This window comes from Micromys minutus (assembly GCF_963924665.1).
Source record: "Micromys minutus genome assembly, chromosome: 18".
Lineage (NCBI taxonomy): Eukaryota > Metazoa > Chordata > Mammalia > Rodentia > Muridae > Micromys > Micromys minutus.
The window spans coordinates 26,231,464-26,292,411 of record NC_137953.1 but is presented as its reverse complement, the minus strand read 5'-3'; the positions used below and the strand labels follow the sequence as shown (position 1 = coordinate 26,292,411).

Here is a 60,948-nt window from a genome sequence, read left to right as displayed (position 1 = left end):
TTTCTGTCATTCCTATGAAATGGAGAAGAGGGATGCTGTGTTGGGAACTGGCATTTGGCTCCGAAACCAGGACCTGGGGATGGAATGAAAAAAAATAGGTTTTTCCCTTAGCCAATGCCGATTACTTTCTTTGTGCCCTTTCTTTGTGTCTGTCTTGCTAACACTGGACTCCTGTGGGCTAACCCAGCTGTAAGTGGAACAACAAAAGGGACCAGATGTTCACTGGATGGTTAAAGAGTTCTAGGAGGCAGTAAGGGACAGCACGGTCCCCAGGGATACCTACACCAGCAGTAGCATCTGTTGTAGAAGCACGTAGAGGCACATGTCTGACTACGAGTAAGGCTCTTTGAAAGGGACTGCTGGTCAGGCTTTGCCAGATAAAGGCCGAAGCTACTGGTAGTTCTGTGGTGAGCACCATGCTTGCGCCCTGTGTGGAGAGCTCCACATTGCTTATGAAATCTGCCAGAAAACCTGGAGGGTTCCACCACTGAAAGGTGGAGAGATCCGCCTACTCCTGATAATTAGCTTCTTTAAGTGATGATGACCTCCTTCCCCCCAAGAGGATAAGGGGTGACCTCATGGGTGAAGCCTAGAAACCACACTATTCATACTGATGGGCAGATAAATGCACGTGTTAAACAGGCCTCCTCCTCTCCTGCTACTGCTGTCTCACCTGGGCTTTCTGCAGGATACACACACACACACACACACACACACACACACGATAGAAAAGGGACGTGGAATAGTTTTCTTGCCTGTTAGCTCATGTTCAGAGCTCATAGCTACCAGAGAGTGTCTGCCTTCCAATTCCTGGGTCCACTGAGTCTTGAAACCCTCCACTCTAGAGAGACCTGTTTCTCGATCTCTGGACAAGTACATATTTGGTTTTGGGTTTTTTTTTTTTTTTTTTTTTTTTTTTTTTTTTTTTTTTTTTTTTGGTTCTTTGTTTTGTACTGTCTTAGCTCTATCAGGATCAAATTTCTCTATGCCATGTCAGCCACCTTCCATAGGACCCTGGGGGTTCTAGAGAGTTCAGGCCTTCAGTCGATAGTTTTTCTAACCATGGACTCTTCCCCAAAGCACCCTGGTAAATGCTGTCCTCATCCCTAACTTCTGCCGCACAGATGCTCCATCATTCACCACAGTTATAATTTACCAGTGTTCACAAACCCAGCAGGCACTTCCTGGTCCCCTCTAGGAAGGGCTTCTGGGCTCAGAACTAGGCTGGGACTGGGGCTGGGGCTCAGTCTGCAGTCTTGCTTCGAGTGGGACCATTGGATTAGGATGAGGAATTTGCACTGTGTGCTTGCTCGCTCTCTAGAGTAGGGTGGGCGGAAGGGTTAAACAAAGCCTGAGGGCCTAGGGATCTGGGTGTTGGAAGTTGCTCTGACAAGAGTCGGATAATGAGGCCTCTTTCCAGAAAGGCCACAGCGAGGGAATGACAGCACAGAAGAGTGCAGGGCACAATGAGGGCAGTAGGAAGCAGATGCTGGGTGAGATTAATGACTGGAGACCCAGAGAGATGGCGTAATGCCTCTGGTGGCATTTCGAGGATACCACTCAGCCAGGGCCATGACCAGGGCCTAGGGAGCAGAGCAGGGCTGGGGGGGAAAGCTCTACCCAACAGGTCTGTAACTCGAGGCTTCTCATGGTGAAGGTATAGGTAGTCAGCCAGCACAGATCACAGACCCCTGAACCCTCTAGGTAATAATGAGTGGTACTGAGGAGGGCATCGGAGGGAGGAGGGCATCTGAGGAATACTGGTGTGCGGTACCGAGGCTTTGTGGCATCAGCTCTGATAAGTTCCCTGTCTCTTCCAGACAGCTCTTCAAACGGCCTCTTGGGGCAAGCCATTTACTTGCACCTCTTTGCTCTAAGAGAGCATCCATGATGCTAATGAATTCAACCCTCACTGTTCCTCCAGCTAGGGAGACATTGCAAGGCATGTATGACTTTTGTCCCTCAAGAAACCTAAGCCTAGGGACATCAGCCACCGACTTCCTCAGTGACAAGAGAAGCAGAGACATACACAGCCTTGCCCACAGCATTCTTTAGAGCACCGCTAAGTGGGAACCGCCTCTTCACCAGTTCCATTATCGGATACATGAACTGGGGAGCAGTCGCCAAAGACGTGCTGCCTGGGGATGCGAAGCTTACCGCAGGATCATTTTCAGCCCATTCTTTTCAGCCCGATATAAAGAGGGCTTAAGAGGCAGCTGATAAAGGCAGCTGATAGAGCATTTCTGATGATAGATCACTGTGAATTTGGGACATAGATCTCAGAAGCGGCATGCAGATGTGGGCGGCGTGCCTACAGCTGCTTGTTTATTTGAAAAGCCTTAGCACATACACTTGTATATATATATATACACAGAAGGAAGAAAAGAAAGAAATTGATCCTGAATTCGGACTCATTCTTGTTATAAAATGCATCTATGTATTCCTGAACAGCTAAATTCCTTCCGTGCATTTGTCTGAGGTGTGATTTCAATATAATTTCCATTCTAGGTTTAACAATTATATATATATATATATGTGTGTGTATGTATGTATATAAACCCCTGTCTAATTGTCAATATCTAGGGCTGGCAAAATGGCTCAGCAGGTAATGGTGCTTGCCCCAAAGCAAGACGGCAGAGTTTGATCTTAAGGACCCACATATGGTGAAAAGAGAAAACTGTCTTCCAAAATTTTTCCTCTGACTTCACATGCAATGGTACACAAGCATACACACCCCAACGAAATAAGAGAGTGTTTAAAAAAACCTTCAATATCCAATGTGGCTTTAATAATTGTTTATATTTAAAATATAAACATGTGTCTGTAATCCTAGTGCTCAGAAGACAGAGGCAGGGTTTTAAGTTCAAGGCAAGCCTGAGGTACTCAGCAAGTATGAGTCCAGCCTGGTCTAAAGAGTGAGGTCTTGTCCAAAAAAAATCCAGAAAAATAAAAGTCGTGATAGGCCAACCTAGAAGACTCTTTAAAAAAACCCAAGAGCCAGGCAGAGAAGTTTGATAAGCCAAAAAAGACCTCTAAAAATAAGATTCCCTAAGGATGTGAGTTGGGTGGGTAATGAAGGCTCGAAAGCAAAGGGGTGACATGAAGCACCTGCTGACAAAGTGTTTGAAGACAGGTGACAGTGGCCCTGGAATCAGGCGGTGTCTAGGTGTCATTTGGTGTGTTTTAAAGAACTGTGACAGTTTTTTTCTAAAATTCAAATAGCTACCAAATGTCAGAAGCTACATCTTTTCATGCATTAAAATGTATCAAATGTCAAACTAAAAATGTGTAAGGCTGGATAGGTTTTCAAAGTTTATTTTTGTGGGGTACCTAGACAAGGGGCCCTTTCAAGTTTGTCAGCTCCCTCCCCACCTTCTGTTCCAGGGACAGGGGAGAGGTAGTGGGGCCTGAAATCAAGCTCTGTTTCTTCTTGCTTTCGGAGCCCAGGACTTTGCTTCCTCTCCCTCCTGGTTCCAGATTATTCGTCCCTGGCACGGGCAGGCTCTGCACTGGGGATGAAGCAGATGCCACCCTTGACAAGGTGACAAGGATGATTCAGACCCTTTGAACCTGAGACTCCAAGCCTTCCACAGGCCACGGGAAGGCCTGCTTGGGCCCTGGTCATAGGAAGAGAGGGACATAACTATGTCCTGCAGACATTCTGCCTTTGTCATTGGCTCATGTTATCTCTCCAACGTCTAGTTGCTTGAATTGAAAGCAGTCAACTCCACAGGTGCCTGGCGGATGTCACCGAGAGCCTGGGGCCCCTGTTTCAATCACTCCTGGACATACTCTAATTTGTGGGGTCCTTACCTCTGTCACCCTCAGGCGATGCTGTTCTCCTGTCTGGCACTGTGTTAGGATTGGCATGAGAGTGTAGCTATCTATCTTATTTCCCACGGTTTAGGTCCCCAAACCGAGCCCAGACTGAATGGGGGTCTCCCAGGGGGGAGGGAAGACTGGAAACCAGCATTCTTCCGGAGACACACGGGTAGGTGAACTGGGGAAGAAGATGAGGGGTCGCTTGGCGAACAGCTGGTACTGAAGAGGGAGGCTTCTCTGCTAGCTGGTCCCTGGGATGAAGCCAGATAAGTTCATCTTTGTCTCTGTCACCTTTAGAGTGCGCCCCCAGGTGTGGAGGTGGGAAGCAAGGAGCAGAGCCAACTGTGGGTGCTGTGAATGGGGCAAGTAGCTGTGTGACTTGTCCAGGCCCCTGCGTGCTCTGGGCCTCAGAAGATTCCACAAATAGGCTGGGTGCACTGGGGCTTGACAGTGTGAGAGCCACCCCTTCTGAGGGTCCTGGGATGTCTCTCTGTTCCCTTTTGCTTGGAGATATGTGGCTGCACTGGCCCTGGTCCTTCAGATCCCCCTTTCATAGCTTTCCTTCCAGGCGGGAGAGTTAATTTCCCCCGTTCCCTTCTCCTGCACCCCAAGGGTCAGTGTAGCGAGGAGGCCCCAGGGGAAGGCTGAATGGATGGAGAAGCTGCCTCGGTGGTGGACTGCTGGGCAGACGGGTGACAGAGGATCACACGGCAGCTGTCTGCTTGATGCTGTGGAAGCTGATCCTGGTGGGAGACGTGGGAATGGACATGGCTCTGGCCACAGGCACTTGAAGGGCTTGGTGGTCCTGCCAGCGGTGCCACCGCTTCCTCAGGGCTGAGCGCACCTGCGGGGAAGGAGAGTCACCTGCCTCTGCCTCCTCTATCCCATCTCAGGAACGGTTACAGTTGTCTGTCCTGCTGCCCTCACTCCAAGGGACTGATGACGTCCCAACCTAAGGTTGAACAATCACCCTGTCTTTCCCTCTCCTGGAGAGGCCACTGTCCTGCTTAAGGTTTCAGGTCCCCTGCCACCATGAATTAGGTACCTATGGCTTTGTTAAGTCAGCCCCTCAGCTCAGCAGGCATCAGGCCCAGCTTTCTCCTCATCAGGAAAAGCCTCTCCTCGCCCCCTGTGTAGCCCCGCCTTCTCCACCACTGCCTAAGGGACAGCTTCTGGCTCCGTCATTTCTACACCTGACTGGAGTCTCTTCTGTTTGTATTGAAATGAAAGACAACAGCTTCTTCCTGAGTGTGTGTGTGTGTGTGTGTGTGTGTGTGTGTGTATGTGTGTGTTCACGCATGCATGTGTGTTTCCAGTGAGCACCAAGGCACGCATGTATGTGGAAGTCAACTTTCATTCAGGTGTAGGTTCCCTTCTTCCACAATGTAAGTTTTGGGTGTTGAACTCTGGCCCTAAGCTCTGGCAGTCACTCACCAGCCCCTGCCGGGTGTTCCTCTGCTGTCTGGATGGAATACACCACCTCACATTTTCTTGAAACTTCCTTCCCTCTGTCATCCCCAATATCTGGCTTCCACAGGCCCTGCTATCTGGGGACCTCACTCTCTGGCTCTGAGGGCATACACTGAGCTCAGACATGTTATTTCTGGCTTCTGCATTTGACCTAAACTGGCTCTGCTTCCCTAAACCCCATCTCCTGTCAGATGGAGTTGAGAAGAACCAGCAATGAAGCTCTTCTGAAAGGCTGGGCTGCTTGACTGGACCACATGGGAGTGCAATCTAAGAGACCTGAGCCCCTAGACCACCCCAAAGGCCCTGTCTCCTACCTCTCCATTGAAGAAGCAATAGAAAACAGACACGAAGAAGCCCTAGAAAGAAAGAAAGGAGATGTCAGGCATCTGCTGAGGGGTCATACCAGTTGGAGGTGTGGCAGGACACAGGATGGCTGGGGCACACTTCCTAGGATACAGTTACACCAGGATCTGTTCTACATTGGTGCAATCTCTTGCCTCAACATCCTGAGCTTGTCCTAGGTGTTCTCAGAAACGCTAAGACAGTTAAACCCCAGGATGGGGGGGGGGGTTAATGCAAACCAGAGTAGCCTGGTCAGCATCTGGGGCCCAATGGAGTTCTGGATGTGCAAGCACTTGTGTCTCGGTGCTCGTGTAACTGATCCTAGTGTGGCGGCTCAGTGTTAGCTTCCGGGTCTGGGAGGTGCTGCGCTGCTGCTGGGGTGCCTACCTGGAAGGACTGCAGGAAAGAGTTGAAGTAGATGAACACAATCTGTGACAGGTCGTCCTCTCCAGGATTGACAAAGAAGAGCATGTAGGTGATGCCCAACAGGGGGAGAAGGACCAGGGTGGCCTTCACTGCCTTCCTGGATGGGAAGCAAGAGGGTGAGGGCACACCCGAGCTCAACCATAGGCAGGACACACGCAAGGGGGAAGACGGGGTACCCTGCTTTGCTTAAGCGACTCTAGGGGTCAGGACCCCAAGGGCTCCAGTGAGAGTATCCTCTCGCTTCTTCCTTGCCTGCCAAGTCAAGGTGTCCAGGCATTTCCGTACCTGTACTGGACTGTCTCAGATGTGGTGGATGCTCGTAATTTTGTCATCAGAATCCTGACGATGTTGAACAGAAATACAAAATTGATCTGGAAGAAAGCGGAGAGGGACACTGGAAGGTGTGTAGTGGGGGCGGGCTGGGGAACAGAATCCCTGACACCTGCCTCCTAGACACAAGCTCCAGCACCAGGCACCTTCTTGGGTCACCCATAGTTTGCTCCTTCCTAGCCATTGACTCCAGGGTCTGCTCTCCACCCGTGGGCCGGGCAGCTTGTAAAGAAGATGAGTGAGAGAAGATGTAACTCCTCTGGGGTCACTACTGAGAATCTCAACCCCTGCCTTGCTCCAAGACTAACAGAACCACACCCTCGATCTCTGCTCTACCTCTCTTGGTCACAGGGTCCCTACTTAGTGGTAGAGGATCCCAGAGGCCCTCAAACTGTCACCGGCTCTAGGTTGGTCAAAGGTCCTTTCAGCTCGGCCGTGGAGGAGGGGACATGGGCCAGATGGAGTGATTAGTCTCTACTACTTTCTCCTAGGCGCTCCTAAGCCTTCAGACACCCACGGGCAAGGAAGATGAATGGGCTGCCCAGTAGCACTGGGAAAGGACTAATTTATCTTCATTTGGTGTTTTCCCCTAACATCAAAGACACTCCCATCTCTGATCGCCATGGCTCTGCTGGCTCCTGAGTCAGCTTCCTGCAGCATTGGTCTCTGTGGCTCCCCAGTGTCTCTTGAGCTCCGAGGGGGATCTCGAGGGTCAGTAAATTGATCAGCTGGCCCCTGTGGTTCTGCTGTCCCTCCATGTATGCCATTCTCTATGACTGTGATATATATTTGTCTCAGAGTAGGTCTTGTGCAACCATGTGTATGTGTCTATTGGGAAACACTGTGCCTGCATTTCTCTTTATGTACAGCTAAGTGCAGGCAAATGGGAATGAGATGTGCACATGCCTGTTGGGACTCTTTCCCCAGAAAGTGTTCATAGGGTAGGAGACACCTAATTAGCCTAGAGATGTCTGCTGGTCTGTCTGTGTGGAGACACAACACGCACCCCCCCCCCTCAGTCTCCGCCTAGAAAAATCCATTGCTTCCATGGATTGAGCCAGCCCTTCTAATTCTCCCACACTACATATAGATTTGTGGCAAGGAGTAAGGGACATCAGTATGTATCGACTTGTAGTCGACTGTCCCCAAGCTGGACAGTAGAGGAGCTGAAGAACTCGGGCTCCCTGCAGCCTCTGCTCTCTCACAGTCATGTGCAGAATGTAGCCCAGGGAGCCCACAGACAGCTGGGAGGAGGCAACAGGCTGCTCTTGGCCCGCTGCCTGCTTTCTCTCAAGGCTCACCTAGCCTATGGTAACACAAGTTCTTTGTGTTTTTTTTTTTTCAAAATATTAAAATATATTTTATTCTGGACCTCTTTCAGATCTGACTCAAATTACAGTTGTCAAAACAATATAATGCAAAGGGAAAACTGCAATTGCAACAACAACAACAACAACAAAAACACACACACACACACACAAATGTGGTTGGAAAGGGCCAAAGGTCATCGGGGACAAATCACTGTGGTGTGGAACGAAAATATATCGTAAGTGTCATCAACATGGTCTAGGGGAGAGAGACATCTGTATCAGTCTTCCTTACACAACCATTGTGAAAATTGAACAATAAAGTTCTTAAGCGTGTACAAAAAACTGTCATGGGCTGGTTAACACTTCTACAACAGCTTTAAAGTTAACCGGTAACACAAGTTCTTGTTCTTTCTCCAGGTCTTTGGGACGTCTCTGAGAGTAGAGACTATTGCAATAAAAAGAGATTCGTTTCTACAAATATTTCTTGCATTGAATATTATTCAATTCCCTAACTGGTTAATCCAATTGTCTACCCAAATGGCTCATCTCTCCACTGACCTACCAAATAGTCATCCATCTATCCAACCACCCTCCCATCAAATACTTCATTCACTTTCCACCCATCCATCCATCCATCCGCCCACCCATCCGCCCACCCACCAACCCAAGTACCCAGCAGTCACTAAGCACCTCTTGGCTTCAGGGCCCTGTTCTCTGTCATGGAGGTGTCGGGAAAAGTGGTTGATATGGAGTGTCTAGGAGACCCTGCCCTCCCCTTTCACTGACAGGCTACCCCACCTGACTTTGTGCCCCCTGGAAGCTACCCTTTCTTTCTGAGCTCATTCCCCAGCCTCCCTCTTTATAGTGCCTGCATCAGCCCCACCCTGGAAAACGTCCCCTCTCTCCAGAGAGCGCTCTGACCACTGCAGACCATACTAAACTTTTCAGCACTCCTTCTTAGACTCTACCTACACCCCAAAGCAAAACATGCCAGTTTCTCAATGAACCATTCTACACATACGTTGTCCAACTGGTTCAACCAATTGTTTTTCCATGCCAGCCTCTGAGCTGGGGCATTGGTGAAAGGCATGTGGACAAGTAGGCACAGTGTCTGCTCACAGAGATATGGCCTAGTCTCTGATGGGAAAGGACTGTGTTTTTCACAGGGACTCAGAAAAGGCTGGAGAAATGGCACACAAATAAACAAGCTGAGAAACGGTGACAGCGTAAGCTCTGAAAGTGGAAAGCATCCAGTCAGACACCAGACCAGGAAAGACTAGAATGGTATTGGGGTGAAGAAGCCAGCCACTGTTGGGGCCAGAGTAATTCTGCTTGTGGGAATCAAGACCAGCTCCAGTGGGTGGAAACCCACACAGGAAAATCCAAGTCCTTCAACAATTCCCTGGAGGGACACTTCCACCCATTCTGGAATGTTCTTAAGGTAGCCCACATGGCTGCATTCTGGGACGGTTGGGGTGTACAGGTAGGCTAGCTCCCCTAAGAAGTTCTCATGGAGAAGTCTTTTCTTTCCACGGCCCCAACATTGGTGACTCGGTGCCACAGACATTTGCATTCCATTTGCTTCTCAGGAGCTCAGTCAAGTGGGAACCAGATCCAGAGAGGACCTGGGTCTGGAAGATGGTTCTGGGGATCAAGGCAGCAACCGTGTGAGAAGAACTTTTCCACCATGGAGGAGCTCTTGTCTTGACTCCCACAGTGTGAGCATTTCAGTCTGTATTATCCTGCGACAGGACAGGCCTGGGGAAGCCTATCCCTGCCCAGAGCTCAACAATGAAGAGATAATGTGCACATCGTTCCGAGCTCAGTCCCAAGCACTACACAGCTATTCCTCAAGCCACATTCTCTTTGACTGGCGGGCCCCATCACAAGCCATGCTTTACAGATACACAGGTGCAATAGACTGATCTGTCAAGCCAAAGGCAGCAGGGCTGGCTTCAGCAGCCTCTTTCGCCCAGCCTCTACACTTTGCTCCTACAGGGGTTAAGAAAATGTAGGCAGACGGGAGCTGGCCTCTCTTTCACATTCAGCTGTTTCCTCCCCTCCCATTAATGGCCTGCCCTCTGGAAGCTTTGTGTGCCTGTTGAGGAAGAGTCCAGGGTACTAGCATATATCCGAGCCCCCTAGTCCTCACATTCACCCCATAAAGCATCCATGGACCATATTGGGAAGGCATGGCACCAGCCAGAATTCCCTCGGGTTCACTCCATAAAGTCAGAAAGTACAGCCCATATGGCACAGGGAACAGCCCTGCCTGCCACCATAATCCAAGGCAGAGAAAGTACAAAGCACAGGCTGAGAGGGGGTCAGGGAACAACGTGGGAGGCAGGAAAGAAGGCCAGATAACAGAACAGGTGACTTTGATTCATCTCTCTATGAGCTTCAGACTTGGCTCCTGCCATCTTTAAGCTGGTCGCCCCACCGCCTTGGAGGCTTCTCTAGGTTCTGAGCAGGTCCTTCAAAGCTTTGGGCTCGCCTCTTCCTTTTGTTTCTTACTCATCTTGTGGCTCTCTGGGCCACACCTGTCTGCTCTCCGTGGATCTATAAAACCTGGGACCCTTCAGGATGGACACCCCTGGGAGATTAGTCCTCAACAGATGCATCACTACGTACAGGGAGCAGGCTGGGACAGGCCAGGAGCTCTGATAGCACACTTCCGCTCCCAGCAGCTGTTCACACCTGATGTTATATTCAGGGCCCCAGATGTGCACAGCCAAGGCCCCTGGATGTTGTTACATGCATATGTTGCTGGAGCAGGCTAAGGCCTCAGGCATCTACATTAGGAACAGGTACGGCCAAAAGCTGTGGGTACTTTGGGGAGGCGTGGAGAGTAAGCACTCACTGTTCATGAGTCACAGAGCCCAGTGTCAGTCAGACCTTAGTGTCACGTAGTGTAGATGTCTAGTCTATACCCTTTGGGCCCAAGAGCACTTACAGGGAACAGTGCTCAGCCTGAGGCTTTCTCTAGTGTCATAGGGCTGGTTCTTCGTGAAAATGGGGTAGACTGAAGGTGTGGAGAGTTAGTCCCGAGGCAACATCCTGGGAAGATAAATAGGACAGGCTCCCCCACCCTCAAAGAGACATGTCTAAGACCTTTATACACAGCTCTTCCAAGGAACCAGGTTGAGACCAAGGCTGCTTGTCATGGTAGTAACCAACCCTGACTGGGTTTGCTCTCCTGCCTAGCCCCTCTTGTAATCTGCTGTGAGTCCCGAGACAACCTCTAGGGAACTCCTGGCTTTAAGTGTGGGTCTCCAGGTTCAAATCCACATGGCTTCACCTGCACTTTTGTGGCCCTAGGCAAACCACTAACTACAGATTTTGCTTCCTCATCTGCCCAACACAGATAACCACAGACTTGTCTTGAAGTTTGGTGCAGAGAGACAATAGTGGCTATGAAGCCATGTGCCAGTTTTAATGAACAAACATACTTCTTTCACAATAGCCACAAGGTAGTGGTCAGGCTTCCCACAGAATCCAGAAACCCTCTAGAGAGCAGGAGTGATGAGCAGGAGACTAGACCCTGGGGCTCAGCTCCACTAATTGTGCCTGTAACCTTGGGTTTAATCTCTGCAATGGGCAGGATCATTTCTCCTATGTAGCAAATGTGTGCTGGGAACAGAACCCATTGGAGGGCTCAGCTCGGATCCTGGGAACTTCTGCTAGTATAAGTAGCTGGCTTATAGCAAAGGAAGGGGGTGTGCAGTCAGAGAGAAAGGGGTATACCTGGGCAGTCGGGAACTGGACCCCCAATTGCTCCTTCACTTCTTTATGACTCCCTCATACCTGGACAACAGTGTGAGGCTGGAGCTCATTCCCAAGCCTTTGGGTCTCGTCCAGGCCGGCCTTCCTTGGCTGGGTCCCAGGTTGATCAGAAACCACGGTCCTTTACACAAGCTCCTGGCAGCTGGCTGGGAGGTTTTCATTCACACTGAGGGGTGAGTGAGTCACTGCAGCTGCTAGTCCAAGGACAGTCCTTCCCTCACTGCTGACAAAGAGCAGCCTCTGCCTAAGGGAGTGGAGCCCTGAAGGCGGGTGGAAAACCTTCCTAGTCATCTTCCGCTGATGTCCATCAAGGACATGCCAAAGATGGGATCCAGTGACTCCAATCGGCACAGGAGAGCAAGCCTCAGGGGACGGAAGAGATGAAGTACTTGTCGCCATGGTAGACAAAGAAAGACTCGATAGGCACCTGCTCTGCGCAAGAGGAGGGCTCCGTGGCCCTTTAAGAGAGCTGGTACTCACAGAAGCCTAAAATAAACCTTATATAAATGCCAATTTCTTATGGGGCTTTTCTAATATGATTTTTAATGTATGATATATAATGGGCTCTTCCTCCCCCCCCCCAGAATGCAGCCATTACTTAAACTCCATCTTAATTAAAGCTTGTTGTGCATTAAGTATGTGGTGGCAATTATATCTTAGATGTGAATACACTTGGCAAAGGGCGGGGAGCTGGCCTAGGAACAATTGCTCATTACACCGCATTCTCGAATCTACTGCGGGCCTGAGGGCGGTGGGCGGGGCCCTAGAGGCTGTTCGGAGGGGGGGGGGGGCAGAGGAACTGAGCTCTGTGTTGAACAGAAGCTGGCTCACCTGCCGCTTTGCCAGCTTGCCTACCTTTCTGTCTCATACTGGACCTGACAACAAACATATGACCCGGGAAGGCGCTAAAGCCAACCAGACAGACCATTTCTGCACCTAATGACAATAGCAAAGAAAGTCTGGAGCAAAGAAAGTGCACAGGCGCAGTACCACAGGCAGAGCCCATAGGAGAGCCAGCGGGCAGTGCACAGGCGCAGTACCACGGGCAGAGCCCACAGGAGAACCAGCGGGCAGTGCACAGGCGCAGTACCACGGGCAGAGCCCATAGGAGAGCCAGCGGGCAGTGCACAGGCGCAGTACCACGGGCAGAGCCCATAGGAGAGCCAGCGGGCAGTGCACAGGCGCAGTACCACGGGGCAGAGCCCATAGGAAAGCCAGCGGGCAGTGCACAGGCGCAGTACGGAATGGGTACAGGGTGTTGCCTAGGCCAGGTCTTTGACAGTACCTCTGCCTGGGTGGCTCTCTTGCTATGCTTCTAGTGTCGCAGCCCATTAATCCACAAAAGACTTACCAAGAGCACGAGGATGATGGGGCCCTGGTAGATGTAGTCCACTAAGTCTCCAGGTTCCTTGCCAAACCAGCACCTGCAAAAAGATAGGGTGGCTGAGATAGATTCTGATACTCAACTCAGAACCAGGTCTCTCTTGTGTGACCCCTCCTGAGCCCCAGTCTCCAGGGCAGTGCTTGGTTGATAGCTACACGCACTAAGTACCCTAGCAAGGCCCTGTTTTTTGTTGTATCTGGTGGAGCCAGCCTCAGGGTTTGCCTGGGGCAGGGGCTGGAGTGGAGCATCTAGGACTAGGCATGTAGCAGGTATAGGAACCAAGGAAGAGCTGGGTTCTTCTTCACTGGTCTATGGGCTGGCTGGCCCACGTCACCTGCTGTTTGTAGAACCTGTGCCAGAAACTCATGGCACAGAGCTGCAGGTGTGGATGTGGGATCTTCTTCAGCCCTGGGCACAAGCCCTTTGAGCTGAGCTGCAAACTATGGAAGGTGCCTACTGCCTGGCCAGGTTCGCTGACAGCTGAAGATGCTTTGGGACCCGGAAGAAAGAGCCAGAAGTTGGGCTAAGTTTCTGGCTCTTCCAACAGAGGTTCATCCAGTGCAGCTCAGTCTCAGACAACCATCTCTGTTTGAACACCCTTGAGAGGAAGCTCATCACCGACAGAGGCAACTCTCCACTTCCTGAGCATCTTTTGTCTTTGTGAGGCTTTCCTCATGCTAAGGTCCTTAAACGTGACCCTACTTAAACGCCAACTACCACCTCTTGCCCCTGTGACCCCAAGGGGAATTGCTGCCACCTGGGTTTTCAAAAGCCCCCAGGCCAGCCTGTCCCACTTACTGTTCGTTCTCATAGTAGAGCTTGCCAACTGCCCAGGCGACAATGATGGGGCAGGGTATGCCTGAAAGGAGAGACACATGCTACAGGGGATGGACACATGTATAAACACCCTCTTGTAGTCAGGACATTACAGGGGCCCGGGATTGTTTTGGGTCTTCCAACCACAGGCCACCTGTGACCCTACGGTGCTTGACCCAGCTCCTGCCCCAACTCTCAGCCATCCTTGCCAAGCAGAGCATGGTGTAGTGGACAAGTGTCTTTGGACCGGTCACCTTGGGTAGGAGGAAGGCTTTCTGGAATGACTTCTGGAGATTTGGGGGGCAGAATGGTGGAAGCGGATGCATCCTGAGATGGCGCAGGGGTGGCGGGCAGAGCTGTACTCGGGCATTGGTCAAGACTGCATGGGGGCGGTGGCTGGGGTTTGCATGGGAAGGGGCAAGGCAGGCTGGGTTCTAGTCCTTGGCCTTGAGATGAAGGGCGGGGAACAGATTTTGTCAACAGTGCCCCTTTCCCAGGAGGTCCTCCTGCCCAGGGACCCTCACACCATCCAATGAAGAGGAAGAGCCACTTGCGCAGGTGCTCCGTGGAGTATGTCATGACAATGGCCGTGTGCAGGTAACAGCCCTCCACAAACATCCAGAAGAAGTTGGTGACCACAAAGTAGTTGAAGATGGCGGTGATGCAGCGGCACCAGACCTGCGTGTGGGGTGGGGTGGGGTGGTGAGCGATTTCTGGGGCAGCAGGTCCCACGGGTAACCACAGGACCTTGAACTTTGAGACTCAAGGAAAGGGTTCCAAATGCCCAACTCCCGGTGGGGTAGCTCAGCCTCCCACCTTCACTTCCGGACAGCTCCTCTGACCTCCTCTCCTCCCCAACCTCTTCAGTCCCCCTTTGCTTATGTGGTGTAAGGAATGGAACACAGGGCCTCCCACCCCCTAGGCAGGCACCCTATCACTGAGCCTACAGCCCTAGCTTTGTAAGACATTTGAACATATTTTTATGTTCTAATAGGGTCTCAATAAATTGCCCAGGCTGTCTATGAATTCACTATGTAGCACAGGTTTGCTCAGAACTTCTAGAAATATTTCTCGGTTTCCCAAGTAGCTGGGATTCCAGCCCTGCCTCACACTGTCAGATGTCTCTTGTCAGTCTAGAAAGAGACAGTGGTTGGCTTTCTGCCAGATGACTGGGGCTGAACACTGTTTTCAGTGTCCTTTTGGCTACAGAGATAGTCAGACTGGGCTTCACTTAGGGATAGACTTTGAACTTTCTCTTAAAAAGGAAGAAAACAAACCAGGCATGGTAGCTCATGCCTTTAATCCCAGTATTTTGGAGGCAGAGACAGGCAGATCTCTGATTTTGAGGCTAGCCTGGTCTACAGAGTGAGTTTCAGAGCAATGAGGGTTACACAGAGAAACCCTGTCTCAAAAAACCAAAAACCAAACCAAAACAAAAACCAAACCAAAAAAAAAAGCTAAAAAACTGAAAACCAAAACCACCACCACCATCACCACCAAAAAATGTGAGAGAAACAAGCCAGAGAGGAGGGTGGGGCTGTTGAGGTGTTAGGACAGGGGGGCTCCTGCTGGCTCATGACGGGAGGCTCTCGCAAATTTTGAGGCCTCTACAAATCCAGGCACTTTTCTAAGCCCTGAGGTAGTCACCTTACCCATCGGTGAGAGTAAAGGAGAGTTTAATGGGGGCTGTGCTCAGGACCCCTACTGTGTGACCTATCAGCTGGACCTGTCCCTGTTCCTCTGAGTGAGGAGACACTCCCAAGCATGGATGTAGGGAGAACAGGCACTGACCCAGAGTCACACGTGACCCCTCTGAGCCAGGGTCCAAGCCATGGGCTTCCATATCTGTGGCTTCCTCCCAGGGTTGTCTTACAGTCAATGCTAGTATGTGGAGGATGTGGAGACAGCATCCAGCTGGGTGAGGGGAGCCCTGGGCAGCCTACTTCCTCCCTGTGTGGCTTAGCTATCTGGTCGCTGGGTACTGCTCCTAGGCTAAGCTGCTAACTGCCCCATAGCTCTGTCCCTACAGCTCTATCCTTGGCCCTGGGTCCATTTGGTTTCCTTTGTTTTAGAGAGTTGTGGTGGGTGGGAGGTTATGAACTCCAAATACTAAAGCTGTCTTTTTTCCCCCCAGGTGAGGTGCAGTCCCATTAGTACCAGCCAAGACTGAGGCTGGCACTTACCTGACACCTCATTACACTGGCTTGGCCCAGAGACAGGGCCCTAAGGTAGGTTTCAGGCCAGGCTGAGTTAAGGATGAACTCAGCACTCGTGCATGTGTGAATGCGCAAGCACGTGTGTGTGTGTGTGTGTGTGTGTGTGTGTGTGTGTATGTGTGTGTGTGTGTGTGTGTGTGTGTGTGTGTGTGTGTGTGTGTGTGTATGTGTGTGTTGAGGGTCAGGTCAGCCAAAGACAACTGAGACCTCTATGGGGTAAGTCAGAGAATGGAGCTGACCCTCTTCCAGGTTCAGTTTTACAGTGACTTGGACACTTTGCACTAACAGTTGACACAAATCCAGGGTGGACACCTAATATCTGGGGCCATGGAGTAGATACACCACACCAACAATGAAACCTTTACCACTCTGAGCTTCACTTTCATGTCTGCGGAAGGGAAATCTCTTTAGTTCTTCACTGAAAATGAAGCAAGAAACCTCTTGATAGAGGTTAATACCCACTCCTTTCCTATAAGGTATCTGGATTTGAATATGAACAGGGGGCAGAGGGTAGGGGGCAGGGGGCAGGAAACGTGGTGCTAGCATTAGCTGGGAGCAACCCCCAAGGCCTGACCCAGGGTGGGTTACTCCATGAGACAGACTAGGAACCGACAGGCAGCAAGACAGGCACCCCCGAGTCTGAGGCTCCCAGAAGTGACCTCATTGCCCTCATGCACTTCGTGGTCGATGAGCTGCAGCAGGAACCAGGAGATGTTCCTCAGGATGAAGGTGGTGATGAGGTTCCAGTGAATCACATTCCGCAGGCAGCGAATACTCCTGTAGAGGCCCAGGTGAGAGTCAGCCAGGTTCATCTGGGGCTTGGGCTGGAGGTCAGCAAGATAAGGACCAGCTGGGAAAGCCTGGGATGAGGGTGGGGCTGGACCAGAGCCCAAGGCCTCCCTCGTGGTCTTCAAGACCCTTCAGAAAGGCCCTGGGGCCTGGATTAAACCCACTTCTGGTCCTTATTCCTGGGCCCCAGAATGGAAGAGACAATGTCTGGGACAGACGAAGTCAAGAAGAAAGCAGGGTGGAGGTGGACTCACCGCAGCACTAGGAAAAGCAGGAAAGCGGCCACCAGGGCCACCACGGAAACACAGTGCCCCAGGTAGTTGACAATGAGGGCGATTCGGTAATGCAGGTCATACTTCCTCTGCTGGACAGACAGACAGGCATGGGAAGACAGGCATGGCTATGTAGGAGTAAGGCTGGTACTCCAGCCGTTTCTGCCCTGACCTTGGGACAAAAACAGCCCTAAGTATCCCTAGGCTTCTAGAACTTTCCTCCAGTGGCTCTGTTACTATAAATGGCAAAAGTATGGGGACACAGATTGTAATACAGTTACTTGAGATTAGGAGGACCTATCTGGACAATTTAATGCCTACAAATACATACATACATACGTACACACATACTACATACTTACATACATACTACATACATACATACATACATACACATACAAACACAGATAAATAGGGCTGGAGTTGAGGATCCATGATAGACAGCTCTCGTCAAGCACATGTGGTCCTGGGTTTAATCTTCAACAACACACATATGCACATTCACAAAAACTGTAGGCAGGCCTCCCAACATGCATTTTTAGGGGCATATTTGGACATGAGCTATTCTGAGATACCCTAGGGCTGTAGATACAGATTAAAAACTTGATCCTCCACAGTGCCATGACTGGGTTTAGCCTCTGCTCAGACCTCTGCTGGCAGTCATTGTGGATGGGATGGTCCTTAGCTATGACATGTGTTCTATGGGACCAACCTTCCCTCCTGCCTTAGAGGCAGTGACCTATGGGAGGCCCAGAGGGGTAGGTTGGGACTGGTTCCCGAGCATAACAATGAATACTACTCAAGTGGAATACAAGTCAGTCCACCCTAAGGGCCTTGAGAGCATAGAGGAAGGCCAGAGGGTTGTTGAGAGTGAGCTTTCTACCAGGCTGTATAGTACTCCTCTTGATCCCCTGAGGCCTCTCTGTGAAACGCCTGGGCTAGAATTCTGTGGCTCCACTTCTTGGGAGAGGCCAATGTTCTGTCCTCTACATTTGCACTTCACTGGATGAAGGGCTTCAGACCAGCCGAGCGCTTCCTTGGTGGATAAATGGAAGTATGGAGTCGGGTCGTATCATTTTGGGTCAGAAATGAAGCCCAGCTTGTTGGAGGTGGAGCTCAAGGGACAGTGTCTGCATAGCATGTATGTGAGGGCCCTGAGCTGGATCACAATACTAAACCCAATGGCAAAGGGAGGCTAGATCTTTGGCAGTACTGAGTCCATTTTTAGAGCAAGAGCCAGTGCAGGGTGGCAGGGCCCAGGCAGGCCCGGCTTCCTTTTTGGATGGCCTTGGTGAGGTTGTACTTGTTTCTTCATGGAAGGGTTGGAGCAAAATGCCAGATGTGGAGAGTCAGGCTCAACAGAAGGGAGTAGAGCACCCTCGCAGAGCCCATTAACTGCAGGAAGCACGTGCTACACGGTGCCCTGTGTTTCACCCCACCAGCCCAACCTCTCTTGGAAGGGGACTCTGTGGAGAGTAGGAGATGCAGAGAAGGGGGGTCTGGGTGTCACAAAGGCTGGCTTTGCTACCCATGAGGTCCTTTGTATTCAGCTCGAGTCCTAATGCTCTGTGAGGACCTGGGTAGGGAAGGCAGGGCACTCACCTTGTCGTCCAAAATGGGTTCACAGTGTGAGTAGTTGACCCTCGAGGCCCAGGTCCCATTGTCCAGGCATTCTCTGTAGGCATTCCCTAGAGAAGATGCCAACCACTGAGAGGCAGGTCGAGGTCCCGCCTCAAAAACCCTCCCCTGCTCCCTGGTACCTGCAGGATAAGGTCCACACTCCTTAGTTCCCCTGGACCTGAAAACACAATGCATATCTGAAAGCTAATATGAGTCATTTATATGAAAATTACACGCAGGGCTTTATCTCGCACAGTGGCTGAAAGGCATGCTAAAACCCATTTCAGACACACTCATTGACTGGCTCTTTGTGTAGCTTCTTTTCTTCATTCCTCGGCTACAAAACTGGACCCAATTGTGAGTCCTGGGTTATGGCTGAAGATTGGCTGCTTTTAGCACAACAAACAATTTCTGTTCCTTCTTCCATCATTTCCCGTGTGTGCTTCACACTCTTCTCTGACAGCAGCTTTTGCATCTCCACAATAGCTCCCACTTACACAGCAGCGCTTGCCCGCCCAGGTCTTCTTCTAGCTGAGTCTAATGGACCAGCTACACTCGCCATTCAGTCTTTGTTCTGATCCCTTCTCTATAGAGGAGACTGAGGCACGGGGTGCATCGAGGTTGCCAAGATGGCAAGGTTTGGCTCTGTGTTTTGTGTTCTTGACCTCCAGGCCACCTGGCTGTGGTAACACAGAAGTTTGGGGATGCAGGGTTGTGCCTGTCTGGCATGCCACTACAGAGTGTATGTATGTGTGCTGAGAACCAATACCCACATCAAAGCTGAATGTGCCCAACAGGACATTTTGGAGCAGCCGTGTCCAGTAAACAGAAGCTGAGGCTTCATCAAGGGCAAACCGTGAAGGCCAAAAATATTCAGATTCAGCTTTCAACCTGAGGTCTAGAGGTCTAGATTCAAAGCTCACCCCCACACCCTCCAGGCAGGAGGGGTGCCTTCTCCCTGAGATCCCCCAAAGCCTTTCACCAGTCTCTGCTGTGCATCACGGTTAGATTAGAGCTCACCTCCCCTTTGATTACAATTCCGAACGATCCATTGTTTGGGGGTGATTTGTACCAGGGTTCTGCTTACTCGCTAATGGGCAGCTGTTCCTGGTTTTTCTTTTTTGGCTCGTGTTAAATATACAATATAAAGCTAATTAAAGTAAATAGCTCAGAGCACAGAGTCATAGTGCTGGAGGGGAAACTTTAGATTGTTTTTGGAAGCAGTGAGTTCTGAAAAAAAAATTAAGTTACTTAGAAACTCACTTCCATTGAGCTGACAGTGAGCTCAAAGAGAAGGAATTATTAAGGAGTGCTTGTCAAAGAGCAGGAAACAATGGGGGAGATTCCATTAGCCCAATTATTCTTTAACCTAGTGCTCTGATTGCACAGAGTTCTCAAATTTAGGGTTTGAAAAACTTTGCCTCCAGTGCCCATCAGCAGGAGGTCCATCCAACTCTTGTTAGGATCCAGAGTCAGCCAGTGGTACCTCACAATGGTTGCTACATTCAGCAAGAGACCCCGGCATGCCTCTAGGGCTCAGTTCCCATCAGAAAGAGTTGAGAGATGGCTCAGTGGCTGCAAGCACAGGCTGCTCTTGCAGAGGATCTGAGTTTCTATGCTTAATACCCATATGGCTCACAACCATCCTTAAGTCAGGTTCCAGGGAATCCAATACCTGGTTCTGACCTGTTTGAGAATCAAGAACATACATGATGTACAAACATACATGCAGGCAACATACTCATAAAAGGAAAGAGACAATGGCCTCTGAAGAAAAAGCCAGACTCCTAAGACCTTCCCATTCCTTTATCCAGTGACATTTCTTATGTTGAGGGGACACATCCCTTGGTAAGAAGGGTAGTCCTGGCCATGATTAAATGTCATGCATACTTAAAAAAAACAGTAAGTGTCTCTTTACTGTTCTCAAGAATGAAGTCCAACTCTCTAGTCATGATTCTAAGATTTCTCTACCTCTGGACCCCGTGTTGCCTAGCACCTCAATCACAGCTGACATTTGCTTTAATGGGCTCAGCACATGCCCAGATCATGGTGCTTCACAAGACAAGCCGCATATTCTCTACTCTCCAACAAACTCCTGTTCATCCTCAAACTAGCCCCATGCCATCTCCTCTGCGGGGCTGGCTCAGCTCTGTCGAACAGAGACCCTCGTTCTTTCCCACTGAGTACCTCCTCTAGAGAGTCTCACTTCTTGGAACACGGCGCTTCACCTTTTATTGGCCTTGGCCTCCATGAACACATACATCTTTGTGTTACTGTGTGCATACGTGTCCTTGTGTGTACATGAGTTTCACAAAGCAAACTTTAGTTTGACCACAGCCATAATGTTTCCCACTCTACTCTGTGCTAATGTATCTATTTGTTTCGTACATAAATGCTAGTCATGACCCACAAAATCGATTTCACAGTCCATTATTGTCACACAATCTGTGGTTTGAAAAACAAAAAGATCTATTTCAGAGCATTTGCAATGACTCAGGGTGGGCTCTGTCATTTTGAATCTAGTCCTTTCCTTTGCTGCTGGGACTTAAGCTCCCTGATGACAGACAAGTAGGCAGAGTTTGTATTTGGGGCCACTGTGTGCTCCCCCAAGGAGCAAGACTTTGAGGACATGTAGACGGCATCAAAACTGACTTAGATTTGCTAAACCTTCAAAATCATTGTCTGAGATGTGAGATGTGGGAGTGAAAAGGACTTTTCTCTGGGGCCCAATGCTGTCTGTAGATGAGTTTCTGGCTATAAATACTGGGTACCAGAAGACTGGAAGACAGATGCGCCCGTTCTTTCAGGGATCTGTCTGTTACAACTAATGAGGGCACCAAGCCCTCAGGCACAGCCTTGGAGAGTGGAGGAGCCCTGTTCCCTCCTCCCCTAAAACCACAGGGGATGGGCACATACAGTCTGAGTTTAAATGTCCAGCCCGGAACTGTGAGCTGGATAGAGTGCAGTGGGTACCTGTTACCACAGCAACATAGGTGCACCTGCTGAGAATCGATGTTAATGGTGTACAGGGTGTCCTTCCAGGGGCATTAGGATCTGGATGTTACAGGTGGGAATCCCCAGAGTGGCACTGGCCTATTGAGCAACAGACGCTCCCCATTATAGGTGCCAAGACTTTGCTAATAGTTTCTCATTCAGCAGCTCACCGGATGTGATTTAGAAGCCTACTGGGAGATGGGAACCTACCATCTGTTTCTAATTTTGTCTCTGGATGGCTAGGTGACCATGGACAAATCTTTCCCCTTTGCTTTGGCTTCCCCTCTCAGAAAAAAAAAAAAAAAAGTTATTCCCATTGCTTTGATCTTCAGTAAGTTCTCTGTCTACTAAGTGGACCTTTCTATTTTGGTGAATGCTAAGCGTGAAACCATTCTGATGGTTCCAAGAATTCCTGCTTCTAAAAACCCTCTCTATTACCACCTTTATCTCTCACACCCTCACTCATTAGATAGCGACCATGTAAAGCAGAGTGGCCATTTGGGAAAATTATTTAAGAGACTGGTTGGATATAGAGAAATAGTGAGCGAGATTGTGTTAGGAGAAGGAGATGTGTTATCATTGGCTATTTGGAAAGACTTATAAGGAGGGCAGGTGAAGGTAGGGAGATAGGGGCTAAATGTGACAATTACCAAAGTCAGTGAGTAGGCTTGAACCATTCAGCACCACGGACAGCAAAACCAAAGCCTATCACTATCTCTGTGGGTGGGAAGACCTTGGAGAGCTCCGGCCAGTTCCGTCTATGGTCAGTTCAGTTTCTCTAGCAGTTTGCACAGTGGCTGTCTGTCACCCCAAGGGTCGGTCCAGCTGTTCACTTCTCCCTGGTCCGTGCTGGGATAGGATTGTTATCTTGCTGATTCCTGTTTTAAAAGGCCTTTCTTTCTCACCCAGGCCACAGGCTGCCTGCAGATGGAACCTTCATCTCCAGGCAGAGATCTCCTAAAGCAAGGTCTGCATTTCCCTCTCCTCTGACCCTTCCTTAAGTGATGAACAGGGCTGAGCACACGGGGAGGATGGATCAAGGCTGCTGACGTTGCCTAGGTTACTGGGAAACCTAACATGATAGAGACTCAGTGCAAGCCTAAAGGAGAGTTGGCAACCTTGGATGCCTGAACCCTACCACACCCCACAGCAATATACATGCAGAAGGCAACTAAATCTCTCACACATCCAATGACAGGCCAACCCCACTGCTGGAACTTCGGTCACCAAAGTCTAAGCCCCTGTCCTGGGTGAGGAATAAGTCTCAAATGGTAAGCCCTGTGGAAGCATCTTTTACTTCCCCAAGAGTCTTTGCTGCTCTGAGGGGAGCACATTAGGAACTGAGTCAGTGCACCTCCTTGAGAACTTAAGAGGGGAAAGTAACTTCTCCCATTTTTGGTCTATTTGGTATCAAAGATGGGAAGAAAGTTCCCCAGGGTTGGGGCTCCCCTGGGGAACACATCCTCCTGAGATAATATAGAGCCAGTTTATCTGAAAGGAGCTTTCCCCACTTCACCCATCCAACTCCTCCCAGCCTAGCCTCCACTGCCTGGCTTGGGCAATGACGATGTAAGATGTGTCTAACTGTTGAAGAGCCCACCGGGGAAGCACAGCCAGACATGGGCGATTGGGACTTAGTCGTGATGCCAACAGAAAGTTCCCTGAGCCTCCCAAATGAGGTGTGCCTCCCCGAGAGAGTGGTCTGTACAGCCAAATGCTGCTAAAGGACAGGATGGACTGGATCTCGGACCCCTTGCACATCTCACTTGGTCTTATCATAGCCCTTAGGAAGCAGGTGACCAGAGACTGGGAAGCTGGGGATGTTCACACTTATTCACACTTGTTATAGGTCAGAAAGGTTGTTAGACTGGAGGTCTTGGAATCTGCCATTGCTTAAGTCTGACCCTGGGTTGGAAAGGGCCTCAGTGGAGTGATTTGCCTGTGGCACCTTGGGCCATAGAATTCTCACCCCATTGCTGTTATGCTGTGTGGACACTACTCTCTGCATTTTAACTGTCTACACTGGACCCGAAGCTTCTTAGTTCTACAGGGCTTTCTTCTTATTATGTTTTATCATCTCATGCTGAGCAAAGTGGGGGCAGCCACCCATACTGACAGGGGACAATGGAGAAGTTGTGGAGACACTGAGCCATTTAATGGTGGCCACACTAGGTCCCGGAGGGATGGGAGGGGTGAGTGAGATCTACCTCACTGTGAGCATCACTGCTTCTCCAGGAGAGGAACCTTATGGGAGAACTCCCACGTGGCTCTCTAACTCTGCTCCTCATTCCAGCCATCCCTAGCAATGCTCACGTCCTGTGTTCCATGTTGTTGGTCTGCCATGATACAAACCTGAGAAGAGGGACTAAAAAGGTGGTGATCTGGGGACCTTGACGCACAGGCTATTTTGGAACCAAGATGGGAAAGAGAAAAGGGACCTTCCTAAAGCACAGACGTGGAGGTCCAATGTAGGGGATACGTTTGCCAGAGGAAAGACAAGTAGCCATTACGAGAAGAGATAGGTCTGGTTCTCAACCAAAGGAAGGCTCTTGCAAAGTACTGACTGAAGTGGACCTGTGGCTGCAGGGCCCTGCCCCACCCTCAACAACAGAGTGGCCTTTCAAAGCCTGCCTCCTCCTCCTAGCAGATTTTGGACACCAGACATACTCAGGTGGGGCGAGTAGTTTGCTTCCTTACAAGACAAGATGTGGAGAGACCATACCATCCCAGAATGACAACCTCCATGGTGTGAGGTGTCCCCCTCATGCCTAAAACAGGGATACACATCCTTCCGGGCCCCAGATTGCTGCCTGGTCCCCTCTCCTGCTGTCCCTTGATATTCCCTGCAGAACACAGGGAGATGCAAGCTCTATTCCTTCTCCACTTTGACATGGCTTCATGAGGTCAGTGTCTTCTCTTCACTCAGATAAGATAACTAAGAAAGCAGTATCAACAATAGCAAGGAAATGAAACCAGCTTTGGAAGAATGGATGGATCTGGAAGGTATTATATTAAATAAGGTGACCCAGCCTCAGAAAGACAAGAATGTCACATTTGGTCCTTTTTATTGTTTGTGCACATGTAAATAAGAGAATGTGAGAGTGGTCACAGACTACACAGTGACATAGGAGATCAGAAGGAGATGTCGAGGAAGGTGTGTGATCTGGGGTGGCCAAGGAAGGATAAATATGACATGGAATTGGGAAGGAATTGCTGGGGGCAGGAGAGTGGACAGGGAGAAGAAGGAACAGAAACAACAGAGCCTAGTTATTTATATCCTCATGAGAACAACAACCATGAAAGCCTACTGATATACTAATAGCATATGCTAATGAAAACACACGGGGCAGGAAGAGAGCTCAAAGCATAAAGACGTCCAGGCAGCCGGACAACCTGATCTGATCTCTGGAATCCATGTAAAGAACTGATTCCATCAGGTTGTCCCCTGATCTCCACATGCATGCTATGGCCCGTGCTCTTTACCTCCCACATCATCCACACACAATAATGAAATTATAAAAGTCAATATAATGAAAAAAGGGAAAAAGAACTAAGACAAAGATCAGGAGGCATCCAATCGCCAGGGAACCCTAACCTAGCACTAAGGCTGCTTTCTACATCCTAGCTGGCTCCTTGCATCCCCTTGCCTCTGCTGGTACTACGTGGGTGCCACCTTTCTATCTGCAGGGCATGGCTGGTGGTCAGCAGGGCCCAAGTGATTGAATTTGAGCATAGCTAGGAACAGGTCCTTTTGGGGTGCTGGAGGGTCCTGGGCGCCAGACTGCTGGTGGCAGTCGGAGGAAAGACAAGGAATGGTGCCGAAACAGGACAGGCTAAGGTTCCCAGTGACCTTGGACAAAGATTCAGATGGCACATCCTGAGAATCAAGCAATACCCTTCCAGAAGGGCTATGGACAGTCAGTCAGCATCTTTGGGTCTTGCAAGAATGAAGGCCATTGGCACCACTATGTGGCACCACTATGGTCCTCCTCTTCCCTGATCACATACCCTCTACATGACTCATCTCTGCCTCAGTTCTTCCAGCCTCAGTGAAACATTTCCTCCAGGAAGCCTTTCCAGCTTACTTTCCATCCTCCCATTGGCTTTGGCAACCATCACAGCTAGTTCACCTCAGGACAGACTTCTCTGTCTCCTGGGCTCCTTCCACACACAGTGAAAGGATGTTGGAGCATGGTTGGTCTTTTCCTTCCCGATGTGACAGGACAAGGTGGCTGGAGGCACGTGGACAGTTGTGGGTACTGGTGGCCAGAGTCTCCACACCTGCTCTCTCTCCCCGACTATGTTTCCACACCTCAAGTGACGGGGAACCTATCCTGCCTTCCCTCTCTCTCAGTACTCACACACAAGGAACTTCCCGCTTGTAGAAAATGAAAGAGTCTGGGGGTGACCACGTGTCCCAAAGACAGAGGCAGCCCAGTTCCTGGGTCTGCAGCTTTTAACTCCTTGCCCCAGAGGCTCTGGTTTTTCTTGTGCCCCCAGTCCCACAGCCTCAACAAATGCCACATGCCTGCTGCCGAGGTCCTCTTGGAAGTCTGCTAATCACATCCCTTATCTCAAGCTCTGACTATTTGTGCAAGTTTGGTTTATAATTGGTCTAGGGTTCCTGAAGCCAGGGGCTTTGCCACTTTTCTTGATACCTCCATCCCAAAATGCTGAAGAAGATATTCCTGTCCAAGGGCACAACGTGGTGGGAGGTTCCTCTGTCTGGGGGCTGCCTAGGTTGTATTTCCATTTTTAGAATGGGGTTCTAAATGAAAATGGGAAGTGAGGCTTCTGTCTTCCCCTTAGGTTAGTTAAAGCAGATATCTCCTCTCTCCCTGCATCATAGATGCCTCAATATATATATTGGTCCCATTGTTCCCTCTTGACAGGGACAAGGAGGATGAGGTGGAGACCAGTGCTCCCAAAAGAAGATGGGCTACACCCTGGGAAAGCAGAGAGACCTCATAGGAAGCCACAGGACCATGGCAGAGAAGAAAGGTGGGGCCAGGGCAGGGAGAGCAGGAAGGTGATCTATGGATAGAGATCAGGGGTAGAGAGGGAATAATAAGAAATGGGGAGGAGATAGGGCTGGAAAAAAGAAGACAAAGAGATTAAAGGAGAGAAAAGGAAAGAAGAGGGGAGTAGAAGGAAGGGAAAGAGAAAGGAGTGGAGAGAATTCTTGGAGATATGGGTTAAGATCCACAGGCTCAGAGAGGTCTGTGAGTGGGGAGGTGAAGTAATATGAATTTAACTGCTGTCTCCCCAATAAGCTGATACTGGAAACCCACTTCTTTTCTCCCTAGAGGTGGGACCCTGAGACCCAGGATGGAGGCTCACCCTGGACTATACCATGCATGGACACACTAGGATTGGTTTTAGCTGCCCAGGATTTGAACCTAGGCTTGGGAAGTCTAGGGGAGACCAGTCCACCTCTCATTAGAGTCTTAGGATTCCTGGCAGTCCGAGCGTGAGCAAGTGAGCAGGAATCACCACGTTCCCTACTCATCAGATTGCCTACCCGGAAAGTAGATGGAAGTCCCTCCCTCTAGAGACCACTACAATGAGCTCCAGGTTGAGCAGCAGCGGTACTGTCCAGCTGGTGGTCAGGGATGGTGGCATCTTCTACTCAGGGGAAGCAGGGGCCTTCCCACTGTGTCCTGGGTTCCTGGCTGGGCCTCAGATCTAGCTCCTTAATTCAGTAACTCCAGTAGCTCTCCAGTACCCTTTGTTCCTGGTTCTAATTGGGTTATATCAGTGGTATGAAATAATAGGCTTCATTATGTCTAATATCCTTTTCCTAATTTTATGATTATTGTGGTGTGTGTTGTGTGTGTGTGTGTGTGTGTGTGTGTGTGTGTGTGTGTGTGTGTTGCATTCATGCACATGCATGGTGAGGAGGGCACCTGCCACAGCATACATGGGGAAGTCAGAGGACAACTCTGTGGACTCAGTTCTCTTCTTCCACCTTTACATGGGTTCTGGGGGTCAAACTCTGGTCCCTAGGTTTGTGGGCTGACCTCTACTCACTGGACCATCTCACCAGCCTCTTTCTAATATCCTGGTTTTTGGAGACAGATCTGGAACATGCTGTGTAGACCATGCTGTCCTCTAACTCACAGAGATATGCCTGCCTATGCCTCCCAAGGGTGGGTAGCAAGCATCACCACGCCCAGCCCTCCAACATCACCCTTTCAAAACCCTTCTCTGATTGGACTGGCAGAGCCGTTTCTTGGATGCCTAGCTTTAGAAGATACTTTAGGTCTTCAAGCCTCTGTTTCCACATGTGTAGCGTGAGGAGAACCCTAAGTCTCTATTTCTAGGTATGGTAAGTCAACTGGGAAAACAGTAGCAGAGGGGACACCCAGGCTCTAAGGTAGTTCTGCCATGAACTGTGGGGCATGACCCCTGCCTGAGTCCCTTTCTTTTGGCCATTGTTGGCCGTGACATCTGGTGATACTCTGCATGAGACCAATGACAGCTCCAAGGTGCTCTCTGACACCTGCTACCACATGTTCCTACAGTTGCCACACACCTCATCCCCATCCTGGTATCATGGTGGCCTGGTGCCCTGGTGGCCTAGTGCCTGGTAGCCTGGTGACCTGGGGCTCTCCTGGGCTGTTGCTACTCAGACAGGTGCTTCTTGGATGCCTCTGTTCAGAGATCTCCTTAATGTCTCGAAGCCAGCTAACCCTTGGTGTCTAACAATTTTCCTCATTTGGATCAAACTGCCGCCTGTATCTTAGCTTCTGTGGAACACTGAGCTGGGGGTGGGGTGCTGGCTCAGAGAGATACCTGGAGCTGGGAAGGTGCAGCTGATGGATGCTCTTTCTACCTCGGGCCAGCCCAGCACCTCTGCTGCTGAAGGCCTTTTCATTAGGCTCCTTTAAAAAGAGAAAAGCACTCAGTGAGGGCCTGAGGGAAGAGTTCCCTAATCTCTCCAGGTCACAGCCAAGCTTTCCCTCCCCAGTTCCCGGCTTCTCAGAAGGCCCATGGTGCTTGAGGATAGGAGACTCTCGCTGGAGATGGCAGTGTCTGTGGAGGGGCTTGTGGTCTGTTAGCTCCGCTGAGGACCTGGCACAGAACTGGTAAGGGCTAATCGCTGCCAGGTGTGGGGGTTGCAGGGAGAGCCTAGTACCCACAGTTCCACTCCTGCAGCCCCCTAAAGACCACACTGATTTCAGATCATAGTTGTAGAGCTATGTGGGGCACAGCTAGGCTTTATGCACCAGGTCAGGCAGGAAGCCATGACCCTTATACAGCAACCTCAAGGCAACACCATATCCAGGAAAGACAACCATCCACTTTGAAAGGAGTGCCTGAGGAGACTCAAGCCCCCAAGTCTAGCCTCTAGGTACTAGGCTCTCCCAGAGACTCCTGCACCTGACAGCGATTAGCCCTTACCAGGTCCTCAGCGGAGCTAACAGACCACAAGCCCCTCCACAGACACTGCCATCTCCAGCGAGAGTCTCCTATCCTCAAGCACCATGGGCCTTCTGAGAAGCCGGGAACTGGGGAGGGAAAGCTTGGCTGTGACCTGGTGAGATTAGGGAACTCTTCCCTCAGGCGCTCACTGAGTGCTTTTCTCTTTTTAAAGGAGCCCACTGAAAAGGCAGCAGAGGTGCTGGGCTGGCCCGAGGTAGAAAGAGCATCCATTAGGTATTTCCACTGCTACCAGGAGCCCTGTTTTAGCCAGGGCTGACCAACTGCACCCTCCCAGCTCCAGGTAGCTCTCTGAGCCAGCACCCCACCCCCAGCTCAGTGTTCCACAGAAGCTAAGATACAGGCGGCAGTTTGGTCCAAATGAGGAAAATTGTTCATTAGACACCAAGGGCTAATTGCTACCACATTTACCAACCTCAGTGGCATTCTGATCCTTTTTTCAGCTCCTCATTTGATTTGATGGGAAGGGTCTGGTATGTGATGTCCCTGCTTCCTCTTATTATAAACCCCTGGTTTTCCTGAAGCCGTTATCACTTGGTACTCTTCTGCCTACTGCAAATGCAAGGGAAGCCCCAATGCAGTTTAATTGTTCTGGCTGGCACATAGTAGGGGTTCAGAAATTGGTTATATGATGTTGTGCTGAGCTCTGCTTTGGAAGAGAGAGTCAGGCCCTACCCTGGGCAGGGTCCCGGGCTGGTTGGAGGGAACAGGGTAAGAGCTTACACTGAGCTTCCTCAGGCTCAGTCATGTTTCCCTTTGCCCTGTATGGCCCTTAGCCTCTGTGCTTCTGAATTAGGTACCCGATCTCCATCGTTCAACTTTACAGAGGTCATGCCCTAAAAACACAATGCCATTAGTTACTCCTGGGAGGGAACTTGAAGACATTTCTTGCATACCTCCTGGGTCGGGATCCTCACTACCACCCAATGAGATCTGTTTAAATCATGTGTAGCTGGTGTTTCTTGAGTGATGGGGAAACCTTTTATTAGTGGCACCTCTGCCTCCATAGATGATCCTTTTAATTAGGGGCATCCAGTCTTAGCATTTTCAGAGCAGGCTGCTCCTTGCGCCCAGGAAGTATAGCCTGGCCCTAGTGCAGGCACTGTGGCCTTACTTTAAGTACCTACAAGGTGGAGGTCTCCTTGCCTTCCGAGAGCCAGGACATGCATGCTGATGGAGGAGGTAGATCCCAGTTCAGACACTATTGCTAGGATGTAAGGACAAACAGCTTGCCACAGAATCTCATCAGTGCCATATTAGCATGTAGGGCTGGACAGGTGCCGGTGTCCAGTGGGCGAGCCACTGTTACCCACAGCCTCACAGTCCTGACTCCTGTGCCCTGGCTTCCATTTGTATTGACACGAACCCCAGCTTGACTCCCCTCCATCCCCCACTCCCCACCCCTGCTTTCCTCTTTTTCCTGTAGCTCTCAAAGGGCTCACCAGGAGGAAGGACCCTTCAGGATGTTCTAACTGGGAGGTCGAGGTATGGACCTCATCCAAAAGCAAAAGCTACCTGAAGTTCAACAGCGGTGATGCTGCACAGGGCTCCAGACTCACAAGCCCAGTGAGTAAGTGTCAGGGCTTAGGGGAAAAATGATACCCTATCTCCTCTGGCATCCCAGACTCTAGGCTCTTGTTTCCCTATCCCCTCCTGATCTCTCAACTCCAGTAGTAGGGTCTGGTCCCCTTAGTCACACCGTGGGTACAGGATTGGGGCCTTAACATGCTGCATTGCCTTAGGGATGGGAGAGGATTGTATGAACAGAAACGAAGCCGAATGGACGCACACCAGTCACCTAAACAAACATTGTAGGGAAGGAGGAAGTATTTCCTACTCTCTTGCTCAGCTTTTTTCCAAACGTAGCATGAAAACTCTGGGCAAACAACCACCTAACCTGTATTAGAAGCACCATAGAGTTATGGACAGAAGGTGTGCACCCACGTTTACAGAGTCCCTGAAATAAGTGCGTCGGGGTACAGAGACCCTTGGTAGGTGTCCGATTCAGGGTCCAGAGCCCTCCCCTCTTCCTAAACCGCCTTTCTGAGAGGCCAGCATGAGACAAGCAAGGGGCACTCACGGGTCGTGTTGTATTTGATGCCATTGAAGTACTCGGGGCATGGTCTCTCCACTAGGGCTCCGGGCGCGCTCTGGGGCCAGCAGGTCCCGATCTGGTCCAAGGTCGTGTTGCAGTAGGAGTAGGGACCTGGAGACAGGAGGGAGTGCAGAGATGCTCAGAGGGGTGGCCGGGGCGCGGGGTGCCACTCAGACCTGCGTTAGGAGAACGCAGTGGAGCAAGCCCACGTGCGGCTAGTTCTCTCTCCTCCTGCCTACCTTCCGGGTCTAGGGGTGCTCCCCAGCCGTCCAGGAGTAGCTCTTCGGCCAGTGCTAGGCTGCAGTTGGCCTCCAGCAGGCTGAGGAGCAGCTCCGCATCCATTGCGCCCCGGAGCCGCGCGCGGAGGGAGTGGGAGTGCGCGCCCCGCGTGGCTGCGAGGGAGCGGGCGCGACGCGGAGAGGCTAGAGAGTACTGCGTCCAGGTTGCTCCCCGCCCACCCCGGGCCAGCTGGGTAGCTTGGGGCGCCGCTATTGACTGCGCCCAGAACCTTGGCTAAGAGAAGCCATGGGGTTCTCGGGGATGAGGGGCCGCCTGCTCGACCACGACCAATGGCGGCGTCGGGGGCGGGGCTCTATCTCCAGCCCCGTCGGGCCCCCAGCCCTTGGTGCCCTCTTAACCAGACAAGTCTCTGGAATGGCTGCAGGAGTGGCAATCTAAGGTCTGAAGTGGCCAGTGGCTGAATAGCCCGTCTGAGGATCGAGGGTCGTAGACCTCAGGGGGGGGGGGCACAGGAGATCCGTGCCACCCTGCTACACCCACTGCCAGCCAAAGTTGATCTGCTCTTGGCCCAGAAATTTATTCTCCCAAAGGACACTAGAGATGGATAGGGGCAACTAGTCCAGCAGCAGATTTGTGCCCTGAGGAAGGAAATGGATTGAAGGGGACCCCCGGAGGGTTGCAGAGAGGTCACCAGGGAGGGTCTAACAGAAATGGAGAAAATAGGCAGTAGGAAGATGGCTCTCAGCAGGAGCCAAGAACCGGTTACAACAACAGGTTTCACACTGGCAGATTTGCCACCAGTGGCAAGAGGAGGCTATCTAGGAAGAAAGTAATTACAATTATCTGGAAGAATTGATGGTTTTAGTGTCCTGGGCACCAGATAGAGTGAGAGGTGAACACAAGTCTCTTTCTCCTGGCTTGCGCAGGGCCATCTGAGGAGGGGGAGAAAAGTCAGTGTTCCCCACCAGCAGGAATGGAGGAGTGAGCGCCCCTGTGGAGGTTCTGCCCCCCAGTGATGCTAGCCTGGGAATTAGCTGAACAGACCTAACTGTCTCAGAGCGCTCAGGAGGTGGATGGGCGTAGGTTGAGGGACCTGCCTAGGTGTGTCTTTCAGTCTAGAGTCTCCTTTGCCTCTCCTTCCTGTCATGTTGCCTGAGACAAACGTCTACCTGGGTTTTCTCCATCAGTGGCATATTTTCTGAATCTCTTCACAGTCCAGAACATCTATGGATATGACTCAAAAGGCTCTAGAATCAGTCCAGCCCCCCCCCCCCCCTTGCACCCTCCATTGTGGACCAGGTGCGCTGAAGGCCAAAGCCACCCTAAAGAGGTCAGTGCTCCAGGTGGAGAAAGGCAAAGAACAGGCCATTGCCTTTGTGAAATCTTCCTAATGGTCTCTCAATCCCAAGCACGGCAGGTGAGTTCATGAGAGAGTGAGCAAGCAGTAAAACCAGGCTCAAAGGGTGACTTTATTCCTGAGCCTGAGCTCAGGAGACACGGACCATAGTAAGGAGGTGGTGAGTGCCTGTGACCCGCCCCTTTTCACTCAGATTTCTTCTGCAGAACAGGGATTTGTCTGGGCGACTTGCTTGCTTAACTGAGTTTCCTCTGGAAAGTGACCAGCTCACTGTCAAAAGTTACTGTGCAAAAGTTACTGTGCAAAAGTTACTGTGCACCCTAAATGTATGAATACCTAAGATCTCTAGGGTCCTAGGATATGGCACCAACTCTTCATGATATATTTGCAGGCACAGCCTGTACATGATTCAAGATGTTACATAGGGAAACCAACTGGCTTCACAGCTCCCTTGAATGCTGGCAAATGAAGAAATTGGAAAGATCACTTTTCTTAGATTAGATCCAGCTCTATAAGCAGGGAGGAGGCTGTTTGGTAAAGAGGAAGAGGTGGAGCTGGAGAGATGGCTCAGCAGTTAAGAACACTGATTGTTCTTCCAGTGGTCCTGAGTTCAATTCCCAGCCACCACGTGATGGCTCACAACCTTCTGTAATGGAATCAGTGCCCTCTTCTGGTGTGTCTGAAGAAAGAAACTCACATAAAATAAACAAATTATTTTTTTTTAGAAAGAGGAAGAGGTGGGTGCACATAGGTTCCTGAGGCTTCCAGTCAGTCCTGTCATAGACCCGAGCTAGGTGTGAAAGGACAAGTATTTGGAAAGTATGTGTGTTCCAGACTGGTGGGGACAGGGACATTGGAGAGAGGGTTCAGAGAAATGGATCAGGTGCCAGGGAGTGCCCTGTTGTGATGAGGAGCCTGGGGTGAGGAATGTGTTTCTGCTACTCAGCGTCTCAAGTCTTGGGCCGCCACTGACATCAGCTGTGGTGGTAATGAACAGCGCTAGGCCAACTTAGACACATCCACTGCACAGCCCTGTCCATGCCGTTAAATAGGCCTACCGAGCACCACAGACACTCTGTTGTCAGAGTGCTGCGCTCAGACAACACCACACATGCTCTCATTTACCCCACCATGCAAGTGCCAAGTGGACGGCAAAGTTTATAGGGACAGCCTTGCTCCTGTGAGAGGCTGTCCTTCATAACACAGTGCAGACAGGAAGCCTTTTTAGGGATGGCTAAGGGCAAGCAGTGAGATCTTCTTGAAGTTATAGTGAGGTGTGAGGTCTCTTAAACTATGACATTGAGGGATGCTTCAGGCCATTCCTCCTCGAACTCTGACTAAGCACAGAGGAGGTGACATGGTGTCCTGATGTTCAACATGGTTTCCTTCCTGGTCGTGGGACCAGGGAAGGCCTGTAGTGGTAATCCCACCCCGCGCTGTACAGATGGACAAGAGGATTCGCAAAGAAGGAAAAGCCAGTTCCCAGCCCCAGTCTCCAGCTCCTCAGCCGGCCTCCCATTTCCTTCACAGGGAAGATGAACAGACTTTACAGTTGGGGTCGTGTCATCTTACTTCCATGATTAGACCTGAATAGCCTCCAGGGTGGAGCCAGTGTCTTTGGCACTTGGTGAACCTCGCCCCCATCCTCCCTGTGCTGCAGGCTGAGCCCTCTGTGCTTCAGCCATGCTCCCCCACCATTTAGAATACTCTTCAGCTCTGCAGCCTCTTTTCTCTTCCTGCAAGCATGCAGCTGTGGGCTTCCCTCTTCTGCTCCTGCTGCTCAAGATGCTTCCCTAGTTACAGGGGCTGCTCTAGGTCTCACCAAAGCTCTGCCACCTGAGGCTCTGTGGGTGGGCAATTCTGTTCACTAACTTTCCCCAGAGTCCCCAACACCCATCAGAATGCTCCAGAGATGGTGTCCATCACATGGGAAAAAAAATCAAAAGAATCAAGCACATTCTTTGGCCACAGGGCTGAGGAAAACCCAGAGTTCTGTCTCCTTGGCTAGATTCCCTGCCCCTCTAACTAATAGTAGTATGCCTCTCTGTGTGTGCACGCATTAGTGTCTTTGTATATGAGCATCCTTGCATCTTGGACTGGAAAATTACTTAAAAGATTCCTTGGATGCCTTTGGACCCTTATATTGTCTCTGAATAGAATAAATAATATGCCTCCCAATAATCCCCTAGCATTTTTTCAAATATATGTATATGATGAATAAAATAGAAATATTCCATTAAAAGCTTGCTGGAAGTTATAATTGCTCTCCTGACTATGTGGGTTTTTTTTTTTTTTTTCATGTATTTGGACCACAGGGGCATACAGCACAGTTGGTTAAAGTCTTTGGTTTACAGTCCCCTGTCATCATCAGCCCACATACACACAGCCTAACTTTAGTTTACGGTCTTTTCTTTAATGGAGGCTTTTGTATAGCAGTGACCATAATGAGCTGGCCACCCAATCTGGAACAGATATTAGCTGTTATGCCCAATATTTATCTACACATGCCTTCCCAGAGGAACCGCCGTCTTGCACGCTGCATTTATCGCTCCCTTGTTCTTTTTTCTCCTTCAGTTTTTTCGCACGTAAGATTCGCTGAACGACGGTGATCGTGGTTTTGCTTCATTTTGCACTTTTTAGTCATTCCCTATTCTCCTAACTAGTGGACGCAAGAGAAGCGACCGCTCTCGGGTGGGGACTACAGAAGCAATTTCTGTGGCTCAGCAGGTGTCCTGACAGTTCCCATGTCCACCCCAGGGCCGTGGCTAATGAGGGATGATGTGTCCTCACAGTGGCTGATAGGCAGCACCACCAGCGACGCGCTGGATGAATATTTAATGACACAGGAAACATCCACTCTCGGTTATTAGAGAGAAGCACAGGTTAGAAAGCTGTGGCCACGGTCACAGCTTGCTTCTGGCGAAAACAAAATGGAACGAGGAGCCAAAAGACTTCAAGAAAATAAATAAATAAAAAATAAATAAATAAACAAACAAGGTGAGGCTCTGATGAACTCCTCAGGGACACGAGGCACTGTCAAAGCGGTTGCGCTGAGAGATAATAATAAGCTCTTATGAGTCAAAAAGATTTTTCAACCAAATTTTGTTTAAATAGTTCACGAGTGTTTGGTCAGCAGACTTAGGCCCTAATAATTAGGCAGGGAGGACTGGTGTCCAAGAGGAGGACCTTCTCCCTCAACCCAGGTTGGGGGTGGGGTATCTAGGCTACCTTTTCAGACAGACAGCTGGGTAAGGAGAGCAGGGAGAGGCCAGGGTGTCTTTGAGCAGCAGTGTTTCCTCCAATGACAATGAAGGAAGGGGTGGCACTTCTGAAGTAAGGGGCCTCTGGTCCTGTCTATGTCTGCTAGGCATGGTCCGTGCTGACTGTCCCCTCTGCCAAAGTGTGCCTCTTAGGTAGACTTAAATCCTAACTCTAATGGATAAAGAAACAGATGCAGACCAAGTGTGGCCCCTCCAAATTCTCACGCTGTTTCCATGCCTCAGAATGTGGTCTTAATTGGGTCTTAATTGAGGTGATTCAAATAATATGAATGCAATTTGGCCTGCAGGCCCAGTCTATAGGACGAGTGGCCTTCTAAGAAGAGAAGGTGGGGGTGAACCCTCTTAGAGGGAAGACCTGAGGACAGGAAAAGTCAGAGAGAGGCTTTGAAATAACCAACCCAAGCCAACTTTTGGCCATGCCTCTCCAGAATTCAGAATAGAAAGAAGATAAGTTTGAATCCATCAAGGTACCTAAGTCTAGTGCTTTGTCACAGTAGTCTAGGAAACTCACGGAGGAGCTGGGACAAGATTGGTCCGGGACTCAACTGAATTCTGCGCAGCCCCGCAGCCCCGTAGTAGAGGTACAGGCGGTGGGATTTAACTCCTTCATGCCTGCCTCGGGTTGTGTCTGAATGTCCAGGTCTGGCCAGCATTCCTGTCCCCTTGAGCCCTGAGAGGTTCTGAGCCACAGGACACCCTCATTCTCCCAAGTCCTTTTTCTATGCTGTTTCTGTGAACCAGTGCTTTGGAAGTCCAGGAGAGGGTGGGACCCTAAAAATATCTCCCTGGAGCCCACAACTCAGCATTCAGCAATGCTTTGCTTAGTGAGTCAGCTTCTGGGTACCTCAGAGGGTCAGAGCCCAGAGACTGGCTGCTGTTTCACAGGATCATACTGGGGTGATGCCTGTAGCCACGGCAACCAGAGATGTTTTTACACCTTCTGCTAGTCTTGCCTTTTGACTGGGTTTGAAAGCAGAAGGGTCATCTTCTCTCTGGGCTCCTGAACACACCAGTCTAGCCATTTGGGAGGAGGGAGGAGGTGGGGGCAAGATTTTTGTCGTTGATCAAGAGTCCAGAGTTCTAATGGAAAGGGAAGGATACTATGCAAAAACTGAAATGAAGAGACCAAATTGGGCCTTAGAGACAGGGCTTTGTGTGCTACCCTACTGTGTGCTTCTTAGCTCAAGCTCCAGGGCTCCCCTCAGGCCCCAGGACGGCTGCAGGATGGGCTGGGGGTCGACAAGCATGCATACCTGAAAAGTTCCGAGCTGTGGTCCTGTGGCAGTACAGCTCCAAACGTGTCCACAGGAGCTGGTCCTGGGGTGCCTGGCCTGGTTGGGCCACCTGCGGAAGCAGAGATGAGGGTTACTGGTACCCAGTTATGTCTCTCATTCCTCAATTCTATTACCTTCCCTGCAGAGAAGGACAGCTCGACAGGATGATAGATGCTCAGGACCCCTTGGAAAGTAGTGTTCCTGCCTGGCCCGGAGCCCCACAAGGGCTGCAGAAGGAACCTAGGAAGGGACATCTTTGAGGCAGGACTCTATTCCTTCCTTCAGCCCTGAAAGGTGACCCCCCAACCTCGTGATCCCCCCAACCTCAGCACTGGATGGAATTGACCAATCGAGTGCCCTGTTCTCTACCACTAAAGCTCCCAGCAAATACTCGCAGATGGCCTTCTGTGTGTTAGTTCCTGTGTTAACTTTAAGTGTCCCAGGCAAGGTGAGTGAGTGTATCCTAAGCTTAGAGCAGAGGTGAGAAAGGCAGACTGCAGTTTAGCTTTCCTGTCCCTGATCAATTAGAGAGACATAATAGTTAATACATGGGAGAGAGAGCTAACCAGGTCTTGGTGGGCTTCCTGTAAGAGGAGAATTTTATGATGCTGGTGAAAGAACGAGTGGATAAAAGAGGACCCTGGTGCCAGCTTAGACACTAAGGAGCTGAGGTGACAGTAGAAATCCAACCTGAAGGACAAAGCCATCTAGGACCTCGTTTTTTCAGGAAAGTCTTCAGAGTGATTGCTGGGCACCGTGGATAAAACAGATGTGAGCATGTCTGCCCTGGATGGAGGCATTTTCTGAATTAGTGGCATGGAAAAGAACATGATTAAATGGGTTTTGATCAGTGAGTAGGAGTTTGCTTAGCTGATAAGGGTCCCTGCCTAAATGGGGGAGCACAGCATCTGCAAAGACAGAAAAAGTAGGGAAAAATGACATAAGGCTGGATTGAAGCAAAGCCCTATAAAATCCTAACCCTTGCCTACAGCTCCTCCCAAGACCACGCTTCACTTCCTCTACAAGCAGCATGCATGTGCATGCTAGTGTGTGTGTGTGTGTGTGTGTGTGTGTGTGTGTGTGTGTGTGTGTAACTTCTGGGTTCCTCTCAGCCCTGTCACTTTCGATTCTGAGGTTGCAGTAGGCATTGTTCCCTTGGCAGGCAGCTGTCTTTCTCTTGCTTGTCAGGATTTCTTTCCTAGACAGATGGGCCTGTGTTTGCCCCCAGGATGTCCCCATAGGCTGAAGTCCTCAAACATCACATTTAGTCTATTTTCTGGGCTGGAGCTGGAAGCTGAACGCTTGGTCTCCCCGCGGTGCCTTTGAACTGCTGATTAATAACCCCATTACTCAGATGTCCAGCTTGTTGCCCACATGGCTTACTGGAACTCTGCTGGCTCAGGGATGTATGTGTATGCATGTGCATGCACACGCACAGACACACATACTCTAAGGGACATCGTGAGCTGTCAAACTTAAGCTCTCGGTTTATGCCTCTGGGACATAAGAGGCCAGAGGTTCTGGGCACAGGCTCTGGACACTGCTGGGATCTCCTTTGTACCAGGCTCCTGGATGTCACGAAGCCCCTGCTTGCTCAGTAGAAGAACTGGTCACCAAGTGACCAGAAGAGCTTTCAGACCAGACCCTCTGCTGCTTAGTCATCTCTTGTCTTCATGGACACTGGGCTCTTGAAGACATGACCTCTGCATCCCTCTCCGGGCTCAGCCTTCAATACCACATGATGAAGAAGTGTCCTGTCTTGTCAAGGACAGTCAAGGCTATGGGATGCCAAGACTTAGAGCTGAATCTTGAAGGGAGATGAGTGGGCAAGAGAGGGCATGCATGGCCCCTCTGCCGTCCCACTGATTCTATTGCAGGATGTGTGTGTGTGTGTGTGTGTGTGTGTGTGTGTGTGTGTGTGTGTGTGTAAAGAGAGAGAGTAGCTAGCAAGCCCTTCCTAGAGTGGCGGGCTTCCAGGGAACCCCTGTGGAAACCTGGAGTCTTGCTCCTACCATGGCTAGACTGTGCACCTCAGATGCCATCCACACTTCTCAGAGACCCCAGCACAATATTTGTGGGCCCAAATGTCTCCTTCTTGACCTAGGTGACTTGCCTGCCTCCTGTTCTGAGCCCACAGGGTGGGGAGAGCAATGTTCTCAGGACTCTGATGATGTGGGATCAACCTTGTCTCAGATGCCTGAGCCCAGGCTGTGCCAGCTCTAGCTAGCAAAGCCCATTGCTGGGGGTGGGCACAGTAGCACTGTGCTCAGTAGAGGGGAATATTGCTCCACCTAGGGCAAGAAGAGCTGGTCAGAGTCGGGTTTAGAATCTTTGCATAACCTGGCTCTGTCTCTGTCTCTCCAAATTCCTCTTTCCATGGGTCCAAAAGTTAGCATAGCCAAGAATCTTCTTTACTCCACCCCACGCCCACCCAGGGTCTACCTGATTATATCAGACTCAGTTCAAGCACACAGCACACCCTTTAGGTGCCTATTTTGAGCAGAAGCCCTGGTGACTGTTGAGAGGATGGGTAGGTAGGAAAAGAGCAGCATTGTGGGTAGTATGAATAGAGCTTCAGACAGCCCCACATTCAGCCTTCTAGGGGACATTGTTTCTGTACAGCGTGACCTTGGCAAAGCTACCAAACCTGTTCGAGGCTAGTCCTCCCATCTCTTCAGTGGACACTGAGCTCCTGCAGACATGACCTCCACCTCCCTCACTAGGCTCAGCCTCCAGTGCATAGTGGATGACTGTCTTGTCTTGTCAAGACATCCAAGGCTCTGGGAAGCATGAACTGAGAGCTGAATCCAAAGGGGAGATGAGTAGGGATGTATGGGGTGAACAGTAAGAAGAGGAATGACCCTAGGAAGCAAATGAACAAAGGCTCAAGGCAGTCAGCAGAACCTAATTTGGGGACATTCCTGGGGGATGGGAAGACACTGGTGAGAGGAGGATACAGGCCAGCAGAACCTTGCTGAGAGGGTGGGAGGCAGCGGGAGACAGACACTTTCTTGTGTGATGCTTGCTGTGTGCTGAGCACAGCTCTAAACTGAGACCAGAAGACAGCTCATTTGCTCCCTGCCACAGCTTCTGAGAGAACTGTGAATAACCCCACTTCACAGAAGCCAAGGCCACACAGCAGGTAAGAGCCCAGGGCAAGATTCCAGCCCAGAGAACCTGATGAGCTACGTGTATGGCTGACTGGTCCTGTTACACACAGGAAGGCTGGTCCTAGATAAGGATGTGAAAGCAAGATCTACAGAGGCCAATAGGACAACTGCCCAAACATGGCACTCAGAAGCCCCTCACCAAGCCCCGTAAGAGCAGAGTGGATGGTGGGGAGACCTCACAGAGATCTGGGTTATGGGAAGCAGGTACAGCCAGCAGGTCAGAGGTCCAAGCAAGTAAATGGGAACTTAACACTGCGATGTTGAGATATGGAATGGAGACTCTATTTGGCCTTGGTCCCTGGTCCACTGACACAGAGCTCCTGAAACCACTGTGATTTTTTTTTGCATGGCAGCTGTGTCCTCTCTTTGTAACCCAGTAGCTCTCGGAGCTCCTCGAGTCATAACAAGGACCATGGGACCTTCTGACCTGCTCTCAGGTAGCAATGGGTGAGGACTGTTTGGCCGTATGAATGAGAGTGGCCCCCATAAGTTCACCTGTTTGACTGCTTAGCCACCAGGATTTGACATGATTTAAATATGTGTCCTTGTTGGAAGAAGTATGTCACTGCGGGTGGGCTTTGAGGTTTCAAACGCCCATGCTAGGCTAGTTCTCTGCCTGTGGATCAGGATATAGCTCTCAGCTACTGTTCTAGCACCATGTCTGCTGCCATGCTCCCTGTCATGATGTTAATAGACTAACCTGAAACTGTAAGCAATCCCCCAGTGAAATGCTTTCTTTTATAAGAATTGCTTTGGTTTATAGCATCTTTTCACAGCAACCGAACACTGACTAAGACAGACTGCCTTAGTAATCCCTGTGCTAATGGTCTGCCTTGTCTGTGAAACACAGCTTCCTGACACATTGAGAGACTTGTAGTTTGGCTGTGAAGCCAAGGACCCCACCTGACCCCACCTCGACTCACTCACCACCTTCCTTCTACTGTGTCCTTTCTCCCTTCTTCCGAATCAGCAGGTATCTGGTTGGACCAGATGTTTCCTTGAGGTCTTGGGCTCTTCTAACCCATTACTGGACTCCAAGAAGGGTCACAGGGTCTGGGCTTCCCATAGGCTGAAGCCTGGGAGCCTGGGTATTTGCAGCTCTTCCCCTAGAGGCTCATCTGAGTCCACTTTGATAGAGGCAGTGCCAGGGAAGAATGGAATTGCGGAAGTCCAAATGGACTCCAGGAAGCTCAAGACCTGTGTAATGTACAGAGAACAGCCTTTGTTTTTTTTTGGCCATCACCCTATCTTCTGATTGGCCAACTTTGGCTTCTACACTACCCTTGGATAGCCTGGGACCAGAGAGCCTCCTCACCCCTACCATTGATGTCCCACAGTAGATCAGGATACACATCTGTGTCCAAAGTTCCTGACCATGGCCTGGTACATAGCAAGTGTCCAACAAATGTTTGCTGACTGAGGGACTGGATGGATGAATAGATGAATGAAGAGGCCTGTGACCCTGGCCAGGTAGAGTCAATGCCACCCCCAGTTCTTGGAACTCCAGCTCTGAACTTTTGCTGTTCCTCAGATTACCTTTGCTTTGATGTTCCCTAAGAGGTTGGCCAGTGTGGCGCCCATTTTCTGTCTCCATCCCCTAGAATGTCCCCTTATTGAAGAAGGCAGAAGAAGCCCTGGCAGGGAAGAAGACAGGAGGTCAGAGCCAAGGCTCCAGCTGTTCTTCCTCTCACTGGACCCTCTCCAAGCAGAGCTTGTGCCCTAAGGGCCAGTCAGGCATATAGGTGCCACCCCACAGGAGCCAGGGGGTCTGGCTAGACCTCCTTCTCCTGGGTCTGGTGACAAGTTCCCTCTAAATTTAGGCCTCTGCCTAAGCCAGGCAGATTTATGGACCTTTGAGTCTCAGGCTGGACCAGGAACCAGCCCCTCCCTGCCTCTTCTCTCTGCTGTCCAAGGTCAGGAAAGGAACCAGGGAGTGAGAACTCCTCCCACTATCTGCCCCATTCAGTGTTCATTTACCTCTGCTCAGGGAGGTAGTCAGGGAAGAGAAGAAAAGGAGGGGATGGGGGGAGGGCAGAGTAGGGAGGGAGGGGAGAATAAGAGGCAGGGGAGAAATCAGGGCAGGGGACAAGTGACAGAGAAGCAAGGAGGAAGAGGCACAGGACAAAGTGGAAGAGGAGACACGGGAGGAAGATGGGAAGGGGACCATAAGAGAAGCCAATCTGTGTCCCATTGGGATTCAGGAGTGGGGGCAGTAATGGATGGCTACTGGGCAGGGCAGGCAGCTGCTTTCTAGAGCATGGGGGCCAGCAACCTTAATAGGAGACTCTCAGTGCTCAAATGAGGACCCCAAGACATCAAAGGCCTCTGGTAGGCTTCTTAACCCTGCAGCTTTGCTCCAGTGGGCTCCTTGGTGAGCCCTGCTTCCTGCGATGCCTTGATGTCTCCTTTCAAGTCCCAAATCTACCTAGGCAGGCCCTGGGGGTGTCTCTGGCCCCTTCACTTTACTCTTTTTTTTTGAGAGCTGGTGAGGTTTTCTTTTTCCATCCTGTCTCTCTTTCCAACCAGCCTAGAAGTTGTAGTTGAAGGGAAGAGTTCATTGTCTCAGTGTGGAGGGAGCTGGCCAGGAGGTCCTAGCACAAGTCACTTGGTCTAAAAGCATTCTCCTTATTAATTAACTCACCTAGTGTCACCCGTCAGACAGACAGCAACTGTCTGAATGTCCTAAACTTAGCCTAACATTAAAATCAAAGTTTTGTTAAGGTAACTGCTTTTTAAAGATGGCCTTGCCCTTTATCAGAGCAGTGACCATGAACCCTGGCCTCCTCTCCTCAGCTGACAGATGGAGAACGGGGGGACTAAGGTCTTCTGGGTTCCCTGTGTTGTTTTGAAGCTTCAAGCATGGAATCATGTGGCAGCTAACTGGAGCCCGACATGCTTTGCCCAGATCAGCTGCACAGAAAAATAGAACAAAGCTAGGACGGGGAGTGGGTCATTCTCCCGACTCTGTAGACTGAAGATGCCATCTTCAGGAGTTAGAATTCTGAAGAGTCCTACTAAATAAACTGGTTTCAGTCGGATGAAGGGAATGAGGAAGAAGCTGAGCCATGCCGTCATTCTAGAGCAGAGGATTCAGGACATCCGAGTTCCGAGGGACCCAGTGGGCAGCGCCCTGCAGACAAATTGCTTCAGAAAAGAAAAATACTTAAACACGGACAAAATGGAAAAGCTAGGGAGGCTAAATTAGCTGATTAGGTTAGAAAACACTCCAAATGGAGTTAAGTTTTTGGTGGAGAGTCATTAGATGACAGGGCTTCTGGGAAATGACCTTGCATATTCCACGTTCTTGGCAAGCAGTAGTAGGGGGGAGGGGTGGCATAGAAGGGTAGTGTTAAAATCCAGACACTCAGTTTTGGGAGAGGATGAAGCAGATTATGTGAAGCCCAGTTTTCTACAGCTGTTTGGCGGCATCCAGAGTTCGTGCCTCCTCCCTCTACCGGGCCTTCTCTGGATGAAACCCAGCAAACCTGTAGAAGGTTGTCCTGAGGAAGTTCCCTCAAGAGGAAGTTCCCTCATCCCAAGGAGAGGGGCTGGAATCGGCCGCTGACTAGAGGAAAGGCAGGTGGAGTGTCTTCATTTGACATGCTCATTTACAGGCTTACAAGTGTTTTAGATTTGGGAGTTTTTCCATAATTTAAAATACTTATATGAACTGCACTGGATGAAGTGAAGGGAACATCCATAATGCCAAAATTTGAAATCCAAAATGGAAGATTTACTTAAAGTTAGGGATCTTGGGACATGTCATCTAATGTGCTCACCCTGCCTGGACCTCTAGTCTGGGAAGCGAGCACACAACCTGGAATGCAGAATGCCCTTGAAGGGAAGCTAGACATCCTAGTTCAAAGACTGCCTGCACCCTCCGGGCTCTGGAGGAGTGGGCTGGAGGAGGAGTAGTCTCACTTCTCCTATCCTGACCTCTCTCCTGGAAACCAGCCCCAGCCACACTCCAGTTTAGAGGTTTCCCCACATGCTCAGGGTCGAGATCTCTTCCAGAGGCAAGGCCCCTACACCTGGCCCCTGATGGCCTCCCCCAGCTCCCCTTTCATACACACACTGCTGACCCGCCTCCTCAGACCAGAATCCTCCACTTCCTGGTGGGGTCTCTCACACCTTTTTATCTCTTTCTGCAGACCCAATTTACAAAGGTTATAAACACATATTATTTCTTTGCTATTCTTCCTGCGGGGGCCCTTTCTGGCTGGGGATCCACCAGGGCAGACACCCAGGGTGGGCTTGCACAGCTGCGTCCTTACTCTGTGTGTTAAGTCTGCCTTGGATAAATAAATGAGTGGGCGGTGAGCCACCATGCTCCTGTTGCTTTTCCTTTCCACTGCTGCCTGACTCTCAAGTTCTCATTTCCCTGGGGGCTGAACTCTCAGAATAGTTGGCCAAGAACCCAGAAATCAATCCTATTACCAAGAAGGCCAAAGGCAGGGAAGGCTGGGCTTGTGGGGAGGGGGGGGTTCAGAAAGTATTTACTCTCCAGTTCTTGATACTCTGAGTGACTTTGGGCAAGGTACTAATTTCTGTCTCAGGCTAGGGAGGTGGACCTTAGAAAAGGCAGAGATGGGCCTGGGCTGGTTCTGAAAGATGTTGAGTCTCATGGCCCATATCTCTGTCTGGTACCCACCTCCTGGTCCTAGCCAGGGTTCAGGGAGGACAGGGTCCTCATGCCCTCATACCTGGACCCCACAACTAGAGTTTTCTCCACGTAAGCACCGTGCCTCAAGACTTGTGTCATTTCTGTTCATCTTCAGGATGACCCTGTTGAGGGAGTGTCTTAATTTTCCTGATGAGGACACTGAGGCTGGGTAAGTTTGAGGAGCCTGGGCCTCAGTTTCCCCACATGTAAAATGAAAAGACAGTTGACGGTCAGTTGCTTCTACACCTGCTTTTGGGGGGACCACCCTCTTCCTCAGGGCTCTCTCTCTCTCTCTCTCTCTCTCTCTCTCTCTCTCCCCCCCCCTCTCCTGCCCATCATCCTTCAGAGAGACTGACTCTGGGTGAGGTCCAGTAGGAGCAGGTTTTTCCCCTTTCCCCTGCTTTCTGCTCATGGCTCATTTGATTCTGGGGGTTAGTAGAGGTGGGGGCAGGCAGTGGTGAGTGAAGGGAGCTCTCTAGTGATCTGTTGGAGAGAGGGTAGAGAAGAGAGCCGTAGTGGAAGGAGTTGTGGGGGGAGGGGAGGCTTAACAGCAGAGAACTTGTAGAGAACTGTTAGACTATTGCTAACCAGAAAGGAGAGGTCCTGCACAGCATAGTGTCACCTCAGAGCCCTGTCATAATCCACACAGGATTCCTCCCTCTCTTACCTTAACTGATGTCAGTCTCCTTGTTTCTTTTCCCGTCCTGTCTTGGTATGAGACTCTCTGACTCATGTTCAGAGATATAGATCCCCAGGGCTACTCAGCCACCAAGTCATGAGACTAGACACCCCCTACCCCCATAGAGCTGGGAGCCCCCGTTCTGATAGCCCCAGCTCATCCACTTACCTGGAGCAGTGGGAGAAGAGAAAATAGGCAGAGGAGAAGCTGTGCACTGGGCGGAGAGCCTGGGGTCCCCATGGGACTCCAGATCCCGCCGCTCTCCAGGATGGGGGACCAGAAGCCGCTGCTTTGGAAGGAGGTCTGTCCGGCCCCTCCCCCAGGCCTGTCTTACCCTGCCTGACCTATCAGCCAAGGTAAAGCCCTGGGCACCGGGGCATTCTTCACCCGCCTCCCCCAGGGTAGCAGTGACACCACCCCACAGAAGGCTGCCTCCAGGTTATTTATAGCTGGCCCTGGGCAGCCACTTCTGCAGGCGGCCAGGGTACAAGCTCCAGTTCCCAGAGCAGGGCTTAATGGGTATGGTCTTCCCGCCAGCGTTGGTGGAGCGGTAGCTCCTCAGAGCCAGGAGCCAGGAGCAGAGAGGCAGGATGGGCCCAAGGATTCATGGGGGTTGGCTGAGATCATCGGACCAGGACTTCCCACTTGTTTGAGGGGTCCCAGTTACGAAAGGCTCTTCAAGCTGGCCCACAAGCCCAGAGGCGCATGGAGATCTTGATGTTGGTGTAGCACACAAGGGAGAGGCCTGGACAAAGGGGATGTGGGTGTGATCTAATCACTGCACAACTTTTCTGTACATTTGAAATGATATTAAAAAAAAAAAAAAACAACACGAGAACCAAAACACTGAGAATAGGTGGGGGAGGGGAACTCGAAGGGATTTGGACTCTGAAGTTGGGATCAGAGCCAGAGTCCTAGAACCAGGTAGGGCTGAGCGTTCCTGCTCTCAGCAGCGACAGGACAGGTGCAGGTCTTGGGAGCACAGGAGCATTGCCTCTGACAAGTGGGCCTTATTGTGCAGGGGTTAAAAGCTTACACAGTGGTTGTCCCCTGGCTTTGAGGGGAAGGCATTCTAGGAATGTGATTAAGAGGTACAGGCTTTTCCTAGAGATACAGCCATCCAGTAGAGGCTATGGAGAGCTCAGCTCACGTTCAAGAGACTCAGAAGCTCTGTGTTTTCTTAGGTCTTTCTGTCCAGAGTACTATGCCTAGTCTTCTGGGGCCTCTTCTCCATCTCTCTCGGCAGCTTTCTTCCCTGCTCCTGCTGGTCCCCAGTTTTCTCTCTGCCTCTCTCTCTCACTCTCTCTCTCTCTCTCTGTCTGTCTCTCTCTGTCTTTCTCTGTCTCTCTGTCTATCTCTGTACCTCTCTGTGTGTCTCTGTCTCTCTCTCTCTCCCTCTCTCTGCAATCTTAGGGCCTCAGTGGGAACTGCTAAAGCTAACCAATAAGAACCGTTCTCTGATTTCCCTGCCTGGGATGAGTGCGGCCTTTCCCTCCTGGCTCCTTTTCACCTTTCCTTTCTTTATGGCACAAAACGTGGCCCCATGGTTGGTGTGATGGTGCAAATAGGTTTGGTCCCCATTGATCCATGAGTTTACATGCTTGGCCTATGGGGAGTGGCACTATTAGGAACTGTGATTTTGTTAGGGCAAGTGTATCACTGTGGAGGAGAGGCTTTGAGGTCTAACATGCTCAAGCTACACCCAGTGTGAAACAAACCCTGTCTCCTCCTGGTTACCTTCAGATCAAGATTCAGAACTCTCAGCTTCTCCAGAACCAAGTCTGCCTGCACCCTGTTGTGTTTCCCACCATGATGATAATGGGTCAAGCCTCTGAAACTAAATGTTTCCCCCAATTAATGTTTTCCTTTATGAGAGTTACCCTGGTCATGATATCTCTTCACAGCCATAAAACCATAACTAAGACAGTTGGTACAAGGGAATCTTCATGAGAAAAGCTGAGGAAGGAAGGCCCAGATTTCCTGTTCATTTTGGAAATAACAAGGGCTTAGCGGAGGAAACTTCTTTCCCAAGCCCCAAGCAGGATGTGGATTTACTGACCTCAGGCAAATTGCCCTGATCAGAGAGGGCTCTTGTAGGAAGCAAGGGCTCAATGGAACTTGGAACCAAAGGCTTGAGAGTTGACTGGACCAGCAGAAGAGTGTGCAGCTTTGTTGAGCCTATTTTGTGGCGCACTCCTGGTGCCTGTCTCACAGTGGGTGCCAAGACCAATGAGGTGTTTTCAGGACAAACACCACAGCCTGCAAGGGAAGGGAAGAGGAACAGAAGGGGAGGGAAGGGGGAAGGAGGAGAGCGGTGTGTAGAGAGGGGGCGAGGAGAAAAGAGATGAAGGGAGCAGATTGTAGGAGCTCTGGGAAGTTCCCGGGGTGAGTTTGGGGCTTTCTGGGCCAGGCGCTACAGGCACATTTTGAAGGGCTTAGGACAATGGAAAGGGGAAGACCTCCAGTCAGCTGGAGGATTGAGGTGAGCAGTAGGCAGGAGCTGGGCCAGGAAGGGATGGCTAGAGCATGGGCAGAGTCTAGCTGCGGGAGGGGTGGTGTGAGCCCAGAGAGTGGGAGACAGGCTGGTGTTGGTACTCAACACACTTCCCATCCTGGCAGGTTTGCCTGGGTTGCCTGGTTACCATGACACAATGTCACCTGGAGGGTGGTTCTGCGGGCTGGGGAATCTGAGGTGTGGTTGCCATTGATGTGAGTCTCAGTGAGGGAATTCTTGATGTGTAGATGGCTGCTTTCCTGTGTCTTCTCATGGTTTGCTCTTCTTCTAAGAGAAAGAAAGACTCTTTACTGGGGGCCACATCCCCACAGCTTCATCTCACCTGAAAACCTCCCAAAGGCCCCACTTCAAAACCATTTGGAGTAGGGCGGGTCCATGAATGTGGGGGGAGGGGCACACACATCCAGCCATTAGAAGTGCTGCTGTCCTGGCTTTCCTGCATTTCCAAGTACACGTCCACACCCAACTTGGAGCCCTATTCGAAGAGCTACATTCGGAAAAACTAGACTTGCTTTTTCTTAAAACCAGATAGACTGCCCAAGTATCCAGCAGTCTGTCTGTCTTTCTACCTTCCAGGGCAGCCCCTGCATCACTGACTGAGGAGAGCCCCTTTGTCTGGAGGTACCATTGATTCTCCAGCGCCTAAGAAACCAGGCTGGAGCTTTGCCTATGGCTTTTCTGTTGGTTGTCCTGCATCATCTCCCCCCATCCCCACCCCCCTCTCTCTCCCTCCCTCCCACCCCCCCCTCTTATCTTTTTGAGGTTAAAATACAATTACATCATTTTTCCCTTTTCCTTCCTCCCTCCAAACACTACCACATGCTACATCTTGCTCTCCTTCAAAATCACGACCTCTTTCCCATTAATTGTTGTCACACACACACACACACACACACACACACACACACACATCCCAAAGCATAGAAGACATCTTACGGAAGCAGCAGTATGTCTCAGTGTATGTCCCTCTGCCCACACATCTTCACTTGCAAATGTTCATTGCAATGAGTCATTGATCTGGATCGAGATCTCTGGCTTCAGTGACACCATCAATATTATATCCTCACCAGGGCTCCTCCAGGTTATCCTGTTGTTGTCCTGAGTCACAGAGATCCTGCAGCTTTGATTCAGGAGGCTTGGATCTTTCTGGAGCCCCAAAGGTGCACAGATGATGTAGATTTTGGAGGTGGACCTCCTGGACCTGGGCCCGAGTCGTTGCTGAGCTGGTCACATGTCATCTCTCCTTTAGACACCACCAGGGTAAGCTCTACAGCACAGCTCTGGCTAGGGCGACCCAATACCACCATCAGCATAAGGCAGGGTCAGATATCCTGCTCTCACACACTTGGGTTAGCTTTCTCAAACTACTGCAGGTAAGGGAAGGGGTGGGGGGAGCATATTCCTCACTTCCACACCACCTCACAGCAGCCCAGTGGCAGGGCCAGCTCTTGAGTGGGTTCACCATCACCCCCATCACCATCACCTCTGCACCTGTGCCACTCCATGGCAGATAAATGGTAATGTTGGGGCTGGCTCTCCCGCACCCCTAACAGCAGGGCCAGCTCCACTGTGCTGTCTAGGCGAGGCTCGGGGGCCCACTCTCCCAAGTGCTGCTGCTAATGAGAAACGGGGCTGGCCAACTCTGCAGAGCACTGCAGCCACTGAGGGGCAGGGCCAGTTCTGAACATCCACAATGCCAGACCAAGCAGCTGCAGGACCAAGGATGTCCCCACGTTCTCTAGTGGTAATATGAGCCACAAAATTAACACTGACCCCTCTCACTGTGTAGCCATGGACCCAGATATGGCCCTCAGTGACAGCTTGGGCTGGGACCTCACCATGGCTCCTGGTGGCAGGACTGGTCACTCACAACAGGCTACTCCTCTCCACCCTCAAGTCTCCAGTCCCATCTCTTTCAAAATGCTTAAGCTACTCCACTTCTCGTTCTCTCCCATCTGTCCACCACGTGCTCACATATTGTGGTGGCCCTACTGCAGGCTGGCCATGTGGCTGGAAGACCCCTGGGTAGCATCCTCCATCCATGTTGCATGACGTGGAGATGGGTGGCTATGGCCATCCTGTGCATGGTAGGTCTGTGGGTGGGATGAAGTTTGCAGCTCCCTGTCTCCCTCCTCCCATGTTGCTCTGCAAGCTGTCATAAGCCAGCCCCAGGTAATGTTGTCCTTTAGAAGAATTACCTTGGCTATAGGGTCTCTTCACAGCAATGAAACCCTAACTAAGACAGACGTTGTTACCAGGAGTGAGGCGTTGTTGCTGTGATAGGCCTGACCATGCTTTTGTTTGAAGGAATGTGAATTTTGGGACTTTGGATTGGAAAAGCAGTGGAATTCTTTAAGTTTAATGACCCATCCTAGTAGAAATATGGAAGACGTTTGTGCTGAAGGTGATTTGAGCTGCGGAAGACTGGTTCAAGAAGTTTCAGAGGAGGAGAATGTTAGTATGTGGATTTGAGACTGTTTTGTACTAATTTGGTGAAGAATGCAGTTGCTTTTTGCCCTTGTCCAAAGAGCCTGTCTGAGGCTAAAGTGAAGAGATTTAGATTAGTTGCTTTAGCGAAGGAAATCTTGAAACAGCCTGGCATAAATAAAGTAAACTCCTATGAAGAGCATTCTGATGAACATGAGCAAGCTGAGAAAGAAAAAAAATACAAAATGTGTGATTCAAGTATTAAAGGGGTACCAGGAAGTGGAATGGAGCTAAATCAAGGAGAAAAAAAGATTAAGGTAATGTTGACCTCAGGGGAGGATTCTACTCAACTAAGCTTATTGTTTATGGGTTTGGAGTTGAACAAAGGACAATCATATCATGTTAGGTGCTGTTATGATCTGATCATTGTTTTTCATTTGGACGTAAGGAGATATGATTGTATGCCAATTCGAGAAGGAATGGATTGTGATGGCTGTGCTTGGTTGTCAATCTGACTATGTCTGAAATTAACTACATCAGAACTGGAGGGTGTATGAGTGATCTAGACCTTGAGGCTGGAAGACACAGGCTTCTTGAGGGACAGAGGCCTTGAAAAGCTTAGGTCCAGGCCTTTAATCCCAGTAGACAGAGACAAGCAGATCTATGAGTTCAAGGCCAACCTGGTATAGGGCAAGTTCCAGGTAAAGGAAAGCTTAGATCGAGGTGTGATGGTACACACCTTTAATCTTAGCATGCAGAAGATACAGTCATGCAATCTATGAATTCTAAGTCAATTTACAGAGCAAGTTATAGAACAGCCAAGTTTAGGCATGAAGGAATTGGAAAACAGAAAGCTGATAAAGTTGTAATAGGACAAGGGGACCATGTTCCAGACCCAGCAAGCAGCAGAACTTGGCAGCTTTGGCCATGTGGCTCTGACTGTGGAGTCAAGAGTTGTAGGGTTAGTGGGGGGGGGGGGGTCCAGAGTCTGCTTCACCACAGGGCTCAGGGAGGCAGGATACAGTAAGTTTAACCACCTTTACCCTACGCTGTCGCTGAGCTGATGTCAGGCTGTAGGGAAGCCTCGGGACACAGCTCTGAGGCTCAGGACAGCTGGAGCTGACCCAGGAGTCTTTGGGCCTGCAAGAAGTCCAGGGCCATCTGGTTCTCGGGCTCTCCGACCCCCAGGCACCACTGGATGCTGTGGAAGAGCTGAGAATGGAGTAGGGTCCCAACAGGCTGGATCTGGCCTGGGGCCGAGGGAGAAAGAGGAGGATCCGGCGGGTCCCGCAGTGGGGGTAGGTCTTTAGCTTGATGGTTTGATGCTTGGGCTTGGCTTGGAGACAGCAGCACCTGAGAGCACAGAGAAGCCTTCTACGGGAGATTAGATGGCTTCTCTGTAGGAGAAGGGCTTCTCTACGGCTCCCCATGGTAGATCCCTATGAAAAAAGAAACAGTCCGTGGTTTTAAGGTATTTATTGTTATGGTGGAAAGTAGATGAGTAAAACCATACTTTACTTCTCAGGGTGGGCCTGAGATTAAATACATTTTGCAGGGAGAAGTGTCTAGGAAGGAAAGGTTATTGGTTAAATCACCAGGCCTTTAGGTACCTCGTTATAACGGAGATCTGTCGAGCCTACGTGACCTGTGGTCCCATTCTCTACCTGTGGAGGGGTTTGAGGCATTGACATTACGGGACTGATGGCCACAAATCTATGGAGGGCTGTGGCTAGTGACAAGGGACTGGTTCGTCAGGAGTCAAGCAAACCTCCTACCGTCTCTTCAGGGTCACTGGCATTTCCAGCCTTAGCTCAATCAGAAACCAGGCTGCCTTTCACAAAGAGTAGAAGGGGTTACTGGGACAATTGGTGCCAGCTAGCTGGAGCTAAGAAATTAACAGTGATTAAGAAGAGACCAGCATCACTGAGGTGTTTTCTGAGAGCACAAAGAAGCTGTGTTCCAGAACTGGCCATTCTGCCTACTGCCAAATTTGGAAATATGTAGAAATCATCCAGGTGGTACTGGTTTTGAAGGTATGAAGGGGTCTTGGAAAGCAGCTGAAGCTTGGCACTCTGAGAGGCCAGGAAAGGCCATTCGTGAAGATGCAGCCTCAGTTGCAGCTGATGGTCCAGGACCGAAGGGGTCATGCAAAGAACTTGAGGCTTGCCATCATTAAAAGAGCCTGTGAGAGGCTACTGATGAACCTAGTTGCAGTGGAAGACCCCAGTATATTGGAGGTGCAGCAGTGGTGGAGTCTAAGCTGAGTCTAGAGTACTATAGAGGGCAGAGCTGGAGAAGTGACCCAACCCTTTGGAGAAGCCCAGAAAATCATGTGTGGCTCCTGGACTCGGGAACAAGAAGGCATAAAGTTTAAGTTTCCTTGGAGACCCCAAGATGTTAGAAATGCCAGAGCTGTGGGATACCTGCCAAAGAAAGCTACAAACGGAGTGGAACCAGCCCAAGGGAAAGAGGTTTGTTGAAGTCATCAAAGCTGAAAGGAGTTGGACATCAGACATGGAGATGCGGAGTTTGGAGTCTGATTACCTGTTTTTTTGGGTCTTGTTTAGGTCAATATTTCCTTACTAGGACATTTTGGGAAAGTAATGTATATCCTGTGCCATGATATGTTGAAAGTTGTTGTTGACATGTATGATCTTTGCTGTTGTTTGTTTGTTTGTTTGTTTTATAGAGATTACAGTTAAGAGATTTCATGAATCTCTTTCTGAGATGTCTTTTCTAGACTTTGAAACTTGGTCTTTTAACATTGTTGAGACTTCTATAGACAATGGAGACTTGTGGGGCAAGTGGACCAGGCTACCAGACAGAAGAACAGGTAAGGTTGAGCAGGCTCTAACCCCAGGAAATCTCAGACTTGAGAAATGGCAGGAGAGGTGCCAACTCCCTGCCAAACTACTTGACCCTCCACTGAGGGGATATGCCAATCTGTCACACAACATAAAAACGTGGAGTTCTCTATGCCAATGAGGTATCTAGAAAGGCCCCGAGTTTTCAGCCAATAAACTTCCCTTCCTGGTCATCCCTTCCTACAAGAGGTATTTAATTCCTGGTTCACCCTGAGAAAGGACCATCTCTTTATCAAGGATCACTGCAGGGCAAGGTAGTCGGGGAGGTCTACAACATAAAGAGCCATGCCTCAATCTCCCAGAGAAGGCCTTCTGTCTCCCAACCCCACTGTATTATTGGCGAGTGCTGGGTACTTCCCTCCCCCAATCCCAGGCTCAGCCTTTTCCTTCCTGCCTGGTTCATAAACACCCTGAGGGGAAGCATGGGCCGGGGGGGGGGGGATCCCTGTTCCCAACTCCCAGGTATGTCAGTATATTGGCAGCACTTGGGTACACAAGAGACTGGGAACCACAGCAAACATCCCAGAACATGCTGTTTCCCAACTGAGAAAACACGAGCTGAGGCCTCCCTGTGATGGACTGTGTTCTGCCTCTCCTGAGTGACTTGTTGTGGTGCTACAGTGGCAGGGCAGACATTTTTTGAAGATGGACTAAATATATTTTGCATTATGCAATGGCTAAGTATGGCCCCCAATAGACATGTGTTTAAACAAGCCTATGGGGACCAGGGACTGGAATGTGGTGGTTTGAATATCCTTGGTTCATAGAAGGTGGTACTGTTGGGAGGTATAGCCTTGTTAGAGTGAGTGTGGCCTTATTGGAGAAAGCGTGTCACTATGTAGGTGGGCTTGGAGGGCTCCTAGTGCTCAAGGTCCATCTAGTGTTGAAGGGTGAGTCTCTTCCTGACTGCCTTTGGTTCAAGATATAGAACTCTTGGCTCTAGCACCTGATCTGTCTGGATGCTGTCTACCATGATGGTAGACTGAACCTCTGAACTTGTAAGCCAGCCCCAGTTAAATGTTGCCTTTATAAGAGTTGCCTTGGTCATGGGTTGTGGTGTCTCTTCACAGTAATGAAACCCTAACTAAGGCAGTTGATAGGCAGTTTTTCTAGCACTATTTGTTGAAGTTACCTTCTTTTCTTAAGCATGTTTTTGGCATCTTTGTCATATATTAAATAGTGGAAGCTACATGTACTCATGTTTGGGTTTTTCATTATATTCCATTGGTCTATATGTCTCTTTTTGTGTTTGTACCATTGTTTTTATTACCATGGCTCTGTAATATATATTTTAAAATGTTTTTATTTGGAAATTTCACGTAATGCGTCCTGACTCTGTTCACTTCCCCCGTCCTCCCACATCTGCCCCCCCTTACTGTTATGACCTCCCACAAAACAAAAGGACAAAAATTTTACAAGATCCAATTTATGTTGCCTGTTTGTAATATACCGGAAGATCTGGAATGGTAAACTGCCTAGCCTCCTACTCTTTTTGCACAGGACCTTTGTTTTGTTTTGTTTTGTTTTGTTTTGGGCTGTTTAAGGTCTTTTGTGGTTTTATATGGATTTTAGGGTAAGTTTTTTCTGTTTTTATAAAGAATGAGATGGAGGTTCTGACTGGGACTACATCAAATCTATAAATAGCTTTTGGTAAAATGTCTTTTCATTCTCTTGTGTCTTTCCAAATCTTTCTCCAGAGGTTTAATTTTCTTTAACTGTTTATATCATTGCTGCTATTATTATTATCATTATTATTAGTAATAACAACAGGGTTTCTTTGTATAGTACTGACTGTACAGAAACTCACTCTATAGACCAGGCTGGCCTCAAACTCAGGGATCCTTTTACCTCTTTCTCTAAGTGCTGGAATTAAAGGCTTGCACTACCACCACCTGGCTTATTTTTAACAAAACAAAATAAAATAAAACAAAAGCCATCATTTCGAACTTAGACAGGACAAACTAACCAGAATAATAATGATGATGATGATGATAATAATAATAATAATAAAAGAGACGCAAGCGAAGGCACAAGAACCAGAGACCCACTAATTAACACATTCAGGAATTCCAGAAAAGTATTAACTGAAAGCTATACATACAGTACATATACAGACCCATGTGTGACCTCTGATTGCTGCTTCAGTTTCTCTGAGTCCATATGAGCTTTGCTAATTTGTTTTAGAGGACCTGTTTTTTCTGATGCCCCTGTCCCCTTTGTTCTGCCTCCTCTTTTGTGGGGTTCCCTGACCTCTGAGGGGAGGGGTTTGATAGATCTCCTTTAGAGTTGTGTGTTCCCAGGTCTCTCTGTATAATTGCACCCCTGTAGGTCTCTGTAGGTTCCCATCTGCTGCATGATGAAGCCTCTTTCTTCAGAGATCTAAAGGCTTACTTACAGAGGTTTTCCACTTGAGATTACTGTAAATGGCCACCCCTCTTACCTGCCTTTCTTGGGAGCACCCCCTTTACACATCACTGCACAGGAATGCTTGTTTCTGATCTGCGGGATGGTTCTCGGGAACTTGTGTGGCCAGAGAGCAGAAAGGTCTGAGTCTGAGCTATGCAGAATATGCTAGAATAAAGCAAATCACAGCAATAGCAAACAAACAACCACACACCTTCATGGTTCCCCCGATTCCTCTTAACCACATTTTCTCAATGCTCATAATAAAGCAAAGCAACAAAAATGATTGGAGTAGGGGAGGAAAGGTGGAGGGCTGGGCTGAGCTCTGTGCTCTAGAGAGAAATTGTCAGAATAGGGGAAAGTACTAACGCCACATGTAAGGTGCAGGAGGGGTAGATGGAGAGATGCCCGTGGGCAGGACATGTGAGTGAGCAATGATATTCATTAGCCCTCATTTTTAAAGAGGACTTCTTGATACTCAGTGGCTTAAACTGGGAGATCTTGGGGAACCAGGAAGAAGCACTACACTGTGATCATCATAGTGGACACGGGGTTGGAAGAGGTCAGCAGAGGAAGGAAGTAGGAGGCTGGACTCCATATTGTTTTGTCCCAGAACGGTGCCTCCCTGGAAGTTCTCCATTACAACTCTTTTCTTGAGATTATTCTTATAAAGACCCTGCTGTGGTTTGACTGTACCCCCATCCCACCTTCATGTAAGGAGCTTGGTACTGAAGGTGGTGGTATAGAGCCTAGGATGTGATCGGTATAGTCACAAAGGGGTAGGCTAACCCGCATGTGGATTTGTGGGATGGGATTCCTGGTCAGAGGTGGCTTTGTTACTATGAACTGTCTGACCCTCTTACAGTGGCTCATCATGTGATGCCCTCTGTCATGTGATGATGTCATGTGATGTCAGGAAGGCCCCAGCAGATGCCACTGCCAGGCTCTAGGACCTCCCAGACTGGAACTGTTAGTAAAATAAACTTCTATCCTTCATCAATTACTCAGACTCAGGTTTTCTGTTAGTAGAGAAAGGACAAAGACAGGATCATTTTTGTTTTGTTTTGTTTTTCTTTGTCTTTTTTTCCCTCCTCTCCTTCTTCCTTTTCCTTCTTGAGACTGAGCCTTTCCACATAAGCAACTCAGACCCGTCTCAATATCACAGTCCTCCTGCCCTCACCTTCTAAGTGCTGTCTGGTTGTACACTATTCCCGGCTTAGACAGTGGTTCTCTTCCCTTTCCCACGTGCTATTTTAACACCACAGATACATGGTGCATCTAACACACAGTTGGGCTTTGGAGGGGCATGGCCATTATAAATTCTAAGGGTGTCCCACCTCCCAAGAGCCTGTGCTCCTCATTGGGAATGTATACTCTTTTCTAGCCACGTCATCTGACTGTCAGAGGGCTTACTGTGGTCCTCTCAGAGCACCACTGGCCAGGATCAACAAGATGGCTTTACTCCACCATCCACAATTGGTGAGTAGGGGATGGACAGCTGATCTGAATTAGCCTGATGAGGTCCTGCCTTGGGACTCCAAAGAGAGTGCATTAACCTCCCCTCCCACCTAGAACCAGAGGCTGTTCATCAGTATGGATCTCCACAGTTAGGGCAGTAGAGAAGATAGTGAGGGGGGCGTGTGGCTTTCCAGCCTCTGGTTTCCTGCTTCGCACCCAGTGAGAGAGCTTTCCAATGGGTTTTTCTGTCTCTGGAGGTAGTTTTGTATATGTTTCAGCTGCTTGTCGCCCAGGGAATTCTGAGCAATAAAGAGGAATGCTTGGAGGATCCAGTGTAAATAGCTTCCAGGAAGATGTTAAGATACACTGTCCCCAAGCCTTGGAACCTGCACTTTTAGGATATTGTGGGCTTTTTGTTAAGAAGATAGGAATACGGCTGAGACTTTGTACCTGACTATGAAAAAAAAGATGGCTTTGAAAGTTGGGGGGCTTTGGGACTTTAGATTGCACCTGTCTTGGAGCAGGGGGTGGTGGTGGGGTGACAGTATTCAGGACATCTCCTTCAGCTACAGGGTGGCCTTAGGTTGAAAATAGAACCTGCAGTGAAGGAGGGAGAATGGGCTGATTGGGCAGCTCTGGAAAGACATCAGACAGTCTTCGCATTCAGCTAAGAGGCTTAAGAAAGGCAAAGGCCCATGATAGCCAGAAGCCCCGACTGCCCTTAAGACACCACACTGGTTCACCTCCTCTCTAGGATCAGGCATCACAGCCGGAGAAGAACGTGAGTCACACAGAGGGAGTCCTCACCTCGCCCCCACCTGCTGCCAGGTGGCATGCACGGCTCTGGCTCTATGAAGTGGTTATGCTGGTGACAGTGACACGGATTTGCTCCCACACGCAGGCGTTTGGCGGTGAGATCTCAGCAATAAGCACCGAGGACAGAATGGGTGCTGGTTTTGCTCATTTTTATTTTTATTTTTTCCCTCCAAAGATTCCATGGAACATTACCTTCTCTTTCCCCAGACTCTGGTTCAGGAACACCGGCTCTTGACATGAGTTACAGAGCAATTCTGCTCACATCTGTCTTTAAGGTAAACTGTCTTTGATTAACAGCAATCGATTCAGTCTTAGCAGAGATATTTTTTAACCAGCTCACAAAGAAGCCTTGGACTTCAGGCCTGGGAACAGCTGCAGGGCTTGTGTTTCTGGCCTGGTTTGGACTTTGGTCATGGAGTGGCACTCAAGCCTGACTCCAGTTGTCATGTCTGTGGTTTCACAGTTGTCCCCTTGGCCCATGTGTGGGCTCCTCCCAGGAGCAGTGCCCAAAGGCAGGGATTGGCAGAAGCCTTGGAAGGGATTCCAAGGACAGTGCAGGGCAGGTCATTACTGGCCCCTGGGAGGAGGTGGCCTGTCCAGAGCCTTCAGGATTCTCTCTGTGGAGACTGCCTCTGCCCCTGATCCACTGGTTATAGTGGCCCTGTGACGCTCAGTTTGTCCCTTCCCCCTTTTCTACACCAGTCCCTTCATCTATACAGTAAGAAAAGAATATGTCTCTTGGAGGGTACCAAGAGGAGCAAGATGGAACCTGTGCTAAAAAATGCAAAGGAATATAGTTATTTATAGTCACGTTACTTCATGGTGGAAGCATACTCAGAGATTCGTGACAAAGTGACTTTATTATTGTGCAAACCTAATGAAGTATACTAAATTGGCTACAGCAACAATAGGGATACACTGGTGTGTGGTCCCTACTTGGCTGGAACATTAATATATGTGCAGGGGCATCTCTTTTTTTCCCCACAATAAACACTAGGAGCTGCTACTCAAGATCACACAGGAAGTATGGCCATAAATGCCTAGAACAGAGCATGTCCTTAGCACATGTTTGCTGAATCCTAAATGCATGGACATCTCAAGGCAAGAGGCATAGGGTAGTGAGGGACACAGAAACAGCAGGAGCACATCACACAGTAGGCCTCTGTTCCCACCTTTTCTGTACTCCTGAGGAAGTTTGGACAGCAGGAGACAGTCACCATTGGAATTTTTTTTAAAGATTTATTCGTGTATGAGCACACACACACACACACACACACACACACAAATGTGTATGTAGGATGTCTTCATGCATTCCAGAAGAGGGCATCAGATCCCATTACAGATGGTTGTGAGCAACCCTGTGGTTGCCAGAAATTGAGCTCAGGACCTCTGGAAGAGCAGTCAGTGCTCTTAACTGCTGAGCCATCTCTCCAACCCCCACCATTGAAATTGAATGTTTGCTTACCGAGTAACGCTTAAGTGCAGGGTGCAGGGAGGGCAAGAGGACACTGACTATGGCAGCTTGGTTAGGACACAAGTTACCAGACTCAGACCACAAGAGGGTGTGAGAGTGATCGCCAGGCAGAAGATCAGAAAGTGGGGAGCAGCTCATGGGTCTACTCCTCCAGGTGAGGGAGGACGGTTGGAGGGATGCTGTGATGGAAGAATGGATCAATGAGACAGGTCAAGACTGGTTTGCCGAGAGGAATTTCTCCTAGCTGGGTGAGTGCTACTGCCTTTGTCAATTTGGTTCGCTAAATCAAAACGCCACTGTGTAAACCACAGATACTTAGCTCTTAGTTTTGGAGCTAAGAAGGCCAAGATAAAGGTTCCAGCAGATCCTGGCTCCGGACCTACATCTTGATTTTGTAGACTGTGTTCTCTTATGTCTTCACATGTGGACAAGCCATAAAGTGTCCATTAAAGACATTAGACCTCTTGTGAGGGTGTCATCTGTGTGGTATCTTTACCTTCTAGAGAATCTACCTGTATTTCTTTGGGTTGGTAGTTAGGACTTCTACATGTAAACTGCAGGGGGGTGGGAAGAGGCACACATTCCATCCAAAATATGAGTGAACTGGGCAGTGGGCGGAGCCAAGTCTGTGAGGTGTGGAGGTGTATAAAGCAGTCTTGCTGAGGTCTTGGATTTGGAAGGACATGGCCAAACTGGAATTGTAGGAACATGATGGGCAGTCTGAGATCAGCCAGAGGCGAGGAGACTTATGAATCTTGTAAACCAGTATTGCTGATACCCTGAATCCTTATCCAGATGCAACACTCCAGGGGGCATGAGCTGGAAGGGGCCTCTGCAGCCATGCAGCCCACTAACTAGCTTAGGCTCTTAGCATTTGTGAGCCAGGCTTGTTTTGCTATGTGGTGACTTACTGGGCCTTGGACTTGGGGCCCTGAGAGGGCAGGAACCTGAGATATCAGATTAGTAGAAGTAGGAGTCCTATATGGCTGCCAGGGTCTCGGTTTGGTCTTCACTGGGCAAATGCCAGGCCCAGTGGCTTGAGAGCATTTCTGCAAGCTGTTGATTAAGACACTACAGGCAGGTGGGATCCTCCTGGCAAGGCAGGGGGGCTGCCTTTTCTAACAGAGTTGCCTGTGCTTAGAAAGGTGCACTCTTGCAGCTAATCATCAGATTGAGCATGGGGTCCCCGATGGAGGAGTTAGAGAAAGGATGGAA

At 49.9% G+C, this 60,948-nt stretch overlaps 1 protein-coding gene across 2 annotated transcripts; it reads right to left on the bottom strand.

The window, feature by feature from the left end:
- Positions 1–2,828: 2,828 nt before the first annotated feature.
- CRHR2 (corticotropin releasing hormone receptor 2) lies at positions 2,829–46,141 on the bottom strand. Of its 2 annotated transcripts, none has more exons than XM_080932159.1 (13): positions 45,945–46,141; positions 37,244–37,334; positions 31,098–31,223; positions 18,563–18,648; positions 16,943–17,049; positions 16,559–16,676; positions 14,208–14,361; positions 13,666–13,726; positions 12,835–12,907; positions 6,346–6,431; positions 6,022–6,157; positions 5,607–5,648; positions 2,829–4,666 (listed from the first exon to the last, which is right to left on the bottom strand). In XM_080932159.1, exons 1-13 carry the CDS (start codon positions 46,014–46,016, stop codon positions 4,526–4,528), a joined length of 1,293 nt encoding a protein of 430 aa, XP_080788285.1. In that variant the 5' UTR covers positions 46,017–46,141; the 3' UTR covers positions 2,829–4,525. The 2 variants fall into 2 exon arrangements, with proteins under 2 accessions (XP_080788285.1, XP_080788284.1); XM_080932158.1 differs by having other exon boundaries at positions 16,943–17,052; positions 45,945–46,139.
- Positions 46,142–60,948: the final 14,807 nt, after the last annotated feature.

Excerpts from the sequence above, each read along its gene's own strand:
- CRHR2 (XM_080932158.1), bottom strand. The coding sequence starts at position 46,016 with ATGGGGACCCCAGGCTCTCCGCCCAGTGCACAGCTTCTCCTCTGCCTA. Across the intron at positions 16,677-16,942 it reads CTGCTTTTCCTAGTGCTGCG|GAGTATTCGCTGCCTGCGGA; the intron begins GTGAGTCCACCT and ends GGGCCTCTACAG. Across the intron at positions 14,362-16,558 it reads AAGTGCATGAGGGCAATGAG|GTCTGGTGCCGCTGCATCAC; the intron begins GTCACTTCTGGG and ends CCCCACACGCAG.